Genomic DNA, 71495 nt, shown 5'->3' on the forward strand with positions numbered 1-71495 from the left:
AGTACATGGGATAAAAGACGGAAAACCTACCGCACCGTTAGCACACATCAAGCTTCCAAATTGGCGGCACGCCCAATGCAACTAAGCGTAGTGCGAACAATAGCTGTACAAATAAGTGTGCATACCTATTTGGCACTTAACAAATTGTTAGTTAATAGTACTAGTTACTACTAAGTCGGTAGTCTCTTTGCAATTATTATCATTATTATTATTATTCTTATTATTATTGCAACTACAGTAGCCAAACTCCATTAAAGGAGACTTTATACCCTTAGGTGAAAACCTTTGGGCTTTTAGGCTATTGGAAAATTTTTTGTTTAATTTTGAAAATTTTATACTTTTTTTGGTTTGATTTTATGAGATAAAAGTTACCCAATGCAATTGATATTTTGAATCGACCCGATCCAAATGGTGTTTTAGTAAATAATTCGTGGTATGGTTTCAGTAAATAAATAAAATAATACAGCAAACATTAAAATCCTCGCACAGGATTTATTTAAGCAAGTGTCGAAATTTCAATCATATATGGCACAGCATTCTAATGCATTATAGCAAAGCAGACTCAGCAGATATGCTTTTCAGATCATTCCTTTCTCCCATCCTAAGCAGCTGAGAGTTAACAACCAAAAAACCTTTACATTTTGAATAAGCTGGCTCAGAATTGTAAAAGTGCACAGACTTAAAAGGGGAGCGAGCGAAATTTCCTAAATTTTATCCTTTTGTTTTCAGACCCGGAATATCTCCGCCAGGCCAAGCAAAGCCATTCTGCTCAGCGTGCACACCTCCATACATCTCAGGTCGATTTCATTCCAGCATTTCAGTGTGCCGTCTGCGTGGAATCCACTAAACCTGTGAACAAACAATAGTATTTTGTCGGCCGCTCAAATTAATTTCTCGTGCCGTACTCGGGCGCAAACATTCACACGGACCGCCCCAGCTGATTTTTGGTAAAACAGCATTTGCACTGAATCAGTTTCCAGTAGTCAATAGTCTAAGTACTTGCAAAATGGAATTATCAAAGAAAATATTACAGATGGAATGAGAATAGTTGTTCCGATACTCACTTCGTCGCAGCAAACAGAATGTACAAAGGACGTATCAAAAGTAAGTTTCGCTATTTTGCCTCCCTGCCATGTGAAGTGATACACAACTGATATATTTTTGTTACTTAAGCAATTATGTAAACTATCCAGGAAAATTATAATCAAATGGTTTGATGAGAAACGGGAGAAAGGAGAAATAGAATGGCTTGTAGTTTGTACCACTTTTTCAGCTTCGCCACGAACTTTTCAAAAACGCATTCATTCTTGTATCACTTTCTCGTACTGTACTACCTGTTGAGACAATGGTGGGGTGGTCGGTTTAGCAGTGGTGGATTCGTAGCTTTTCCCATAGACTTTGTATGTTACAGCTTTTTAAAGTTTTCTTTCAAACTTAACTTTTTCTTTGAAAAATGATTTGTGATGGCTAATCTGCACGTTTAGGGCTATCGAATGATACATAGCCAAGGAAGTTTAAGCAAGTGCGTCGAGCTGGCGAACTCAACAAAGATTAAGGCTTTACGCGATTATTATATAGAGAAGAGATACTGATACAGTACTTGTACAGTACAGTACTTGTACAGTACAGTATTTGTACAGTACAGTACAGTACTTGTAGCCAAAGAACGCAACTATTTGTATCGCTGGGCTTGTGCTACCAGGTACCTACGTAAAGTTTCGTTTTGCCGTGGGATGTAACGGAAAATAAATTTTCAATGAGCTTACACTGATAAATACGCTCGGATGGTCTCCCATTCCTCTGGATAAGCGAGTGTCTGCACCCAACGGACATGAACATTCTTGACCTTCATATAAACTTCGTCCTCGATAGGTGGGAAATTACTGTCCAGAGCCCACATGAATTTGCCAATCATGCTCTCCATATCTTGGCTGCAATCCAAAATCAGCTTCGGGATCGTGATTTGCATTTTATCAATCTCGAGCACATCGCCCCAAAAAATCGAGGACTCGTGCATGAAAGGCTGGATCCACTGAGCCTCATGGGTTGGCAAAATCTTCCGGCCGATCGGAAAAGGGTTGAGAAATACTGCATGCACAGTTCTGCCAAAAATTTTCTTTAGGTTCCAGTTGTGTAGCACGATGCGTTGGCAGCTATTGTGGGAGAAGTCTAACCATATTGTCGCCCCATGCCATGCGAAAAGCTTTCTGTTAGGAGATTCAGAATAATCAACGCGATTGTATAGGTTTAAGGAATCGGTAATACTGAAATCTTTGAAAATTATTGCCGGCAGCTTGATCCCCATGATTTCCAATAAATCTGCTAAATAGCTAAAGGGGAAAAACGGCTTCACTATCGTGAGGCTTTTTGTCGTGGAGCGGACGGTACGGCTAAGGAGCGATGCTGTTTTGTAGCAATTTAATTCGCCTGATGTTGCCTTTTCAGCACACGTGTCCAAGCAGATTCTGATGTGTTCTGATGCGCCACGGTTGCTCAAAAGTTGCAGCCATAAAACACACACTCTGTAAAAACAGAAACGATAGATCAGTAAAACAAGCTGGACGGCTGACTTCGAACGCGTGAGTTTTGGCAGTCTGAGTTAGAGTTTTAGTGGCCACGGTCGGAGTCAGAGATGGAGCTTGGTTCAAACGCGTCAAGACAGTTAACATTTCGACGGCGACCCAGAACGAATGCACGATGAAATTCTTCTGCTTTTGTTATTAGTTAAAGGTTTTGATGCCCTTTCACTTCGGCCGCACTGAATCATTTCGGCCAACGCTCATTTCGCCCGATGCTCACTTCGGCCGAGGCTTACTTCGGCCAGCACCCAATTCGGCCAACGCTCATTTTGGCTACTGGACATTTCGGCCATCTTGGTTTTTCCAAGTTTCTTAAGTTTTTGGTCTTCTTATACTTTCTGTGCTTTCTCATGCTTTCTCATTTTCTTGCGTATTTTGACATGTTTTCTTTTTCAAGTTTACTTATATCACAAAGGACGCCCTAAGTACGACCCATGCTCAAATTCGGACTTGGACTCGGACTTGGACTACTAAAACTCGGACCACACTTGGACTTCTAAACTTGGACTTCTAAACTTGGACTCTTCAACTTGGACTTTTCTTGGGTTTCTTAGGTATCTTAAAATTTTTAGGTTTCTTAGATTTCTTAGGTTTCTTAGGTTTTTTAGGTTTCTTAGGTTTCTTAGGTTTGTTGGGTTTCTTTGGTTTTATAGGTTTCTTAGTTTTCTTAGGTTTCTTAGGCTCGCTAGTTTATTTCTGAGGAGAAGTCCAAGTTTTGATGTCGACGTCCAAGTTACGAAGTCCGATTTAGGAATCCAGGTTGAGAAGTCCAAGTCCAAGTTAGGAAGTCCAAGTCCAAGTTATCAAGTCCAAGTTTGGTCCAAGTCCAAGTTTCAGTAGTCCAAGTCCGAGTCCAAGTCCGAGCTGGAGCGCGGGCCCCTAAGTACGGCTGTCCGTGGTGATCTCAACGAGAGAGGGCGGCCAGATGAAATCCTAGCTGTTGAAGAAATTCCGAAAAGTGGCGATAGAGCGGAATCAAACCGTTAACCACCGAGTGTAACTCTCAGGTAGCACAGCCCCTGTACCACCGCCGCACTGTTGGCGTGTGTCAGAATCAGACGTGTGGGATCAGACGTGTGGCAGAACTAGCAACTTCCGCCTATTTGGCTTCGGTTTATGCCACATCGTCCCGGGTTTCTGACATTACTTCTCGGACGAAGTGTCAATTGTCATGACGTGGCGCACCAGTTGTGGCAAACAGCATCGGGTGCTAAGCTACCACCAGAGAATTTTCGGCGATTACATGTAAAGCCGGCATGTAAAGCTGCATGTACAGAAAGCATGTAAAGCCGCTTTAGTGAAGAAAACATGCGAAGTTATTGTGGACACGATAGCAAATGACGAAACCCACTGTGCGCGTTTGCTTGCAGTTGCGCAGCCGGAGTCGGGGAAATGTCTGAATGCTCTACCTGTCCCTTCCCTTGGAACATATTAATGTCAGACGAGAGCTTCCGTATAGCGGTTACTACCAATCGGCGCGCCACTCTGCAGTCCTCATCTGCGCACTGACTGTCGTTTGCCTGTGGACGAATTTGGCCACCATGGACTTTCATGTAAGAAAAATGCAGGACGCTACATCCGGCATTCATCTTTGAACGACGTGATTTGCAGAACCCTGGTCGCCACTAATGTACCGGCTGTACTCGAACCGCGAGGGACCAGCAACGAAGACGACCGACGGCCGGATGGAGTATCACAGTTGCCGCGGAGGAACGGACGACGACTGGCTTGGGATGTCACATGCGTGGACACAATTGCCCCATCTAATGTTATCAGCAACAGTACCAAGGCCGGAGAAGCTGCCAAGAAAGAAGAAAAGGGCCGGAAGTACGAATACCTAGTACATACCTTGTTGCTTTAGCATTCGAAACTTTCGGTGTCACTGGCCCCGCATGTCTGAAGTTTTCGCGCGAACTGGGCATGTGGTTAAAGGATGCTACTGGATCCTACAGTTTTTGCTGCAGCGTCTAAGCATCGAGAAATACAGCGGGAATTGCGTTGTCCATTACTTCGACTGTTCCACGTTCTGATGGTTTTACTTCTGTTTATTTTGTTTTGTAATCATTCTTGTTTAGGTGGTGTTATGTTTTCTTGTATTGGGTTTTCTGAAATGTTCTCATATTTTTTAAGACTTCTCTGGTGTTTTATGCACTCTTATGCTTTTTATGTTTTCGCATGTTTTATTTTTCAAAATTATCGGAAGTTTTTCAGAAGCACCTTTTAATTTTAGCCTCCTGTTTTTGTCTTCATTGTAATTATTTTCGTTGGAGTATTGGTGTGGTTCTTAAACATCTGGCTGTTAACGCGGTTCGCATTAAATCCTTCTTGCTCGTAGAATGACGGCCGAAATGTCCTCAAGCCGAAGTGAACATCGGCCGAAGTGAATCTCGGCTTTGGCCGAAGTGAATGTAGCGGAAATGAAAATAGCCGAAGTGATCGGTCGCCAAATAAATAAAAAAAAAGGATTACCTTAGATCCCTTTGCGAGCGTTAAAATTTTGGCCTTCGCTGATTCTAACTATCGCAAACTTTTTCTCAGCGCGGTTGAAGCTATGGTTTTAAACCCTGCAGACAATACGAATCTTTTACCTTTTAATCCGTTCACATGAGTGCAGTTCAAGGCCAAAAAAGACTTCGCTCAAGAGCAATGGCGGCAGATAACCAATGAAAACATCTTCAAATGGCTCATCGACTCCTACATCTACGGGAAACAAAGAAACAAAATATTACAGTAGTCGCACTTTGCCAAATTAGATGTTCTGTTGCATTTTATCTTTTGAACTAGGACGATAAACAACAACTAAACCAGATTCGCAAGTTTGTGAACTTCAACATCGGCATTTTTTGATTTCATTCAGTTTTAGGTTTTAGGAAAAATTTTTTTTTTCAAGTTTTCGCCCAGAGAAGAATTTTCAAGTGCTGACCGGTACTATCTAAGAAAAAGCCTATCTGCCCCCGTTGACGGTACCGGACGGACTAGCGGCGCTGCAGAACGAAGAAACCGCAGAGTTTTTTTTTTAAATCTATGTAACTTTTTATTTCACAAAACCCGGATACAACTGAGAATCAAAAACAGTCCTTATCATAACAAAAAGAGTTCATTTAACGCTGCCGCTCCTTCCAAGGTACCGAGTACGGAAGCGGCGTTGGATTTCCAAGGACAAGCGCTGACGAAAAAACTCGGGAGAACGAGGTTCGCCCGTATGATGTGCGAGCCGCTTGCCAAATTTCTGTTACTACGCTGATGAGTGACCTTCCCCACGGATCGTGTGTTTCGAAAGTTAATGCTGCGAAGTCGTATCGGCCTCGAGATAAGAGTACAGCTGGCTTTTTCTGTTTTCCGCTTGCTCGGCTGCAGATCCCGCGGTTACCGACGTGGACTTCAGATGGGATTTGGCTACAGTGTCGACACAATATACGTCCCAGGCCAGACACATGCCGCTTCTCCAGGTGAAAGTGGTGCAGAGTTCGAAAATTATCGCAAATACATCCGGTAGTTCAACAGTGCGAATGTCTTTGCGTCCTTCGAGGTTGATATCGCACCTTTGGCTGGATACGGTCCGCATAACTATACCATACAGGCAAGTTCACCAATATGTCGAAGAAGTCTGTTTCTACAACGGACCTGCGACGGTACCCCATTTCGGCCACGGTACCCCATTTCAGAAAACTTAAAATAGCCTGTGAAAGCAGAACATGTAAGAAAACATAGGAAACTACCTAAGAAAACACAGAAACATAGAAAAACATAATCAAACATAAAAAAAAACATAAGAACATAACACAGGAACATAAGAAACAGGAAAATCAAAGAAAACCTAAAAAAACATAAGAGAATGTAAGAAACAATAAGAAAACTTAAATTTGAATTTTGCATGAAAACATAGACTGAGGTGCCTGACATGTACTTATATGTATTTGGTAGTCCGTGTAGCAGTTGAAAATCAAACTCGGTAGCCAAGTCAATGGTAGCCGAAAGGAATGGTAGCCGAAATTTTTAAGAAAACACAAAAAAAAACAGAAAGCAGAAAATAATAAGACAGATGCCTAAGAAAACAGAAAAAATCGAAGGAAAACTTAAGAAACTAAAACACCCAGAACCCCGTGTGAGTCTCACCTGTTTGTAAGTACGTAGCTTAATCCTCTTTCCGACCTCTTTGGCCGGCTTCATGGCTGATGTACCAAAACTTCCGAAAGTTTCAAATCTGACAGCAGCAAAATCGTATCGCCCTGACAGGAAGTTGTATTTTCTCACTTTTTCGGCTTCGGCCTGGTCGGCTGCCGCTCCGGCCTTCACGCTGGTGTGATCCAAATAAGAGCGGGCAACGGTGTCGACATAGGTTACATCCCACGCTAAACACAGCCAAGGAAAAAGGTGTGATTCTTTGTAGGCGTGTGCCGTTTTCCTGATGCATGCCTCTAGGTTTCGTTCGCGCGAGGATGCCTGTCGAAACCAAAGCCCGTCGCAGGATATCGTTAATGCAGCCATGTTTTGTTCGTCTTCCAGCAGAAGATTTGCAACTTAGCCCACGATGGCCATCAACGGAGATTTCGGCACCGCCGCCGCACCACCGGTGGTCAAAGGAAGCAGGTGCGGCAAGTCGAATGGCAATCTGGTTGGCAATTGGCATCCAGAGGTAGTGCATAATGCGCAGCGAAGAGTAACTCACCGCACTCGCGTTACAGAATTTCAACGCTGTTTTGTTCATGTCGGTTTCCTGTGCGGCCGGAGTTTATTCTACTACACGCTTCCGGAAAACTGTCTCTCCATTTGTTGTGGATGTTTTTGGGAAGGTTACAGGTTTTTACAAAATCAGCTTGATTTACTAAAGAAATATGTCTAAAGAAGCTCGGGAAAACCTCACTATACAATATAGTAATTGCGCATAGGCGCATCAGGGATTTACTTACACCGAAATCAGCGTTCACTTACATACAAGGCCCGATCAATCCTAGCTAATCTTATCAAGAAAGATATCGCGAAATAAAATGTGAAAGCAGAATGCGTCACCGATGGATGACACACAGCAAAAAATACAAATGCGTTGGACCAGTAATAAGCAGTGGATCACCTAAGAAAACGCAAGCACTGACTGTTAAATGAATCTTGCTGCGTACACACAAACGAATTGTACAGCAGGGTCGCAGGCACGTTTTAATCTGCATGCTTGAGATGTCATTAATTAATGCAATAACTTACAACTTAATTGAAGAATGTATTACATTTTCTCAATGTAACTTAGCTAATTAATACGCGTTATTAATTAATGTAATTAGACTTAATTACAGTAACGCAACCTACACAATATTACAAATGTGCATTGATAATCTAAGTGAGGCGGATTATTAATGCGGATTAATACTTGAGCACATTTTATCAGCAAAGTAGCAATCAGAATGCTTTAATATTTACTACGGGACCAGCTGGCCCCGTAGTACGGGTGACCACTGTGTAAAGCTCGGTTGGCTATGCACAACAACGGAGGTGAATGTGTATGTGAAATAGAAAACGCAGCATCGAAGCTGCGTTTTGTAGTTCATCTGTGGATCACGTAGCGGACCAATGAGCGCAGCCGTTAGCTTTCGGCTTGAGAAGGTTGTGGTGACTAACTCACGTTATCTTTCACGGGCGCGCAAAAGAGCGTTGTGCCCTACTTCAGCAAAAACTTCCGCCAAATGTTTAACCAGGTCTAATCAGCACTACAAAGTATGCAAAACGACGCCAGTTTTCACGGCTTGCGTGTATGTCTGTCCGTGTTAACCGGGACGGTGTGCGCAAAACACGCAAGACGCACGTACTTCAATAAGCGACGCTGACATGTACAATTTACACGTGCTGTTTATTGCCGATATCTACTAAAATTACTACTTTATTCTTTCTGGCGTCAGAAATATAAATGCCCTAGTTCGCAACTTAAAATCTCACCAAGCTGACATCGCACAACAGCAGAATGACAGTTATTTGCCAAATACCTTCCTCTGGGTAGCCAGATAAGCGGGAACCCGCAACCACATGAAAAAGAAAAATCACAAATATGATCGCTTTATGGCATTATCTGAAAGCTTTGGTTGAAATTATTTCACATACTATCACAGCCGTAAAATATTGAAAATAGTCATGTGATTGTCTAGCTTACCATGCATGGCTTTCCAATCAATAAAGGCTGGCAAGAATCAATCACAGTTCTCAAAAGGTATCAACAGCATTAAAAACAGCTAGCTGGCTAGCCAGCACGCAGGGTTCCCCACAAGATAACGGAAGAAACGTCAACAACAATGTTTTGCAGATTCCAAGAAAGCGGAAAAGATTTGAAATTTTTCCAGCTACTTCTTAGTCTATCTGCACAACTTGCTGAAGTACTTGTCCACAAAATATGTGAATGGGTACAGGGTAAACAACACATGCCCATAAAACACTGATTACAGCTCAGACGCAAACAACTGGGAATCCAGTGAGCACTAGCAGGCTACCCTGCATGATCTCCGTCAGCAAATCGTTAAATAAGAAAGCCTTTCATGCGGAAACGCCATTTACTTATGTGGATCAATATTTTAGAAAGTAGACTGAAATTCAGTCTATATAAGTAATAATCTCTAATTTAGTCTCTAAAATAAAGAGCACAGCTAGCAAGTTTTTCTTGAACTCAAAGTACTGAATCTGTACCACGTGGTTTCGAATTTTGCCATTGGCGGTGGGCAGCCTCGATCTAACTCAAAATGCTAACCCTCCAATCAAAAGCGCAGAAACGCGAAGTTTGTAAGTAACAGGGCGTCGCTTAGACCCGTTACAAGGTACGCCCATCTGTGTAACGGTTTTCGTCGCCGCTCCGCGACAAACTTCGAGCAAAAATGGACTTACATCCAAGCCCAGCCAATCAGGCGTTTTTCGAGCTTCGATGTAAGTAGGTAAAGGGTAAACTTTGTAGGTAATTCGTGTTGGCGCACGGACTATAATGTCTACGGAACACTGCTACAGCCAATCAGAAAAATCGAAAATACAGTAACCCAGTAGTGCCTTCAGTAGTGGTACAGTATGCTTGAATTTTTCGGACTTTTAAGGAAGGACATTACGTACTAGAGCAGATTTTCCGGGTCCCAATTCAGAAAAATCTCATCTTTTGCAGAAACATAGTATACCATCGTAGTATAATTAAAAAAATAATCCCAGCTGCTGAGGCTCAAAGGGCGTGACCAAACAAGATTAATCAGTGCGTAATAGTACGTACTATTACATTGCAATAAAGCAACACTCGTAATTTCAGCATACCAACGTATTACGAATAAAAAACAATTTAATGTGCAAACGTTAAGACAACAAATTAAAAAATCTATTTGGTAGCTGCGATTCACTGCATGGTATTGCAGCAGTGCGTACCACATACTGTCACAGCGTTTATACTTTCTATTCTGAATTTTGAATTCTGGATGAATTCCATATTTGCGGCATGGGAACCTTTACACGGATTCCCTGTACAGTATAACAGTCGTACACTATCATTCGCCATTCGGCAAAAGATGAGAATTTCTAGATTCATCATTATCACACAAACAGTTGTAAAGTGTACTGCGCTTGTTCATTGCCGTAGTGTGTGGTACTGCGTTCTGAATATTTTGTTTGACCACGCCCTTTAATTTGAGTCTCAGCAGATAAAATTATTTTTTTAATAATACTACGATGGTATACCACGTTTCTGCAAAAGAGATTTTTCTGAATTTGGGCCCAGAAAATGTGCGCTGATTAAGTACTGCTACAGTATCTACAGTATAAAGTACAGTACTTCTTGGTGGCTTCTACTCGTGGAAAAAGCGATGTTCTGTGTGCTTCAACGAAGTTCTATCACTTCTATGCACACCCTCTGCGCATTAATAGCTTTTGTAAAAATTCTGTAACTGCAATGAACTTTGCGAAACTCGAAATGATTTTGTTAGCTTCCAATAGTAGGCAGAACTGCAGGCCGCGGTGCAGCAAACGAGATATACTGAATCGTATTTCCGATTTAACGTACGTCGAAAAAATTTTACGGGATTTTAGTGCGTATTTAAATTTTGTAACTCACCATTGCGTTTTTCGCCATTCCCCATGCAAACGGCAAAGCAATAGGAAACCAGTTAAAAATCGGTTCTCTGGATTTTCTCAGAATCTGACTGTCAAACATGATAAACGCAACAACAGCGCTCGACCCCATCAGTAGATTAATAATGTAAGGTTTAAGCCTTTAAGGGAAGTGGCCCGGTACATGGTACCAAATTTGTGTACATGTACGAAATCTTTCGCTTTCGCGCACTCCCAAACCCATTTTTCTCTTGTTTTATGACATTCGGTAGCCAAATGATTTGTATACAATGGCGTGAAAACCGTTTGTGCGCGCAACATCCGGTTCGAGAGTTATGGCTGTTAGAAAATTTCAAAAAGTTTAAATGCATTCCGGTGTACCAAAAGTCTCATTATGGACCGATCTCCTTCAAATTTTGCACGTAATTGCACATGGCCATGAAGATCGTTTCTACACCGATCCACTGTTCTAGCAAGTTTTTTAAATTTTAAAATGAATTTCAAAAAATTTAAAATTAATTTGAAAACTGGAAAAAAATCATGGAAGTCTGGATCGGTGTAAAAACGATTTTCATGGTTATGTGCATTTACGTGCAATATTTGAGGGTGATCGGTCCATAATGAGACTGTTGGTACACCTGAACGCGTTTAAATTTTTGGAATTTCTAACAGCCATAACTCCCGAACCGGATGTTGCTCGCACAAGCGGTTTTCACGCCAGTGTATACAAATCTTCTGGCTGCAGAACGTCATAAATCGAAACAAAAAGTGTTTGGGAGTGCGCGAAAGTAAAAGTTTTCGTGCATGTACACGAATTTGGTACCATGTACCGGGCCACTTCCCTTAAGGCAAATACAGCGAACACTTGTATGTTTTTGAACTGAACAGAAAGTCATTTCGGGAAGGAAGTTCGAAAGTTGAACTTACATGATACAGGTTCATGGTTTTACTCCTAACTCGTAACAGTCGACGGGGTGGCAAACTTTGTCAGCGAAATGATGATAAAAGGCGTCTCTCACCTGCTTCGTAAGGGAGCTTCCTAAGATCAGTGTGAAAGACCGGCTTCAAGTCGACCCGACTGCCTACATGGGTCAGCAGCATTGCCGATAGGGCTTCGATCATCCACTGCGCCGTCTTAGGGTCCGCTGCCAGACTGATAACAACGAACATGCAGCCATCTCGTTGGATTTGAAGGTGAAATCGACAGCAATCCCAAAGGGTGGCCAAACGCACGTCACCCTTCATCGTATCGCTAAAATGCTTGATGATCCGCGATCTGTCCGAGGCATCGCTCAAAACATACTGCGCTTTGTCAAACGGAACGAAGAGTTTTCTGTACATTAGCCCATCAACTCGGTATAATAGCGGTGGCTCTGTGACCGGAAGCTGGGCTGCAATTTGGCGTTTATCTACCAGTTCCATGCGACGCGGTCCAGAAGCGCCATCAGTTTCGCAACTCTGCGTTTCGACGTAAAGGACTTGGCAAGAACGGCATGTAGCAACGCAACCGACCACAATTCCAGGCCGAAAGCGAAACGGTCCGTCATCTTCATCGCGGACAGCCACAAATATTTGCTTACAAAAAATTAACCCATACTGGGGAGGCATAGCGTCCTCATGGAATGGCAAAGGCCAAACGCGGCCCAAGTGGATCCAGCTTGGCTTCACTTTTGTGGACCCAAAATGGATAAACGCGTAGTCTCCGGATATATTCTGAATGTTTCCCAGCCAATAAGCGTCGTTGTCATTGCGAACGGCGACAGTGTTCTGATAGCTCATTTGCTGAGCATCAAACAAGAGCCTCTTATACGGAGGCAATGACGTTGAAACCATCTTTTTCCGAGCCTTGGACCACTAAGGAACAAAAGAGTTGCTTTAAATGAGAACACCAATAAGACAACAAGCATTTTGGAAAGTGCAGCAGTTTATTGCGATCACTGCATGTCTGCAATCTGCCTGGTCAAGCTGACACTCCTGAGAGTCGGATGTCTTCCATTTATTAGAAATACAATGGCATGCACTTTCTAACTTTGAGTCTCTGAATGATTTCACCGACCTTTTTTTTTACAACTGACAATAATATACAATATTAATAATATAATATAATATACAATATTGAGTTAAATTGTGCACCCAGTGAAAAGTACATACCGTTTATGCCAGCAGTAGATCTCTAATTTTATAAACACACATATAAAACAAAATATTATCGCGTGTGTAATTATATTAATAGAACTACTCTACAACTATGGAACTATTATATTACAATTATATTAATGGAACTCTGCATTGAATGCAGATTTGCTTATGCATCAAACGCACGATACCATTTAAAATAAGTTAGCAGTTATGATTTAGTAGATTGTACACGTTAAATTACGGCATTTGTCTGCTTCTCGTAAAAGCCAGATCAGTTGTATCCCGGATCAAACATTTTTTAGGTCATGCATAATCATGATGAAAGCGTTTCAATCAGAAATACATGTGTATCCGTGAAGAACCTCGAGTGGTTCCTATTTGTCTTAAGGCGAAATGGCGTGCTTGGGGTACTCCGTAACGATTTTTGAGAAAAATTACCATTGATACAGTAACACGTAAGCTACACGATGGCGTATCGGAAATAACAATCGGCCGTCTCCACTTAAAAGAGTGAATTTTTTTCAACAACCGGTCGGTGAAAGAAAACAGTGAATTAAACCTGCCTTGATGCAGTTGTTTCTCTGTTCAGTAAAAGCTGCCGCTGTTTCGTAGCCGGCGGTATCGGTTCGGCTTTGGGCTGCTTTACACCGCGCGCGCTGCTTGTGTGGACGATGGCCACTTGGCGCTATCGTATTGTCAGACTGAAGAGTGCCGAGCAGTGATTATCATAAGGTTAGGGAATAATTAGTCGGCACAGGTACACTACCACATTTTATGGCTTTGTTATTTACACAGATGACCACTGTCAGCGCCAGCTGATCAATAACAATCATGAGAACAATCTTCACACATGTAACAAATTGCTGAGCGTTTCATCTGCAAGAGTATGATGCAGATTGCAGAGCAGTTTATCAGTATCACTCTAACCGTGGTGACCGTTAGCATATAAATTTATTCAGGCTGCGCATTGCTATCTATCAATTAAGAGCTAGGTTATTAACGTTAGCATAGGTGTGCTGCGTGAACGCAATTTTGGGACCTAATGCAATTAGGTGGTTGTCCCGGGTTGAACTCAAACTTCACTAAGCAATTAAGATAGATAGGTGTACGCCTGAACGGGCCCTTAGATACAGAACACTGTAACTCGGGCGTCCAATCAGCGGTAAGGGGGTGGTAACAAAATGTTACAGAACTTCCGGCACTGCATCTTACAGAACCCATTTAAAGTGCGTTTCGAGTGGTACTACTGTAGTATGGGTAACTAGGAAATTTGCTTGAAGCTATAACTTTGGTGCCGCATAAACCTGTGTTTCTAAGTTCCCCTTTTGCAAATTATCCCAGTATTTTAATTATTTTGGCACAATCTGCTTGTCAAAATTCTACTTGTTTGGTGAGAAATGGACTTGCGAATATGGACCAAACAGCGTTGTAGTTTACGGGCGAAATTGCGTCCGCTCCACCAGCCTTTGTCACGTGATCAAAAGTGACCTGTGGCATCACTTTTATTGCCTTTATTGCAGAACTGCGTGCGTTTCAGATTTGCTACAATTTCGAAATCTGCTACGTTTTCGCTTTCAGTAGATAAGGTAAGGTGGTGTCCGAGAAAGGTAAACGGGCAACTTGGGATATTCAAGAACTGCTTTGAAGAACAGGAAACAGTCACTAGATCAGCCTCTTACTTCAGATCGCAGACAGACAGCGTGCATTGTAGAATACTGCATTGTTAACACTCGAGTATAAGATGTCCCTCGAAGATATGTGGACTGTTATGTGGACAGGGAGACTAGCGCTAAGCTCATCGCATACAGGTTCAATGTGCGTGTCTAACCAGGACACATATTCTCCCAATCTCCCTCCAAATTCAAAAAATTCTCATATTTTATAAAATGGTAGTGTACTATTGTAGTATGCTTAAAAAAATATTTTTAGCTGCCATCGTCAAGGGGGCGTGGCCAGACAACAATTAAAAGTTTGCATACTACCACATACTGTGTACTGCAGTGCAGTACAAGTTTAACACCTGGTTGGAATTTTTATTTGGCATCCAAAAACCGCTATCGATAGTCATATTTTTAACGTATTGCGTCATTCGATTCATATACGTATCAAGCAAACAAACCTAAATTGTTAAATGATCAATGTTTTTCACTTTTCGCTTAATACGGTTTCGAGTTCTGAAAGGTATTAATTCTGCAAAAATACTGGCAGACTTACTTACTTAAAAATACTTGTCGCTAGTTAAGTTATCATCAAACTTCCAGTCGATTTCTTGAAATACCTCGGAACATGAATGTTAGGAGCAAATGATTTTACATTTTTTGACATTATAGCCGTAATCAAAAGTCGAAACTAAGGATGGTTTAAATAAAAGCGCAATGCGCATCTTCCACGCACTCTGGAACTAACACAACTACTCCGCGCACTCAGTACGTTGTAAGACCAGTGAGTAAAATGCTGCAATATGGTAAGTAGTAAGTACTGAAAATACCCCCTAGGTCCATAGTCCATACGGTTCTATACCGCAGACAGTGCGATCACGATGCCAGATAGAAGGGTAATACACGTAGCTCAGAGGCCATGTCAATCGAATCGCATATGTGTATAATGTTGGATTCAGGATGAATCCAGGGCAGCGTCCCAGACTGACAGGAACCTGAGTAGCGTGCTATGCTATAAGCTATGGATAAATGTGCAACACACGACATCCCGCTAGCAAGAGCAAACTTTATCGACTGAATGAACAACTGACTGAGGCTGCACTAATCGGAGAGCCACACACAGTGTGCGCGCACCCGCATTAGGCGCCACCCACGCACGTGGTGCGAACAAAGAACGGCTTTAGCCGTCAGCCAATGAGAAACGAGACACAACACAGACCGCATAATCCGTGGCGTAGCCCAACGAAGGTGAACGCCAGTGAAGCCATCGCTCACATGCCTCTGGGTGGGATGCCGAGCTCCGCCGAGGCTGAAGTCCTGTCTCCGATGAATCCATCTCGTTGAATGTCTGTGTGTGCTAATAGAACATCATATTGCTCTTATCCCAATTTATCACATCAAGTCTATTATAGACAATTCCAATGCGCGATGTGAGAAATAAAGAGATCCGTATCAAAATACTATTCCATATAACAGTTAAACAGATCAACAGTTAAAAAGATCAACAGAAGCAGTTAATCAAATCATAGACTAGGATCCTCCATTTGACTCGCGTAGGTCACAGGCCCTGTCCACCGTTTTCCGCATCCTCGGCTCATTCCGCTCCATTTGAGCAACTTCGCTCGTCTCTTGAGCAACTTCGCTCGTCTCGAGCACATGAGATCCGCTTGAGAGTTTAGTGCGTATCAATTGTACGTCTTCGGAATACTGCTTCAGCTTTGGAATAGGTGCGTATCTACTGTACGACTTCATAATAAGATCCATTTAGGTCATGGAGGGACGTCATATAGACAAGCGTAGTTCGCTTCCTCCCTGGTGAGATCATCCTTTTAGCGAGATGATCATGGGTGTGCGACATCGTCAACACGATTTCCGGTATTGGTCTTGGAGGAACATAGCCATTTTTGCATCGGCTTTCAAGCACATTCAGCTTGCCTCCTTAGTAAAGTTCATCTGGTCGCACGTCTCATCGTTATTATCAGAGAGCCGGCGAGGTGCACCGTAGCTGCTCCGTTAAGAGATCCGGCTAATTACCGTAGATCCCCTCACTGAGATGAGCACATATAGGAGAGCCGACCTTAAGCCGTAGCAACTCCTATCAGGTCAACTTCACTGCTCCATCAACTCATCTCCATCGCCCTGATCTCGCGGTGGGCGTTTTCGAGTTGAATCCGGCTGATATTTATCAGAAATTCAATCGACCGGTTCCACTGGTTTAGCTGCTGCGCCCTCATCCGCTTGAACTCGTATGGCGATGTTCCGTGGACCACGACCCTTTCCTTGTTGATTGCGTTTGATCGCATCCAACCTGTGTCGTGCGTTGTTCTCTTCGCATTGTAAAGTCCGATTTTGAGGATCGTTGGCCAACCGTTGCCTAGCGTCCTCGTACTGATCCCGGATATTCTGGTTCTTAACAGCTCGTTTTCCCGGCTTATTCGGTACTTGCACAGGTGCTAGATTCTGGGATCCGTTCCACACCAGGTGTTCTTTGATATACTCATGAACATAATCTTTCGGTTCGATGTACGGCGTGTCCATGGTATCTCGAATGCGATCGATCCTCTCCTGGTATTGCGAATCGTGCCTTCCTTGCAAATTATCATTCTCGAATCGTTGTCTGCAAATCTCAAGCTCGTTTTTCGCTTTACGAGCTATCGCTTGATGTCTCGATGGCATCCCTAATTTAGCCGCTTTCTCCCGAAACACTGGCGGAACTATATCCCTCTCTAGGTCCGAAAATAGCTGATTCTGTGTCGGGTAATGGCCCAATCTCGCAGCAAAGACCTTCTGACCAAATGTTCTCGAATCCTGGTTGGTAGGGTCTACTGTCAATCCAATTACTGCTCGTGCCGGAAGTACTTTGAATGCCGGGTTCACGCTACGTAGCACAAATTGTGCCACATATTCTCGTCGTTCCTTAATCTCCATGTATTGGAACCGGTGTCCATCCCGTGGTATCGATTGTCTAGCAAACTCGGTAGACCACACTGTCGGATCGGTGTATAACAAGTAGTTGCTGATTCAGTAGTGATCTCCAGTCGACTGAGTCTGCTTGCTCTAAGCTCATCCTTGTAGTCGGAATCCCTTAAAAACTCTCAAAGATGGTGGAGCTGTGCATGTATCATTACTGACTGCTCCGACCCGATTTCCAGTCCCAAGTATCACAGATTTCAGCTCGCTGATCTTCAATATCATCCATATTGTAAGTCTTGCTGATCAACCTCTGACGTTTTTGAGAGTCGTCGAATCTGGAAGTCTTTTCATCTATTTTTTCATTTCATTTTCGATTGTCGTTTCATCTCTTTTTGCTTCTGTTACTGGGTCATTAGTCCCATCTGTGATCTTTTGGAGTTCCTCCTTGAACTTCCTCCACATTTCTCCTCTTTCTGTGATCATCTGTGATAACTCAAATGCAGTCGGTGATCTTTCCTCTTCCACTTCGATCACCTCCGCATCAGCAACTTCTTCATATCCGACGGGTCTTTTAGTCCCGATGAAGACACAATTCGCTTTTAAGTCTTCTGCGGTGAGTTCTCTGTTGGGAATCACCTCATATATGCACCATTTGTCGTCTCCACGTTGAGGATATTCGGCTCCATCTGGAGCTGGTGCGAAGGTCACCTTCTTCTTAACTGGGTAACCGGCTCCCACTTCTCTTCGTTTCCGATATACTTTCAGTTCGAGTATATCCTTATCTGGCAATGGTGGGGATTCCGCTTCCAACTTTTTCCAAAACTTGACAAAGGAGCTCTCGTCTCTTTTCTCCAATGCCTTATAAAACTTTTCGAACAGCTCGTATACCGGTGTACCAAGTCCGGTTGGGAAAATGACCGTTCTTCCTTCTCCTTTATACAGATGATTTACACGGAAGTCCCAGAACAGGTCACATCTTGCGTCTTCCCACATTTCTCCTTCATCGACTATCTCATGTATCTCTCTGTTGAGCTCCGTTTGTAGCTGGTTGATCTTTGGGTCCGATGATCCCGGCTGCTGCTGGTCATCACGATTTTCCCAATAATGCATCCGTTCTTCTCTTGTCATGGTGAAGTTCCGGACACAAGACAACCATTCTTTATATCGTTGCCAATGATATCGCTCGATGTGCTGATTCCACATCGGGATCGTCCTACTTATACTTTTAACTTCCTTTTGGACATGCCCTTTCATGTCTTCGATTGCCGCGTTACACTTGGGCCAGTCAGATAGATCATCTCGGTGAGCATCTCGACAGCACTTCTCACATTTCTCTTGAGGCTGTACTCTGCACGGGTTCTCATTGTAACCGTGATGACAACTGCTAATTCGTTCTTCCAGTGTCATTTTGCGAGGCAAGCGAACGGGTTAATGCTGTCGTCATTTTTATCAGTTCTCACGCCATATATCGGCATCTCTTTATGCTCATCAGATGAGATTTTGATGATCTCCGGTTTCTTTTCAACTCGATCTACTTTCATCTGTTTGATCGCTTCATCACGTATCTCACTTATGACCATCTGCTCGGCTTCCGTGATCTCCTTCAGAGCTTCTAGTTTCTTTTCGAACTTTTATCTCTCCATACTTTTGCAGTTTTTATTCCCAGTGCCTCTGGTACTGGGATAGACTTTGCCCACTCCATTCCAGGTGCAAGAGCTCGTTTTGCTTCAGTAGCTGCTTCGTTTTGTACGACTTCTATCTGTTCCAATGTCATCGGAGTTTCATCTTTCGTTCCCAGTGCCTCTGGTGCTGGGATAACATCTTTATCAGTTCCCTTTTGATCATTTTTCGTCGTTCCCTGTGCCTCTGGTACTGGGATAACGACGTTTGCCTGTTCCATCGGTTTGACCGATGATCGTTTTAACCGGGTCGCTATCTCCTTTTGGATAGCTACCGTCTGCTCGAATATCGATAGTTGAGCAGGTGAACCTCCCCTTCTTTGGTTCATCACTTGCGTTCCCAGTGCCTCTGGTACTGGGATAACCTTTTGATCCGATTTAACAGCTCCTTTAACAAGTTCGGTGATCTTTCCAGCTTGAACTTTAACAGCTGATTTTGGCTCATCTTCAACTTCCTCCTTCCCATGATTATCGATCAGAACGAACTTTGTCGCCAGAAAATCATGTCCCAATAGAACTTGTACGTCATCTGTTTTCGGTCGTACATAGAAGGAGTGTTGGCTGGTTCGTTTTCTTAGGGTCGCAGGTGCTACGCAATAGTGTGTCACGTTGAAACCTGATGTCCCGCTGATTCCTTTAATTCGCACCATCTTATCAGGTGGCAGCAGTAAGACATGGAGACCGTTCTTTTCACAGAATGGTAGACTGATTAATGACGTTTCTGCACCGGTGTCCAACATCGCCATCACCTTTATGTCACCGACTTTAACCTCGTGAGTGTACGCTTCGATCCTTTTGGGCATGTTCCCATTTTGAACTTTAAGCGTACATTTAACTGCGATCAGTGAGACAGGTCCCGGATCCATGTCAGCTGCTGAAGAGAGCACCTGCCCGTTCGCTAAGGTGCTATTCTTCTGCAATATCGATCTCAGATGATCGATCCTATGTGGGACATTAGTTCGGACATCGTAAAATTCTCTCTTCTTATTATCTTTTGAGCTTTTTAAGTCCTCACACCCCTTTTCCTTTGCAGCTTTGACATCGCTGAAGATCTTCAACTTCATTAAGTTGCCTGTTCGCAACTTCCATGTGGCTTTTTGTCACCTCATTGATGGTCTGATGCAGTGTCGCTTTCTTGCGATCATCATCCTGTTTATTGCGCAACTTCTCAATGACTTCGTTTGTTACATGGTCAGCTCGTTTCAGCTCATCTTCTTTGCTGTCTCTCAACTCATCTGGTGATCTCTCATATTCGACCATCTCATGTCCATTTTGGTTCATCCATTCGATCACCTTGGCAGATACCTGGTTGTTCTTTCTCGTCGGATCGAGCTGCGAGGACATCCCATCTGCTCGAGCTGGTGACTTGTCATTGATATCTTTTTGCAGCGCTTGCGACAAGTCCCGGGACTTTTCAGCTCGTTTTATGGAAAATCCGCCATTTGGCAAGTTTTGCAATATAGCTTTTTCTCCATAGTTTGGCGGTTTCTCAACAGGGGGAACATTTCGGTTCTGGTCAGCGAGTGTCTTCTTATATTCCATCTCGTTAAACACTGGGACAGAGTTCATTGACCCTTGAGCTTGTTTCCCGGTAACCGGTGACCCGGTTTCGCAGCTGCTGCATGTCCCAGTAATCTTCTTTTGACATTTTTGCTCTCTGAGATGCTCTCGGCGATACCGGTATCCACATGCCATGGTTTCCGTTAGGTCGGTATGCCACATTTTGCCAATTCTGCTTCCGCTGCAGCATATCTGCATCATCCAGTGAGTCATCTGAGACCTGTTGTGCTCAATCGCTCTCTTTAAGCTGCACTTTTCGCAGCATTAGTTCCTTTTCCTGACCTTGTAAAACGACCTGTTCGTCGTTATTTTTAGCCACTGCACTTGCTCCCTGATCTCTCACTAGCGCGGAGGTGACTTATCGTTTTCCTGTTTACGCCGACAATCTCGGAACTTCGCATGTTGCTTCTTTTTCTTCCATTTTCTTTTTCAAGTTCGCTTTCCGGATGATCTCGTTACGTTGATCACGCCGTTCTTTCAACTTTTCGGCGGTACAGTAAGGTGATCTGTCCTTATTGTTCACCTGATTATCAGCACTACCATTCTGCTGTGATTTCACAGTTCCATTCTGCGCAGGTGGCCTTTCTTCCACCTGTGTTGGCATCTTATTAGCCATCTCACTTGCAGTACCATTCTGCAGTGACTTCGCAGTACCATTCTGCGGCAGTGGCCTTTTGTCCACTTGTACTGGTTTCCCAATAACCACGTCCTTTGGCTGATGTGATGGCATCTTGTTAGCCATCTCACTCGCAGTACCATTCCGCGGTGATCGCGCAGTACTATTCTGCGTTCCTCCTTTATCTGGTGGTTTCGGTTCGGGGAGATCAGCAGGCTCACCGGCGCCTACTGATCCTGGCCGTTTCCCTGGTTGAGCTCCTGTAGCTTCGGGACTTTCACATTCTGCTGTCCCTGGCCAGCGCCGTTCGCGCCGCCACCGTTATTCTGGTTGCCGCCACCACCATTATTGTTGGCGCGCCAGCCACCTCCATTCCAGTTACCGTATCCGCCGCGTCCCCTGCCGCGACCTCGTCCGCGGAAGCCTCCTCTGCCTCCGCCGTTATAACCACTGCCTTGTCCGTTTCCTTGGCCGCCGCCGCCACCATTCTGCTGTTTGAACTGGGCCCAATGCGCAACCATATCATATCCATTCGCGAGGGCCTGTCGCCAGCCGCCCTCGTTTCGAAGCCTCTGCCATTCTCTTGAGGCAAACAAGTTCGGGTTCCGGTTCAGCGGCATGTTGGCCAACATGCAGCTTTGCGTTTGAAGGTTGCCAAATAGACAGTGTTGACACAGCTGTACTCCTTGGGCCACCCATCCATCAATTTGGCCGAACCTCCATTCCTTTCTGGAACCCTGCTGCGGCTGATAGCTACCGCGGTTCTGCTGGTAGTTCCCTTGATTTCGATTTTGGTTGAAGTTACCATTTCGTTGACCATTATTCCAATTGGTGTTTCCGTCTCCGCCTCCATTGAAGTTGCCATTATTGGGACTTCCTTGCTGTTGCTGGGCCCCTACGTTCAGGGGGTTCGGCATCACATTTGCCGGGATCATGTTCTGAGCCATTGGTCTGGCTTGCGCCGATGCCTGTATCGCGGCGACCATGGCATATGAGATGGGCTGCCCAGTTTGGCTATCGATAAAAGTCACTTCCTTTTGGGTTGGAGTTGGCGATCTCTGTCGATATTCCATCTGTTGAGGTGGTGCAGCTACGAACTGGTTCGAAGCCATCTCTACTCGGCCCGAGCGGATGGTTACGCAATCCGGTTGATTGCGTTGTCCTTCAACCATCTTATACTTACCTTCACCAGCTGCCCACGATCGGAAGAAGTCCTTTATTTCCGTCGGCGTTCTGAACCCCTTCGTTTTCAGTGCTTTGTAGAGGTCGTTATCACCTCCACATCCGTCAATCAGGAAGGCAACTGCTTGTAATTCGGTGATGGCCTTCTTCGCTTTGAACTTCATTATCGCTTGATAAAACTGATCAAGCGTCCCCTTTCCAGGTTTAAATTTCCTGGCCATGGCCTCCCGTAAGCCGATCACTTCTTCATCTCGATCACCGAACTCATCTTTGAACTTAGCCATCCATTCCATGATCGTATATGTCTCAGCTTCTGCATCCTCGAAATCGCTTTCTCCGTCAAACCAGATTTTTGCCGGTCCTTTACCGGCACTGGCGACGTCGATGATCATTTGAGCATCGGTCAACTCATATGTCCTTTGTGTCTCTTTTGCCAGCCGAATCCATACGGTGAGCGCATCGCGGTTACCGTCAAATGTCGCGAGCGTTGTTTTTCGTCCCATGGATTTGATCGACCTGGCTAGCTCTCTTGCATCATTATCTTCATCGCGAAGTGGCGCACGCTCTGGAGTGTCTTCATTTCGATTGTTTCGCACCTCTCTAAAATATCCACCACCATGTTCATGGAGGGGACGGCGTTCATCCCGGTTACCATCATCCCTGCCCCTCGTATTAGACTGTCGAGCGAAGTGTGAGGAATCGTCTTGGCTAGTGTGCGGTTAGCTCTCTGATGGGGGTTGATACTCATTATCCTTTTCCATTTCCCTTCCTTTTTCCGTTTTAATGCCACCCGTGCCGCCGTCCGTTCGTAGCGGCATCTCGAAGTGGAAGCTCCCGCGCGTTTCACGTGCCTTACTGTAAACGGGCGGGGGCGTATCGGTTGCATCTCGTTTATTTATAAAAGTCCTTTATTCCGTTGGCGTCCTGAACCCCTTTGTTTTCAGCGCCTTGTAGAGGTCGTTGTCACCTCTACATCCATCGATCAACAAGGCTACTGCTTGTAACTCGGTGATGGCCTTTTTCGCTTTAAACTTCATAATGGCCTGATAGAATTGATCCAGCGTCTCCTTTCCAGGTTTAAATTTCCTGGCCATGGCCTCCCGTAAGCCGATCACTTCTTCATCTCGATCCCCGACTCATCTTTGAATTTAGCCATCCATTGCATGATCGTATATGTTTCACCTTTTGCATCCCCGGTATCTCTTTCTCCGTCAAACAGGTTTTCGCCGGTCCTTTAACGGCGCTGGCGACATCGATGATCATTTGAGCATCGGTCAGCTCATATGTCCTTTGTGTTTCTTTCACAAGACGGATCCATCCAGTGAGCGCATCGCGGTTACCGTCAAAGGTTGCGAGCGTCGTTTTCCGATCCATGGATTTGATCGACCTGGCTAGCTCTCTTGCATCATTATCTTCATCGCGAAGGGGCGCGCGTTCTTGAACGTCTTCATTTCGATTATTTCGCACCTCTCTGAAATATCCACCACCATGTTCATGGAGGAGAGGGAGTTCGTCCCGGTTACTATTGTCTCTGCCTCTCGTATTTGACTGTCGAGCAAACTGCGACGGATCATCCTAACTTGTATGTGGCTGGGTATCTGATGGGGGTTGATACTCGGTGTCTTTTTCGGTTCCTTTTTCCGTTCCTTTTTCCGTTTTAATGCCACCCGTGCCGCCGCCCGTTCGTAGCGGCATCTCGAAGTGGAAGCTCCCGCCCGTTTCACGTGCCTAACTGTAACTGGGCGGGGGCGTATCGGTTGTATCTCGTTTAACTCCGAATTGTAGGAGTTGCTCATCTTGTGCTTATTTATCATTTGGAGGCCTTTGTTCTCATCTTCAAGTTGACTTATTCTAAGGGTCAGCTGCTCGTTCTCTGTCTTTAATTGTTCCCTCTCTTGTCTGACTTTTTGGGCGTAATCCTGCAGTTTTATGGTTTGGTCATCCGTCCTCTTTTTATCCTCATCTTTTGCTTTGGTAATCTCTTCTCCCAGCTGGTTCACTTGTTGTTCCAATCGAGTGTACTCCTCAGCAGCCGATCTCAACTGGGTTTTGAGTTCCGTTGCCTCGTCTTCCTTGGTCATGACGGTTTGCGTCATGTCGATCAGCTCCGTATTGAATCTTAAGTTCTCCTGGGTTTGTTGGTGAACCTTTTGCTGCCATTCTTTGTCCTTTCGTTCCAGCACTGTGACCATTGTGTCCAGACGGCGGGCTTCTTCCCATCTTAGGCCTTGTTCAGCAGCCTTTTTGCCAGTTTCTGTGAGCACCTTATTCGCTTCCGTCACTTTGTTTATCTCATCTTTCAATCGTTCACCTTCAGTGGCTGTGAGATCTCTCAAGTCCTTTGCCACCTGGACAGCGTCATCAGCTCGTTTCTGATGATCTTTCGATTCTTTCTGGAGGATTTCGATATTTCCGTCCCTTAGTTTCAGGTCGTTCCTGAGCTTGAACACTTCCGTGGTCATTGCTGACAGTCGTTGTGTGACCTCAGCCAGGTTGCTGCGTATTCGTTTCGTTTTATCTCAGCTTCGTTTGCCTTTTGACGCAGTTCGTCACACTGATCCATCAATTCAGTTATGTGTCGTGATCTTTCAGCTGTCTCTTCCGACATGCTCTCGTTGAGCTCATCTACTGCACTGAATTTTTCGACCTCTTTGTCGTCGGCCACCTTCTGAGCCTCTTCGGCGATCTCCTTCTGTCCCTCGTATCTGATTTTCTACTCTGTTGCCATGTTCTCCAGGACGCCCTGTTGTTGCTCCATCTCGTATATACGAGCTTCGAGTGAGCTTAACCTGTTCTGATATTCCTGCTTCTTCTGGAGGATTTGACATTCCTTTTCTTCCAGCGAAGCTTCCAATTCTCTAATATGTCTCTTCAGATTTGAGGTGGGACTGTTTGGTGATGGGGATCGTACGTTGATGATCTTTCCTGTCTGATTTTGTTCAATCAGACTTTCGGGGATGTCCTTTAACGGTGTCAATCCCGGTGCTCGATCAGCTTCCTTCATCGCAGTTCTGAACGACATGTTCATTGTCACGTCGTCCTCTGTGAAGTACGATTCTTCATCCTTCCTGCTGAACTTCGGATCTCAAACCATCTCATCAAATGACATTGGAATCAAATGACAATGACCAAATGACACATGGAGAGCTCATCCAACTTGAGTTCATTGAGATCCTCTTCTGTGACTTTCGACTTTTCATTGAGGTCCGGTTTAGTGAGGCTCACGTTCTTATCCTGCTCCGATAAGTCAGGACTGGCTACTACATCCTTCTGTGATGTCAGATCCATCTCCGTTGCTCGTTCCGAGCTCGTTCATTCTTTAGTGACCTCCTGGTTCACCTCAATACCTCCCGCCGCAGACGCGGGAGCTCGTTTCTGATTATCGCTGGAGCTCTCCTGAGCTGACACTGCTTCGAGTGCCTTCTGGTATGTCATGTCCGAGCCTCGTGAATCCTTCTCCACGATGGCTTTAGGTGCTCGGGTAGCCCTGTCATGTTCAACCGGACGTGTATTTGGTTTGCGTTCCTTCTTATACGCATCTGATGCGCCTTGCTGAGATCGGCGGGAGCTACGGCTTCCCTGACTGCTGTTAGATGTCGGTTCAACGATGTGTTTATCCATGGTTGATCGGATAACTGAGACGCACCTGTCAATTTTTCTCACACACACGTTATGATAAGATCGTTACGATCGTTTCATAGATGAAGTTGTTCAGCTGCTAATATCAACTGAACTGCTCAAAAGCTCACTTCGAGTTCGTTTTTAGGTAGACTGATCGATCTCAGCTCGTAAAGATCACTTTTCGCTAAACTTGTTTCAATTATAAATCAGCTTGTTTCAACTGGGATTAGGTCAATTTCAATTAAAAAGATCGTTCTTATAACAAAATGATCGGTCTTAGCTCGTCGGTGAAGATCACCACCTGATCTGGTCGAAGGTTAGAGGTCACCTGATGAGCTCGATCTGATCGATCTCAGGTGCCAATGGTAACTTTTTCGTCAACTTGTTTCAATTAAAATCAGCTCCTTTTAACTGAATTTAGGTCAGTTGCGATGAAGAAAGTTCGATTATGCTGTTTACCACTTTGCTACGAGATGGTTTAGCTCGGTTTTACCAGTTAAAATTTCGACCAATCGTAGCTCAGAAAACTGACCAATTACGTGCGTCCGTTAAAATTTGCTGACCTGCCTGAAATCATAGGTCGACGGCCAGACTTGCGCGCCGTGTGCAAAAACTCCACCTACACCTAACTCAGATCAGTACAGACCAATGAGAATTGCGCTTTTTACGCCTCAACCAATCCAATAATTAATAACGGTTTTTACCGGATTACCGTTCCGTTTACGCAAAAGATGATCCAGATGATCTCGTTTTTCTTCTCCACAATCCGATCCCGCGCGGCCGTATTCCGCACGGTTGTGGCGCCTTCCTGTCCGACCTAGTCAGCCTTCTGCTGCGCTTGTCAGGCTAAACAGCAGGTCGCTCTACAACCAATTTGATGGAGCGCGTTAAAACTGATCTTGGCACCTCCTTCGGTGCTGCCAACTTGTGGCTTCTCGGCTCTTGGGCCGACAGCCTCGACCTCTACAGAGGAACCCACTGCCTAGCAGAGGAAACAGCACAAGTTCCCCGACAGGAGAAACTCGTACCGCAGCCGCCTGCCGTCTGACTTGAAGCACAAGACGAGTTCTCCTACAAAAGATACTCGAGTCAGTGCTGCCGTTGACGCTGGCAATCCGATCGATGAGGTGCGCCTTGCTCGTTCAGATGAGGAAAACCAGTGCCTCACTAGTGCAATGTGATCGATATCGATCCAGATCAATATGGCCGTTCGCCAGACAAATAAATCGATGTGGCCGTTTGCCAAACAAATAAACAAATCAATTCAGAAACCGTCGGTCACGGCTCTGCTACCATATAATGTTGGATTCAGGACGGATTCAGGGCAGCGTCCCAGACTGACAGGAACCTGCGTAGCGTGCTATGCTATAAGCTATGGATAAATGTGCAACACACGACATCCAGCTAGCAAGAGCAAACTTTATCGACTGAATGAACAACTGGCTGAGGCTGCACTAATCGGAGAGCCACACACAGTGTGCGCGCATCCGCATTAGGCGCCACCCACGCGCGTGGTGCGAACAAAGAACGGCTTTAGCCGTCAGCCAATGAGAAACGAGACACAACACAGACCGCATAATCCGTGGCGTAGCCCAACGAAGGTGAACGCCAGTGAAGCCATCGCTCACATGTGCTTAATAATGCAGCGTTCCGTTGTCACGTTGTGCCGTTCTGCTTAAGACCCCTGCTTCGAACACGAATATCATTGGCAAAAGTGTCACTTTTTGGCCATGCGGATTGGCTGTATTTACGGTTATGTGCAATTATGGTTGGTTACCCAAATGCAAATAAATCCGCACAACCTGCTTTGGCTGTATGAATTGACTGGATTCTACCACATTCTTAGATGCAACTGCCGTTCGTGGCTGGTAAGCTAAAGATAGGGGGTCTTAATCTTAACAGAAAACTGATCACTCGCAAAGTATTGCGTACATACAAGCCCAACCGAGGCGGATTAAATTTTGACTAGCAAACCCCGCGCAAATTGCGCGAAGTAATTAATGCGATGGACAGATCATAACCCACTGCAAAATTAAAACTACATGCAGTACAAGTTTATACACGAAGCCGTCGAAGCATAAACTTCTTTAATATACCAAAGTCCAAAGCTGACGAGTGGCGATAATATCTACTGGAAAATTTATCCTGTCTCTTTACGAACTGCAGAGATGGCCTTAAAGATGAAATGTGAAATTTTTCTCCAAAAGGCGGATAAATTTGCTGATTAGCTTCCGATCTAATTCTAATTTTCTTAATTTCCAGATGACCCGATCCGTAACCAATCATTTACCTAAATTTCGTGCAGCTTCCGCATGGAAACTTCTGTAATTTAATAGTTGTTCTCACTTCCCTTTTTTTTGTCATTCTGCGCTTTTGCAAGCTGTAAATTATCCTATAACAGTCAATTACTAGTAACTGTACTTTCAATTCCAGTTGGGCCACTATCACCGCTGGTGACCTTCATAACCCAGTTTAACAATCATTGTATTAACAGAGTAATTGCTATACTTGCTGCTACAATTCCTTTCTGGCTATTGCTCTGACCACAGCCAAACACTTCTAAATAAATAAGGACAGAAGCATGTCGTTGTACTTCCTTCTCCACCTTAGCTTCTTTCAAAATCGGGAACTGTTGTGCGACATTTCTGGCATGCTTGCTGCTAAGCGAGGTCACATCGCGCCGCAGCTCTCGATCGGCGTCGCCTGTGGCTCCGCCTTCAATAAGTACGCTGCACAGCGAACAGAAAAAATTATTTGTCCCTTGTTACTTCATACTGAATCCAACTTATATCATGCAATTCAGTTTTGCGTTTGTTTCAGATTTGCTACAATTTCAAAATCTGCTACGTTTTCGCTTTCAGTAGATAAGGCAAGGTGGTGTCCGGAAAGGTAAACGGGCAACTTGGGATATTCAAGAACTGCTTTGAAGAACAATAAACAGGCACTAGATCAGCCTCTTACTTCTGATCGCAGACAGACAGCGTGCATTGTTAACACGCGAGTATAAGAGGGAGTTTATAGCGGTTGCTACAACTGTGTGGCTACGTGCTATTCCCTCCCCCGATGCACAAATACTAGTCTGTTCGCATAAACTCGTCGCCAGCTTGGTAGTCTTCTAGCTGATAGCAAGAAAAAATCCAGTTTACAGCGGTTTGCTACGACTATGAGGCACCCGCCCAGTGTGACCGCAGCAGTCAACCGCCTGCGGGATCGGTACGTAGCAACGGCAGCTCCCGCCCACTGTAACGGAAGCGGACAACCGCTCACGGCGTCGTGTTACTTGAATATGGCAAGCCGATGTTAGGCGTATGGCAAGCCGGCATTAGACACATGGCGAGCCGACTTAAGATATATGGCAAGCCGATATTAGGCGCATGATAACTATTTTCCTGCAGTTATTTTAATCCGGTTTTTACTGTTAACTATTTATTATTATTTACGTTTTACTATTAACTATTTCCTATTATTATTTTTTTACTTTTTTTTAACCAAGGTGTAAAATTTCACACTGAAGCTTAAAAAATTTTAATTTGAAATTTAAAATTTAAACTTAAAATTAAAATTTTAAAAATTTAAAAAAATTTTAGGTCCAGATTTCAAGATCAAATTACAAATTAAGATTTTAAAAACTTTAACGTTGGCATTGTTGGGCCAGTCGCTATGGCAGCCTACGAATATGGCAGCCAGCGACAGTCCCGCTTTCGGTGCACGGTGCAGTGGTGCTTATGATCGCACTCACTCCCGTACGCACGCACTCGCATAGCTCACGCCGAATTACTGGCCTCGACTCCGCCTAGCTACACCTACGGCTTTACGTCTCGGTCAATCAGCGTTTGCCATCGCTCGTGTTGGATCTGCCCAGTGCCGCATTAGGCTTTTTCCTCTTCACGGCTCGATGTGCCGTTCATTAGCATTCACTACGCTGTGCTGTACACCAGCATATCATTCACTGTACTGTCATGATATTGGCCACATCGAGCCTTCATCTGCTTTGTGTTTTGGTTTTTACATTATTGCTATCACACAATAAAGCCTTTGTTCTCACACTCGTGAGCCTTTGTTCGCCAGCTGTCACATGGTAGCAGATCGTTGAGTTTTCCTTCGACGGAACTCTTGAGAAGACGGTGTAGAATTACAGCCGTAACAGCCGACGAGAAGAAAGGGGAGAATCGGTACCCGGTTCCCATCCCCATCTGATCGCCGCCAGCCAGAACGGTCTGGTTCCTCTTCTCTCTTTTGCAGGCAGAAAGCCTCAGCGAACTCTCCTCTCGTGCGCGGACGGAACGATCTTGCGCTTACGGCCAGCGGAACGACTTGGCCCGGGTAGATCAGCGGACGGAACGATCCTGCGGATCCTCGGACTATACGGACGGAGCGGAACTCTCTCAGCACTCAACAATCGGGGTCGCCTTTGCGTTAAGTCGCACCCGCAGCTTTACCAGCGCTTGCGGAAGGATTTCACCCGGAGAATCCGGCGGATTGACCTGAACGGACGGTACCACACCCGTACCCACCCGGTAAACAGGTCTTTCAGACCCTTGTAGAGCCTTAAGAACCCGATATAGCCGGGAAATTTTGATTTCTACCGGACCAAAAGTAGTTTTGGCCGGCTAAAACTTATTTTTACCCGGATAAACGGGCTTAAAAACATCTTTTACGGGTAAAAGTAGGGTTAGCCTACCTTACTACCGGAGACCCTCGGAGTCCCGGCTAACGACCTTTGAAACTTTCGGAAAATTAGGCAAACTAATTTTCCCCGGCTAAATTAATTTTTGGTCGGTGAAAAAAAAGTTTTCCTAATTTTTCTGAATTTTTCGCCGATTTTCCCACGGCAAAAATAAATATTTCAAATTAAAAATTAATTGTGACGTCACTACGGCCGATTTACCGTACTTAAGATTGACCAATCAGAATCTTGGGGAGAATCCCTATGTTATAAGCCCGTAGTGTTTTTTGGAAATTTGCACAGGGCGCGCAGAATCGTGACGAAGGCAGTAATCCGCAAGACCACTTAATAGTGTGACGTCAGAGCGGTCAGTACTGTAGTAAGGACGTACGTAAGTAGCACCCTGTATTAACATCAGTACTGAGTTGCAAGTAGTACAAGCACACACACCACATCAACCCCACTCCACCGGACCTTCGGACCCTCGGACCTTCAACACAAAGACTTCATCTCGGACGTCCCCAATTAGGGACAAGTCCGGACTTCATTGGCCGAAGGGATAACCCGGAGACTAGTTCACGGATCCAATAGTGCTACACTTGGACATGTCTGGGCGGGAGGACATCTACGCTCGGAAGCCCGACGTGACCAGGCTGGCGGGTACACATTCCGCCATGCCGGCCCGGGCAACCCGGAACCTAAATCATCGGACTCCAATCGGTCGACGAAGTCCAACAAATCGGACAAATTGACCAGCTCGGCCAAGGAGAAGCGAGATCAGCGGATCCAGGAGCTGGTCTAACCCAATCGCCGGCGGATAGTTTTGAGGACGTCCACGATCGGACGTTCTTGGAACCATCACGGGCTGAACCGGAGGTTCTGCTTGGCCCAATAGGCCTAGACATGTTGAACCAGGAGCCTGCAGCGGGACATGGACACCCAACAGATGCCGTGTCAAGCACATCTCCGGCTAAGTCCTCGGAGAGTGGAGCCTCGGACCCGGCACTTAGCAGTGCCGCGGAGTCACCGGACATGGGTGACCCGGTGTCACCCCAACAGGGTGGCATGGGAGCCAGAACGGAACCGAGGCAGACCCGAATGAGCCCTAACCAGAATGGAGGGAAGGTTCCACCGGCCCGGGAGGTGACCCACAAGGCGGGTTCACCAAGTAAAACCCCGGTGTCTCCGGTCGGAGACCCTAAAATTCCAGGCAATACCCGGAAATCAGCATCCCCGGACCTGAGACGACCCGTGGGGACTTCGAAGGTGACGTCACCGGACCCGAAGCCCCGGACCGGGACCCCAACTCGGACCTTGGATTCACCGAGGCCGACTTCGGGAAGCCAGAAGTCGTCATCGGGGACACTGCAGCCGGCTAAGACCCCTAACACCGGGGCTCGGACCCCAACCCAACAGGTCGGAACTCCGAAAACCCGGTCTGCAACCCCTACTTCCCCGGCCAAAAACGCCATTTCCCCGGCAAACTTTCGGATTTCACCGTCCGGAACCGAAGTAACCTCGGCCACCGGGCTTCAGATCTCGGTCACCGGACCTTCCCCTGGCAGTGAACCCATACTGACCAAGGCTAGCCGGGAGGAATAGACTCGGAAGTCAAAGTCCGCGTGGCCTCAGAAGGAAAAGCCGGCGACGGAACTTCCTCCGACACCGCCGATGTTCGAACCCTCGGAACCCCGGGCTAGTAAGACACCGTGACCGACTGACGACGTGTTCGACGCAACCGTGTTGCCCAACCAGGCGACCGGACGTCCGGATAGCTCGCAGGGTTTCATCCGAACTCCGCCACCGAAGCAGTACCCTGGTTCCCATATCGGAACCTCGGATTTCACGCCTCAGCGGTATCTATCAAAGACTCCCCCGGAGAAGATCCAAGATCCTGAAGTTCTCCGGCAACGGATCTACGGGTTGCAGAATCAGCTCGTAGCCGCATCTAACATCGTGGAGTCGACGGAAAATGTCTTGTCAATGACCGTCGCCACTAATCAGCGTGAGCGCAAGAAGTTCACGGCTGATTTAGATAGCGCGAACATCGCTATCGGCGACCTTACCCAGCAGATCGAACGGCTAGAGGCCCAGTTACAGGCAACTGAAGCGCTTTGCCGATACGACCAGAATTAAGTCGGCCGACTCCAGGATTTGCTGGAGCAGCCTCGTGCCGAAGTGGTCGCCCTGCGCCAGGACTTGGAGCAGCGGCTATCGACCCTCGGTGATTCGGAGGCTGGCTCGGCTTATCTGCAGGACATGCTGGGTCGGATGGATGAATACCGGGACGAGAATGACCGGTTGAAACAGGGCATCATTTGCCTGGAGGTTAAAATCGACGAGCTCCAATCAGGGCTCGAAGTCCTCCGGCAGGCCTATGAAAATCACCGGCTGAATCAGAATGACCCGGAGGGCGTGGCCGTGGACCTTCGGCTATACCAGGCTCAGCTCACCGACCAGATCTATGCCCTCAACGATCATCCCCGGAGCGAAGCCGCTCGATTTGAGAATGACCGAAGAGAGAACCTCAAGGTTATCGAAGCTCAGCGGGCTTGGATCGCCCAACTGGAAGCCGAGAAAACGGAGATGAAGGAATACCAGACGGGTTGTATCAGTATGGTTGCGAAGCAGCAGCCATCATCCGCGGATACCTTCGAGAAAAAGAGGAGTGCGAGATCGAGGTGGCCTGCCTTAACGCGGAGAAGTCCCACATCGAGGAGTCGCTGAACGAGCAACCCCCGTCATACCGGACTACTCAGGAGCAGGAAAAGTGCCGTCAGATTGATGACTACCTGCGCCGGGACAACCCCTTGCTTGGCCCAATAGGTCAACCAGGGATGTCCACTAACCAAATCTATCAGGTCGGGATGGTCCGTGGCGAGCCGTCTACCGGGAATCCACCTTTGAGGGCCACCAGTCCCATCGGCCCCGGAACCAGAACGGAACACGGCCACGTCAAACGTGCCGACCCAATCCACGGCAACGACAACCATGGCCTACGGAGGAACGTCCGCAAGCGTGACGTTCTCAACCGGACTAGGCCTGTGGCGTCAACTTCTGCCAGACCGAACCCGGACAACCGACAACAGAGTCAGATCCGAGGCTCAAACCCCCGAGCAGACCTGGGCAGTTATGAGATTTCGACTCATAGTTAGAGTTAAGAGTTAATCGCAGCTCGCGAGTTACGCTACGAGTTAAGTTAGCCGCAATAACTAAAGTTAACTGGAGTTAACTTCTAATACAAAAAATCATGATTTTATTAATCAACTTCAAGTAGTCTTTTATGCATACCGATATCACTTTTACCAGATTTGAGACACAGACCAATTATTAATTGTTTTCTTAAAACTGATTTTTAAAATTCATGCTTTTTCTTATGTTCCTTTTTCATGTTTTTCCTGAGGCAGAGAGCGAGAGACACATTTTTCTTGAGGGAGGAAGATAAAATATAAATGAAACGTAAGAAAGAATAAGAATGAAACAAAAGAACGAAACATATAAAGCATGCTTGTGTTTTTTGTGTTTTGTTCTTATTGTTTTTCCTGCCTGTTTTCTCTCACCCTCAAGAAAAAATCAATCATAAGAAGTTCTTATCTGACAAAATTCCTCCCTCTTTTTGACCCTGGCTTTTGGGGCCGAGCGCCGGCAACGCTGAACATTTTTACTAAGATTTCGCTTCACATGGCTACCGAAGTTAGTGTAGCTGTTTGACAGCGTTGACCGCATTATTACGCTTCCCTAATAGGCAGGTAGCGAACAATTACAGGTAGCAGGTAGCAGGTAGCGCACAGACGATCAGTTCCCGTGTGATTTTGGTGCGGAGCATGATTTGTCCTCTCCTTGACAAAATTTTGCTCCGAAAAAAATTACGTTCTCTGCACGCTGTTAATTGAGCTCAAATTGAACGACCACACTCACTGTGCATGGACTCTCCGATGCATATTCATCGACCGAAGCGTAGCGAAGGCAGATTAATCGACCGGAGCGTAGCGAAGGTCCTCTTAAAATTCAGCACCAATGCAAAAATGTATCTGTGTCCGTTACGAAAGGTTGTTACGAAAGGTCATTACAAAATATTGCTGAGTTAAAATTATTGATTATTTTAATTAAGAGTAGTAGCACTACTCTTAAGAGTGCTACTACTACTGGTAGTATAGTAGTAGCACGTTAAAAATTAATTATGATTCGCACAAACGAAAAGCTTCTGCGCTCCGGTCTGCCAATGAACGCCAACGTGCATTTTTCCTAGTACATACTTTCGTTGATTTCTGTCCGTTACGAAAGATCGTTACGAAAGGTTGTTACGAAAGCCATTTCCAACGAGTAACTGGAAGTCTCTGCTTATGTTGCTAAGCCGTTTTGCAAAATAATATAAAATTTCATTACTTATTCAACATATTATACAAATAGTATTAAAATACTTAAATAGTTTGTAATATAAAATGTAGTATACTGTACTCAAAGGAAACGCTGCGCTCCGGTTTGTCAAATGCACGCCAACGTGCATTTTTTCTAGTCTAGTCAAAGCCTTGGGCGGTCGTAGTGTACGTCGGCTCGAGAAATTTTGTACACACATACTTTTGTAACTATGGCAATTTATGCGATCCACGGTTAAAATAACATTTTTTCTGATATTTTCTATGTTTTAATTTCGTTTTTGCTTTCAACTGAAACCCGCAGAGTTACGTTAAACTCGAGTTGCGCTATATTATTTTTGAGTTGCGCTAGAGTTAAGTTTTCGTCCTGGCGTTTTAAGCTTCAAAGTTAATTTATAACTCGTTAACTCGAAAAAAACTCGCGTTAAGTTAAATAGTTAAAATTAACTGCCCAGGTCTGCCCCAGAGCCCCGGCTACCGGGTCGGATAATTCCGGCATCGGAATAGGACTTAGGCCACCAGGGGGCTCACAGCCCAACTCGGCAATCACCGATCAGGATCGAGGAAGGTCGAACTCCCAAACGGTGTTCCCCCTTCGAGCCCAGTCGGCAATGGGCGGACAGAGAAACTGGGCCGACCCGGCACACCCCGGCTACTCGGCCAACCAGGCTCATCAGCCCCGGCAAGATAACCCGGGCCCAATAGGCCCGGCGCCGCAGGCTGATTAGTACTTGGTAGTGCCACCAGGGATGTGGCTGGACCAGAACGGAGTCCTCCAGCGGATTCCCGGCTATGGAGCGCAGAATCCTCCGCTGAATCCAGGGTACGGAGCGCAGAATCCTCCGCCCGGACAAGGACAGCCACAACAACCGGCACCCCCGGGAAACCCGAACCCCCAACCTCAACCGAACCCACTCCAGCCAGCCCCGGCCGCGCAACATACATACAACGTATGTGGCATACATGCCGGCCTTGCATCCTCCGGTTGCCCAACAGGCACAACCGGCGATACAGGCCTATCAGCCCGCGCCACTCGAACAAGACATCGCGCAAGCCCGATTAGAGGGCTATGAAGAAGGCCGAAACCGCTATGAAGAGCGAATGGCTCGGATTGCGGCTAAGAAGAACCGGGCGACTTGCCAAAGTTCGACGGCGATCGATCCAAAGTGGAGGGGTGGATCACCAAAATCCGGCGAATCTATCGCCAGGAGGCGGACGACATCGGAATGTCCAATACCGCCTTTATGAACGAAGTGGAGAGCGTTCTGACCGGGCAGGCCCTGGATTGGTACCAGAACCAGTCGGCCCTGGAACCCGAGGAGAACGGCTGGCCAGTAGAATACTGGCTCCAGCAGTTTGCAGCCGGCTTCGCGGAAGCGGATAAGCAGGTGACGGCAATAGCGGACATCACTAATCGAAAGTACAAGTTCGGGCAAGAGACCCCGGAGCAGTACTATGACGCTATTATCAACCTCCAACAACGAGGTAACCTGAGTGACCAATTGGCCGTTCACTATCTGCGGGCAAATGTCCTGGAGCCGAACTTACGGGTGGCCTTAGACATCCGAATGCCGAAAACCACGCGGGAGTTCCGAGACTACCTTCGGGACTACACACGGGGAAGGCCCATGTATGAAGTCCAGAAGGGCGGTAATGTCAATAATTATATTACCGTCAGAACGGCGACACCCCCCGTCCCGGTGACTCAACAGCCTTCCGGTTACATCCAATCCAGCTCGCCAGGTTAGCAGAACGTGCAACCGGGACTTCATCGACCAAGTCCCACGGCGACACCCCCTCCCCAAGCCCGGGCTCAATTGGACCAGACTTGGGCGGCGATGGCGGCGTTGAACCTTAACGGATCCCCAACAGGGATCGTGGTTCCGCCGCCCGCTTACGGAAATAGTGGGCAACCGAGTCAACCTCGGAGCCCCGGCTACGGCAAATCTCAGAGTCGGGGTTACTCCGGCTACGGCCAGCCCCAACAGGGCTACAGCCAGCCTCGGAGCCCTGGCTACGGACAGCCTCAACAAGGCTTCGGCCAACCCCAACAGGGTTACGGCCAGAACTCCGGCTATGGCCAACCTCAGAACCAGGGGTACGGCTCCGGAGGTGGGTATGGACGCGGTGGAGCCACACAATATGGCGGCTCCGGCGGAAGACGTGGCAACCGTCGCGGAAACTTCGGCAACCGCGGAGGCGGAGGTGGCCAAGCGCAGAATGCCCAACGGCAACCCCGCACACCACAGCAGGAGGCAATTAGCGACCTACGTAGATCGGATGGAAGCAAAGTTCTTCCAGTGGACACAGGACGGAACGTTCTCGTGTCCCCACTGCATGTGGGGCAACCACAACCAGGCGAGTTGTGGGTATGCCGGACTCCGGGAGCAGGACAATCCTAACCGGAGATGGTACAAGGATTGGAGGTACCGCTACGATAACGGATGGCCATTGGGCCCGGCGAATCAGAACTACGCCAACATGGTGCCACCACCGCGCCCCCGTCAGCAGAATGTCGGCGGAGGAAATCAGCAGCCTGCCCAAGGGGGCGGAGCAAACCGTCAGAATGGCGGTCGGCCTCCGTTGGCGACTCCGCCACCAGGCCAGCGGCCACAGTTGCCGCCCTCCCAGGCTCCCAGTAGGAGTCAGGGTGGGTTCTCACCGGCAGCTGGTGGGCCGGTCCCGGGAACGTCCCAGGGAAACGCTTAAGGTCGATGAGTGCCGGTGACTCGTTCGACCTCCGTCATCTAACGGAACCACCGGATAAGGATAACCCCACTAACCGGACTAACCCTTTGGACACAACTCGGAACTTTGACATGGATTCAGCCTCCGCAACGGTCAGCGAAGCTGGCAGAATCTTGGCGGCGGGGACGGTAGCCCAATCAAGCACCGGACTTCCCCGGCTCGGAAACTCGGAGAACCGACCCGAACCTCGCAGCACCGATAACGCGGCTCCCGGTCCAGAAGAGGTACCCGGGGGGATCGGCCAAGAAACTTTGGCCCGATCGGCAGGAGCAAGAAATGCTCCACCCGGCCCGAGAAGGGGAGCCGGAGGGGTCGGCCGAGGAATTTGGAACCGACCGGCCGGGACAAGAAACGTTACCGAGCCGCCTGGAGGGTTCAGTGCCCAATTAGGCACTGCGAACCCCGGGCTCAGCGGACAACCGGGACGCCGGACCGCAACTTCAAAGTATGCCAGAGTGACATCCAAACCGTCACCAATAGGCCAACCGGGATGACGGCCCGTCGAACGGACGGAGGATCCCGCCGTACGAGCAAAAACTCCGGAGGGATGGGAATCAGTCCCATTAGAAGCACAGGTACCCGTTTACTCTCGGCCGGAAGAAACGGACCTCTTCCAACGCCAGCCAGCAAGAACCGTAACAGGCTCGCGTACGTTCTTCAACGTGCAGTACAACTTGTCGACACTGCCGGAGGGGGAACCAACCATGGAAGAACGGATTAACAGCCGAATAGCCCCGGTAGAAACCGCCGAATCACTAGTGGACGGAGTAGCTAATCGCCTGGAGGTGCAACACTCGATTAATGAGGTTTCACCAGGCCGATCAGCCCCGGCTGAAAGACTTATCCGACGCAACCGAGCCTCGGATGAATCTGGATCATTGGTCGTCTACCCACAAGACGGAGTAGACTCAGTAAGACCAGTCCAGCAACCTCTTCAGCCGCCGCGAGTAGACAACAATAGTGTCCCCAGCGAATTAACCCTGATTCCGGTGGAAGTTACCATACCGGAAGTAACTTTCCAACCGCTCTCGTCCACCGGACGATCGAAAGTAGTCCGGGCATAGACCCATGAAGTCCAGATTGGACCGACCACAACTACGGCCATGTTGGACACCGGAGCCGAAACATCCCCAATAGATAAGCGTTTCTGCCGGGCCAACAACCTCAAAATCGAATCCATGGGGTGCTTCACCAAAATACTCGGTGTAGGCGGACAAATAGCCTTCATGGTGACCCATTGCTGCACCGTACCGGTAACGCTGCAAGGATACACCAGCCCCCACACATTCCATGTTCAACCGAACAACTCGGATGTTCCAGTCCTACTTGGATGCGACTATCTGCATTCTAAGTTCATCCTCACCCGGGCGCCGACCCCCAATAAGGGTCAGCGAAACCCATCTTCGGGTGTAATGCAGCCTATCCCGATACCAGAGGCATCGGCCACGGCAACGAACACGGCTCGGATTAATCGGACGGTTAACCCGATTATCCCCGGACCCTCGATTTGCCCAGAATGCTCGGCCACTGAACAAAGCCTCGTCACGGAGCTGCAAGCCCACAACGCCATCGAACAGCACATGGCCAAAGTACGGACAACCCGACTGGAACCAATAAAAAGGATATTAAATTCTATCCCGATACCAGAGGCATCGGCCTCTGGTATACTCAGACAAAGATACCGAACATGGTTTTCCGGCATCCAACACCTCCTTGAGGCCAGAACGGTCGAAATAATAAATGAGCTCGGACGGGTCGGCGTGAGAACCGACGACCAGATCCGCCAAGCCAGAGAGGAATGCCAGGCGGTAATTAACCTAACCGAAGCCTTAGAAGAGGAGATCATCGAATGGGAAGAGGAACGAATCGTACTCCACGCACAATTTGCGGAACATCAGCTTCCCATACCACCGATACTTGAAATCCAAGCCCACGAATTGGGCAGGCGACTCTTCTGGCACTTCAGAGACCCGTATCACCTTGGTACACTGGACACTGCCTCATTTTGGAGTAAGTTCGGTGAGAATAGCCGAGGCGTGCCGGACCCCGAGCCTCCGATTGAACCCCGTAACTGGCACCAGGCCAAGAAAGTGAGGCTCTGTGGAGACGTATACCCACAAGAAGGGGGTCGTCTAGCCAATATCCGGGCAAATGTCTCGGATCAGGAGTATATGGCCTAGAATGCCCGATCTGCCGTGAGAATAACGAAGTGATCGTCCAAGCCCTCAGAACTCGGAAGAAACAAGTCTGGGAGCATGGAAGGCCACCACCACCCGGATCTCCCGAACCGGAAAGCTGGGTAGGACCAGTTCAGGAGACCCCAACTAGGGTTACTGACGGTCTACTCAGGCCTTCTGGGGACTTAGCCGACGAAAAAGCGGAAATTGACTTCGAAGCGCCAGACTCGGATGTATCGGATGTCCAGAGTGCAAGTGACTTACCGGACACCGACTCCGACCCCTCGGACGAAGAATCGTCCGACGAGGATGACGACGATGACGATATCGGCTTCGACCCGGCAGTCCGATGGATAGGGATTGAAACACCCCCGGACGGACCCCCAGAACGTGAACCGCCCGGTGATCAACCCTCAAAAGGAGCCCAGGAGCCTCGGAATGAAGGCTCAGGCTATCAACGGGCTGAGTTAACCGCAAATACGGTTTCACACCCGGCCGACAGCCAGTCAACCTCGGCTACGTCAAGTGATACCGGTTTAGACCAGGACATCAACCCTTCCGAAGACGAAACATCGGAAGGAGACTCGATGGACGAGGAATTCGGTACGGAACGACGGGTATCCCCAACCGACGACGAACAGATTGCCCAACAGGCGACATTCATCCGAGATAAACCCGTCGTTCCCGGTCAAACCCCGGTACCCGAGGCTCAAGCCTCGGTGCGGACGACTAAGTCCGAGAAAATCGTATATAACCCAGGGAAACGGGTTAAAAAGCCGAAGCCATTAGCGACGGCGGATGAATCTAACCCGACGGTCAACCGCCTCCATGTACACACGGAAGATAAGTGCGACGGCCGGCAACCGGTATTCGTCGAGAACAAGTCCACATTACCCCCTTACTCGGCTTGTGCGATACTTGTACGAACCCTCCGGAGCATGGACCCTAAACGGTCCATCCAGTACGAATCATTCAGGAGAAGGCACTCCGGGATTCATCCAATAGAAGACGACATCGAGATCCGACCAACTTGCGATACGGCATGGATCAAGGTCCAGAACGCGACCGAATATAGCCAAACACTCCGTAGAGGAACCAAGATCGGTTATATGCATTACTCGAACACTTACGAGTATGAATTCGACAACGAAAGCATCGAATGGGAGATCCCCATGGGAATCGCCCGGGTCGAAAAGCACGGAGACCGACCGTACAAGTTACCGAAGGCGACACAATATGACGCCACTACGGTCCGAACAAAACAGAAGGTTGAGTTGCCACCCCGGGCAGTCGTGGAAGTCACGGTAACCATCGACCTGGAGGTGGACACCGCCAAGCACAAGTACCTCATGTACCTCGGCTCGGAGGAAGCCTTAGCGGAGGGCATAGAGATGAAGGATGGCCCAACCCCACACGACGGGAAGAAAATTCACCATCCTTGTGGCCAACCACAACAACAAAGAGGTCATTATCCGGAAAGGAACCCCAATGGGCCGGATCGAACCGTACGAACATATGACGGACGACCGAAAGGCCCGGGTCAGACTTGCCCAATTAAGTGAGGAAGACCCGGAGACCATCGAGGAGCAAAGAAAGGCCATCAACTCCATGAAGCTCGGAGAGAACCTAACCGACGAGCAGCGACAAGTCTTACGGGACATCGCATGGGAGTATCGGTTGGTCTTCCCGACCTCGAAGCGACCCTACGGTGACGTCAAGGAAGTAACCCACGTCATTGATGTCCAGGGAGCGAAGCCCATCAAAATGAATCCGACCAGAACGAGTAGGAAGGGCCGCGAGTTCATCTCTAAGCACGTGCAAGAGATGCTGGACCAGGGCGTAATCGAACCCTCCGACGCAGCATGGATCTTCTCCGTGGTCTTGGCAGCCAAGAAAAACCCGAACGGTTTCGTCGGAACTCGGTTCTGCATCAACTGCATTAAGTTGAACGCTGTAACCAAGAAGAACAACTACCCCCTTCCTAACCCGGACGAACTACTGGACCAGTGCGCCGGAATGGAATACTACGGCTAGGTGGACTGCCAGTCCGGTTTTTGGCAAATCCCAATGGACAAAGCCTCAAAGGACATGACAACCTTCGTAACCCCGGAGGGCATGTACCGCTTTAACCGGATGCCGTTCGGAGTCTGTAACGGACCCGCAACCTTCCAGATGCATGTCGATAAAATCATGGCAAAAGTCCGCAAGAAAGGTGTTTTTGCTTATATTGACGACATCGTCTTCTTCGGTCGGATCTTTGACGAATTCAAGGAAACCTTCCGAGCAACCCTGGACTGCCTACTAGAGGCCGGGTTCACCATCAAGCCCTCGAAATGTGAGGTCGGAACGAATAAGCTACCGTTTCTCGGACATGTCCTCAGCAAGGCCGGCGTCCAGACCGACGACAAAAAAGTAGCGGCCATTGCTCAGCACCAACCCGCGAGAACAGAACACCAACTGCGGTCGTTCCTCGGGTTGGCCAACTATTACGGGAAATTAATCCGCAACTATGCTCAGAGGGCATCAAAGATGTACGAACTCCTTCGGAAAACGAATTCTATCCGGACAGACTGGACGGATGAACATACCGCGGAGTTCAACGGCATCAAACAGGCTTTAACTACAGCCCCGGTACTCGCAAAGTTCGACCCGTCCAAGAAGACGGTAATCGAATGCGATGCCAGTGGAGCCGGACTTGGCGCGGTGTTGTCACAAGAAGACCACCCAGTAGCTTTCGCCAGCCGAGTACTCCACGGAGCCGAAAAGAACTACGGAGTCACCGAATGAGAATGCTTAGCCGTAGTTTGGGCCGTCCAGAAGTTCAAACACTTCATCGACCATGGACCCTTCACCGTCAGAACGGACCATCAAGCCTTGCAGAACTTGATGCGCTGTGAGTCCAATAGATTCGGCATCAACCCCCGGTTAACACGGTGCGCATTGGCTCTGCAAGGCAAGGATATCACCATTGAGTAAAACCCGGAGTCTTCTGCGATAACGCGAATGCTCTCTCTCGATGGCCGTTGGGACGACCCGACGATAACGACCCTCACGAAAAACTCGACCAGGTACCCAACTTCGAAGACTTCAAAGACGAGATCCAAGTAAAATCTCTAACCAGTAATGCCAGGATAGTGCCATATTCCTTAAAAATTGATATCAGTATCACTGGGTAGAATAAAATCTATACTATTCAAATAAATTTTTTGTTTTCCGGTAAGTATTACCAGTTTTTTGTAAAAGTTGTGTAAAGTTAGTATGGAAAAACGTTCGGTGGCGTCTTGCCGCGCACATCAGAAATGCCGCCCATCGCGCATCTGAGATACCGATCTTCACTTCAAATCTGAGCGCTGGCCTTCCTGTACGGCAGGTACATTATAGCGACAAACCAAAAATTTTTGTTTTTGACTTACATAAAGCGCCGACGGATTATTATTATCTTCAAAATTTTTTGAGTCTAGACATCTCTGAATTTAATTTTTTTGGTTCGTAGAAACAGAAACAAAACGATATGTCTTGACTCAGAAAGTAAGCCGCTCGATGCTCGGTAGATGCAGCTCACTTCACTTCAGCTTGCACTGAATCCGCATATGATCTGCTAACTGATAACCATGTGATACAGCATATCCGCGATCCGCGTTTGAAGTGAAGATCGGTATCTCGGATGCGCGATGGGCGGCATTTCTGATGTGCGCGGCTAGACGTCACCGAACGTTTTCCCATACTAACTTTACACAACTTTTACAAAAAACTGGTAATAGTTACCGGAAAACAAAAAATTTATTTAAATAGTATAGATTTTATGTATTCTACCCAGTGATACTGATAGCAATTTTTGAGGAATATGGCACTATCCTGGCATTACTGGTAAGGGTACAACGGAAGGTTCAGAAGGAGAAAAGCCGAAGAAACCCTAACAAAGTATGGTCCCTTCGAGCGGTCGGATGGAAGCAGACCACCAGAATGCGTCGCCCAGTCCCGAAGAACACCCCGCTCCCCGGATGCAAAGTCATCTCCGACTGGAATGAACTTGCAACCGCAGACGTACGCATAATTAACGTCGTCGTACCGGACGATCCGGGCTCACAAGGCGAGTCGAGGGTCGGAACCGCAAGGGTACGAGTAACCGGAACAGCCGGATCGGAGGCTTCGGGTTCACAAGGCGAACCCGAGGAAGAAGAAGAAAAACCAGTGAAGTCCAATAAGGAGCTACGCAGACTGCAACTCCGGGACCCTCACCTCCGGAAACTGATCGATGAAATGGAAAATCAAGATCAGCTGGACCATAAGTCCCGGCTACTGGAACATTACCAGATGAGCGGCGGGGTACTATACCGGCTGACCACCCATAACACCAAACTGGAACGGCGGTTCGTGGTCCTGCTCTTCATGCCGAAAGGCATCATTCTGGCACTTCACGATGGAAAGACCGGCAATCATTTCGGCCGCGAAAGGAAGACGTCGTCGCGGTGGATCGCTGTAAGCACCACCCTAGCAACAAACGCCGCCGGATAACCCGGTCCTACGGTCAAAAGCGACCGGTAGAAGCCCCGGATAGCAACATTGCATCGGCGCCAGACCCCCATGAGGGTCGGCCCGCTCGCAACACGCGGGCCCAGAAGGCTAACTTAGCCGAAGAAGTCTGAAGAAGTGGCGAAAGACCCTCGGCAACCGGACTTAACGTCGGTGCAGGATCCCAATAAGGGTCGGCCCGGCAAACCAAGCCCGGCCGCCGAGCCTGAACCGGAGAAACCGAAGGGCAAACGAGGCCGACCAAGGAAGAAGCCTCCGTCGGACTCCAAAACACAAGCCCTGCAGGAACTGCAGAAGCAGGCCATCATAGAAGATGAAATCGCGGCTACACCGGGGCAACCGATGGACTTAGCAAAATTAGCCGAGGCTACCCAGGATAAGCCGGAGGATAAAGCCAAGAAGCCTAAGGTTACCTCGAAGAAGCCGAAGGAGCCCAAAGAACCGAAGGAAAAGCCGGCCAAAGAGATGAAACCGGTGAAGAAGCGGGAAAAGAAGCAACCCGACACACCGGCCCCGGCCGATTCAGCTAAAGAACAAGCCGAACCCTCGGTCACAACGACCAATGATAAGGCTGAGCCCCCGGTCCCGAAGCGAAAGTACGGGACGGCGAAGCAGCCTAAGTTAACGGCTCAGGAGGTACTTGAGGAGGCTCAAGTAGCCGAAGACGAAGCCCGCAAGGACATCCTGGAGAGAATCACCGAAGGAAGGGCTGAGCCGAAGCCGAAATCAACGAAGAAATCCAAAACAGCAAAACCCACCACACCACAAACAGAAAATAGGGCCCATAGATAACTTAGATTCAGTTAGGGTTTCTTCGGCTTTTCGAACTAGTTAAGTTAAGAATGGACCTTTGGTGTCGGAATGGAACCTCTTCAGTTGTGCATGGAATCTTCAGTTGAATTTAACCCCAAGGAAATGCGGCTCGCTAACAAGCATTTATTTCCTTATCTCAGTAGCCTCCAATAACGATGTTTGACCGACGACGAGATCCTCCATCAAGTAGAAGTGGGAGCAGCCGACGCGACAACCGACGATCACAACCATACCCGCCTGATCGGTCGGGCTCCCGTGCCGACACAGGCTCGGCTACCCAGACGCCAACCCCACAGGTAATAAACCCGCATGCGAACATAGCGGCAGATTCTTTTGCAGGTTTAACGGTCGGTCACGGACGGTAACTCAGCCCCGGACAATCCCCCTGCAGACCTTGCCACCGGGCACTATGCTCGATGAAACTGCACTTTTGGTGAATGTGAGCGCGGCCACCGGTCAGAACGCACCGGCAGTACCGATCGGCCCAATAGGCCAGATCCGCCCGCCACTTCTACCGGGACCATTTATCCCCGGACCAGTTCTGCCACAAGCATCCAGCAGGTCCCAACAGGGCCGCTGATGACTCAAGCCGGGATGAACTTTCCGTCGAACCAAATGTTCGCAATGTTCACCCAATGGTGTAACCAGATGGGCATGAACCAGCCACAAGGCGGCTTGGTCGGCCCAGTGGGACACTTTCCGGTAACCGGACAGATGCACCCCTCAGGAGCCCCGCCACAGCCGATTTTACCGGCAGGGCCACGTCAGGACGGCACAAATATGCCTCCGGTGGTCTCGGCGACGGCTCAGCCCGACCGGCGACGGACACCATCACCGTTTACCCGGTACTATGAAGACGGAACGAAAGCTTTTTCGGTTCAACTCCTGAAGCGACCGAAGCCTACCACCCCAACGACGGAAGCAGCCCCGGCTAAGCCTACAGCCGGACCTTCGGCAACCGCAATTACGGTTGAACCGATTTTTGCTGCATCCTTGGTTGGATCTCGACGACAGATCCGACCCTCGGAAGAGCTCCAATTAGGGCTCATGGAGGCAGAAAGTGAACACACCGTCCTTCAGAATAGGACTGCGGCCCTCCGAATCGAGGATCCAAACTTCGCGCAGGAGTTGACCAGGCTGATTGATGAGATCAAACCCCTGGAGCAACACATCCGGGATATAAGAGCCATACTCCGAGCTCGTCAATCGACTTCAGAGACACCCGCTTCTGAGAGAAGGCCGGCCGTAGCAACCGCAACTATGGGGGCTTCGGCTGGATCGACCAACCCTCTGAGCCTGCCTCCAACAACAACGGCAAGTCGTAACCCGCCAGAACCTTCGGCACCGGCTGACACAGCGGATGACCGAAGAGGCGACCCGTCTCAACTCCAGCTCCATGCCACAATTCGTGAAGCGGATCGGTTGGCGGCATACTTGTGCCAGGAACAACGAGGAACGTCCCAGAATGAGCCACGGTACCTTGACCAGGAACTGGTCATCAACAACTTGGTCCATGACTTATATATCCTACGAAGATCAGTCGACGTCACCAACCCGACTGCCGACCAACTCCAGCAGTTCCGTGCTGCCTTCTGGAACACCCGGAAGCTTTTTGGTAAGCACCCAAGAGCCCAGTCACCGGAGATTCCTCGACCGGGATCCCCGCGCCCTGGCCACTATACACAACAAGAAATTTTGGCAGACGTGTGGCGTATATGGGAACGAGGGACGGAGCTCTACACAAGACTGAAGCAACAATACCGCTCTCTCCCAAGTAACGACCACGAAGAGCCGGACGAGCTCCGTGACCTGATAGAACATGTCCGAGGGAACCTCCGCCAGGTCAGCAAGTTGACCCGAGAGGAATCCCAGTAGGCCCCCGTAACCGATGGCGGTTGGAAGGAGCGGTAGCGGAACTCCAACAGCAGGTGGCTGCGTACAACTTGACCCAGGAGGCCGGACCGCACGGATAGGCAGCCGGCCTCGTAGCCCGTTTGGCAAACGACCAAGCCCGGGATAGAGTTGAGTTGTGGGAACGGATTAACCGGACGACGACCCTGGGAGAAGGAATTATAGCTATGCTCATCACACGCCGTGACCAAGCCCGCAACCTTGGTGGCCACGAGCCACATTACCAGTCACGGACTCGATAGTCGACGTCCGCAGCCCCGGCTAAAACATCAGAATCCACAAGACTCGCCACTCCATCCGGAGAACCCGTGGACGTGCCACCCTTGGAGGGTGAAGAAGCAAATCTTGGGCTTTCGACCATGGAGCGAGAGGCTTATGCACGGACACGGGACTTGATCCCGGAGAAGCCGAGTACCAGCAAAGCACCTTGGCCAACAACACTACCGATACCCCCAACAGGTGGTTCGGCCCGGCCAAAACGAACAGAACAGGTGCTAGTCATCCGGCGACCATAAACTCAGCAGGATGACCCGGAGAGAACCCCGGATGGAAGGGCTATCCATCAACCCGGAGGCCCTGATTCACCTAAGTTCGCTCGGAAACCCAGATCGAAGGACAGAGAAGAGGACAGCGGCCCAAGAAGGCGGCTATTCAGTTCACCACCCCCACCTGTTCGAACCCTCGAACAACTTCAAGAGTTCATGATGCGAGACACAGCTTCGGACCCGGCACCGGCACCCTCGGGAGATAGCCACAAGACGGCTCATCAGCCCAGGGTAGTAATCCGAAAGGTTAAGCCAGTGCTGGAACCTACGGAACGAGAAGCCTTAGCCTACCACAACCAGTTGGTAGAACAGATTAAGCAGGCCGAATTCTACCGCGTCCTTCAAGAAGGCGAGCTCACTGGTAGACAACTCCGCGGGCCGATGTCTTCGAGGGACCAGATTAGCATCACCCAGCGGATAGTTGACCGAACAGCCGACCGGGCCACCCTCCTACGCAGGCTGCTAGCACTCAGGAGCGGAATGCAGGTACTTCGCCAGCAGAAGTTACGGAGGATGATACTCGAATACGCACAGCTGCTAAGGAACCCAAGGATCAACCCGGCCGTATACATACGCGAGCCACCCATGGAGCCCGGTCAACCCAAATCGGACTTCATTAAGGAGACCATGTCCGACCATTCGGACGAGGAAGACCCTCAGCATGTTCACACCGGACAGTGACATGGGCGATGAAAAACAGTGGCAGTTAGCGGATGCTCGGACAACATCCCGGCTGTTAGCGGATGTTAGCGGATCCCGCCTGTTAGCGGATGCTCGGACAACATCCCGGCTGTTAGCGGATGCTCATCAGAGACCGTGTCGGCAACACCGACTGGTAGACGGAGCAGATCCCCGGTTAAACAGGTGTCTCCAACTAGAGCCATGTCCCAGCCTAACCGGATGCCGAGCATGAACCCTATTCAACCCCCGCCACCGAGGTTTTCCCCAAGACGGAACCCTCGGGAGGCTTCACCGGAACGAATGGACACTTTGTCCCCGGCAAAACCGGAGACAACGGCAAAGAACCCGGCAGCATGGCCTCGGTACCGGACATAGCAGCTGAAGTAACGGTCGAAAGCGGGTCACAACCAGTTGTGCAACCCCAATTAGGGCCCCTGGTTCGTAACGAAGGGTACCGGCAGTACCATAATGACCCGGCTATGGATCCCATTAAGGACCCTACAATCACCGAACGGGATGATTGCATTAACCGAGCTGCCAGTGCTGAGCCTAACTATTTCAACGCTCTCAAAAATCGCCGAGGCAACTTGCCCGATAACGATTCCAACGATACCATTCGGGAATACCACAACTTGACCGAACGAATGAAGGAAATAGTGCAGCAGATAGGTGATGACTATGGAAAGAAGCGAGCCCCGGGAGAAATCCCGGCGCCTCATCCCATCGCACCCTCACCGGTCACCGGAGAAGAAACCCCTAAACCCACGACATCCCATAAGGTGTCCGTGGTATCATCAAAAAGGATGATTCAGCCGGCCCGAGAGCCCTCTGTCGACGAGATCCGTCGATGGGCCGAAGGGAAGCCTCCAATAGAGGCACCCAAGGCCAAGCCAAAGGAAGAACAGCCTCGGGACGAAAGGACCCCGCTGCTTCAGATGATGATTGACAACTCCAACCGGAAGGAAGCCGGAAAGGCCGAACCGAAGAATAAACCGGAACCACGGGAGGCGGAGATGAGATCACCTTCACCGGAAATCCCACCGAGGGCCCTAGACGAGTCTGACGGATGTCAGAGCCACGATCTACCGTAATGCGCGAGGCTCAACTCGACTTCAGATCGCCCGGTTTCTCAACGTAATGTACACCTACGGGGACAAGCCCCGGGGCGAAGCCGAGATTGAAGCAATCCAGACGGCAATCGCCCCAATCCTACATCAGATGGTCAGGGATAGAGAGCTGCAGACTACCAATGTGCAGCGCGGACAATATCTACGGTACACCGTACCTGACTTTATCCCCCTGGCAAGACGAAGGGAATTGAAGCTTCGGATCTCATACGTCCATAACAAGAATAGGGACTGTGCCGGAGACGAACCTCAGGCCAGACCAGTGGAATCGCGAGCGGCCCAGGCGAGGGTCTGGCTGGAACTTGCCAGATCAACAGCAGCCTCCGCGGGTAGCCGATTCCCCCATGACCGACCCAGGGCACCCGGAGATTCGAAGGGCTACGAGGTGATGGGACCCTCGACCCGGGAATCGGCTAATAAGCAATCTAAGCACGCGGTGCGGGATAAGAGGGGTAAATTCATCAAGGACACACAGTCAGCTTCCCCGGCATCGCAGCCTACCTCCCCGATGGACTTGTCGGCTTCGCAGGCTGGAACCTCAAAAAGGGGCCAGTCTACGACTAAGAAGCGCAAGGATAAGGGCCGGACATCTCGGAATCAGCAGTCCCTCGAGGAGGAGGAAGATTCTTCCTCGGAGAATGATGACGCCGAGTCGGAACAGGACTCCGACAAAGCCGATAAATCGGAAGGCGAAGATGACGATGATGATGATAAAGGGAAGCCGCCAACAGCGGCACCCCAGGATGGAAACTTGGAGGAACCGGACCAACCAGAGGATCCTCCGGCGGAAAACCAGGATGAACCGATGGATGGGGAGAATGCTGGCCAGAGTGCCCCTTCCCACCAACAGAACCCGGGTCAGCTCAACCAGCAAAAGCTTTGGGAACGAACACCCAGCCCACCGAGGGATCAACTGCTTATGATGTGGCACCAAGACACAGCGCAAGTTCTACCACGGGAGATCCCAGCGAAGCCCATATTACGGGTTCCTCGACCGAAACAACCGGCGACGATGCGAGCGGCTAAACCGAAGTTTAAGCCTCGGATCTCGGACACCGATGAAGGTTGGGTGCACGTACATGCTGCACTCAAGGCGCTATCTTGGTCTGGCCCACTGTACGCAACCCCGGACTTGGCTTACCAACTGTTAAAGCAATGGCGCGTCGATAAGGACGGAAGCTGGTTCGACCTTAGCCTCGACAGAGTCAAGAAATACTGTCGGTTGGCTTACGAAACAGGCGCCATCCTCCGAGTCTACACCCATACTGGAAGGCCATATTAGGTCTTCCCGAGGGAGAAGCAAGACCCAGCACCCCGGACTTACCTTGGATGGCGAGATGCAATCATCGCCTGCTTGCGGACGGATCGATACCCGGACGGATTAACTCGCCGGGAGATCCTGAGCCACCTAATTGGTCGGTTCGAATTTATCCGGATGTCCGCCCGACCTCAATTGGAAGATGATCTGTATCGACCAGTCCGAAGAAAGCAGATCAACCTGTACCACCTTACGGACGAACTGGAATACGTTCTGGTACAGGCCTGCCGGCAGAAAGCCTTGGAATGAGTGAGGCCTACAAGACGCCCACGCAGCGCTTCTCCGTCTTCCACTTACCTACAGACTTCGGCCAACACTTGCCTAAGACCCGGTCCAGCTCGGAGAGCCCAAGTAAGGCTTTACCCGGCTGCCCGGGCCAAAGAGTCCAAGAAACGGTTAGCACGGGCGAAATTCATCAACCCTGCCGACGTGCCGGAGGAAGCCCGGAAAGTGACTTGAAAGTGAAGTCACCCGAGGCTCCTTGCCCAATAGGCGAGGATAGATAGCCTCTACAACGGGAATGTTTTCTAGCCAAACAGGCTGGAAGGAAACAACTTGGAACGGAAGAGAACCGACCGTACCCGACCGTAGTATTTGTCTAACCGTAGAACGTAGAACCCAATAGGTTTACGTAAAACCTAAAAGGTTTAAAAATAACTTAATAAAATTTAAGTTTGACCATAGCCTCAGCCACAGCCTCGGATGGAAGCCTACAACCCGGAATGCCAGACGTGCCGGGCCAACAACGATTCACCGCGGACCCTCTTACCTTGCGCGGACTGCTTGCTACGGAACCTCGATAAACAAGCCGAGGACAACAGGGCTCACCGACGGGACCAGGCTGTGGCCTTCTACCTTCAAGGCGTGACTGGAAACTTGAGCGCATACACCCATTTGGTCAGCACTAGCCGGCTCCTAGACCAGTTGCACTCACAAGAGTTGTTGCATTTGTGGGACATGCAGCGCCACCGTCGCGTTCGACAGGAACCCGGGTGGCGTAACACCCTACCGGTCCCGGAGAATCTCAAGCTGGTTCAGGTCCGTGAAGCACGCCGAGAAAGTGAGCGTGAAGAAGAGCGACGGGAACTTGCGGCAGTCGAACGGCAAATCGCCGCAGACAGCGAGAACATGAGGAGCGGATGAACCGGGAGAACATCCCACCCCCGGCTGCTCCGACTGGTAGGCTCACAGTGGAGCCCAAAAGGTCCCCGGATGAGCCCGCGGCACACTTCAGCGGACCGACGAACCTTTGGAACGCGGATGGAACCGTAAATATTTCAGCATTGGCTGGTGCGTTCGCCGCAAACCCGAACCCTCTCCCAGGAGCGACCTTGGCATTTATCGGACCAGATGGTCAACAATACATGGCCCAGATTATCAACCCTCCGCAACCGCAAGCCTCTGCGGCAATACCGCAAGCTCAACCGGAACAGCAGCCGGTAACCCTGCAAGTGAGTGGCTTACCTCAACCCCCTGCTCAATCGGTAGTTCGCTCGGCTGACCAACCAAGAACGGTGGCAGTGACCCCAACAGGGTCCACCCCGTCCAACAGAAGAAGCCAGAGTGTAGCGGACTTGGCCCCCGGCGACCTACGTCACAGACTGAACAGTGACTTACGCCGGAAATTGGAGAGCCAGAATAGGTCCACTACTGACCGAGCCCCGGCTGACCGAGCTTCGAAGGATCGAACCCGGCCTTCCCCCGGCAAACGATCCGGATCGGAGGATAACGGAGGATTGGTGGTGGACTCTAACACTAAGTCTCGTTGGAACTTCACACAGCCCGTGACTTGACACCCTACACCAGCTCCGAGGCCGGATCCACAAGTGATGGCCCCGGATGAGTTACCGGTGCCCCAGTACCCGATACTTGAAGTGGAAGTGCCAGGCCAGCATGACTCTCGGTATGACCATGCACGCCGACAGGGCATTGCGGTGGAAACCCCACACCCGACGGAACGGACGGATTACGTCATGGCCACCATGCGGTACCGGGAGGATCGTCGGACTCAAGTCTGGAACATGATGCACGGGTTACGACAGTTCCTCAACAACTCCGGTTACCAGCAGATGTTCGAACACCGTCAGGGGTCAGAAGATTTTCAGATGATTGACCGACTTGCGTATGGCATTGGCTTCCCGCACTTCCGGAACAACGGCCTGCCTAGCGCCACCGACCCGGCTATCTTGGTCATATCATTGGATCGACCCGATTGGTCCCAGTTGAGCCAACTCAAGGTCCCAAGTATTGGTCCCAAGCAGCCATGGTAGTCACGGCTGCCAGAGCATCCCGGGACATCCCCGAGTACCTTGGAGCCATCGAACCGCAGGCTCAAGGAGAAGCCCCGATGGCCTTCCTGACGGCTTAGCGACTGATTTTCGCAGCCTGGCTAGGCCACCATCACAGCCATTACACCCTGTACTGCGCGTACCGGAATAACAACATTCCACCCACGCTGCGAACCACTGTAGCCCGGCTCAGCACGCCGATGCAGGACGCGGTAGTTTGATTGTGGCTTCGGGACTTCCTGATGACGGCAGAACGATGGAAGAAGGAGTACCAATATTACCCTGACGAGAAACTGGACAACGACGAGGCCTCGACCCTCTCAGAATGGTGCCGATGTAACCGCCACCTACCACCTGGGTTCACTTCGCCACCGATGCCTGAATGCAAGTCATACTACCGGTATGACATGTGGCCCGGCTCATCATCATCCAGCAGAAACCGCCGGCGTCGAGAAGCACGCCGTGTAAAGGCCGGAAAGCCGGATCAGGAGGCTTCAGACACCCAGTCAACCTGTACCCAGGAAGCCACGTCCTCGAACCAACCGGAACAACGCGGCCCAGACAAAGATGACGACTCGGAAGGATCCCATTTTGGTGGTGGAGCCCCGGTCGTCGGCGACTTAGAATGAGAAAGACCGGTAGCTGGACCCCAATAGGGTGAGGCTTACCGTTAGGACCGGTCAAATGGACATGACGACGTCTCCAATAGAGACTTAGACGAAGTTTTACCCGGATAACCCGAAGGAGAACTTTCGCAGATCGCGTTAACCACGTTCTGCTACCTAACCGGACCCTCAATAAGGGATACGGTGGGTTAATACATCTTTATACTATGTCCAAATGAACCTTAAAGAATGGATTCCCCGGACCGACTCGGCAACCACGGGTGCACCTGTCAGAATTTCAGAGGTGGCACCGTACCGGTACGTCATCCCCGGTTTTCCCCGGACAGAATCCGTCAGAAGGCTCGGATCCTCCGGCATTAATCCTTTAAGTGCCAAAGATCGTGTGCCTAACCACATCTGCTACGTACATCACAGATCGTGTCTTCAACCATGATCTGCTACCATTACCGCAGACCGCGACATCGAACCACTTCTGCTACCGAAGAAAGTCAGAGTCAGCCACAAGCACGGCTGTCCGTGGAGATCTCAGCGAGGGAACCGCAGACTGTGGTCTATAACCACGATTCTGCTACTAGCTGGACCCTCATTAAGGGATACAGCAGTAGATCCCCGCAGATCGCCGGCAACCACGATCTGTTACCTGATCACCCTGCAGACCGCAGCCTCAACCATGATCAAGCCTTTGAACGTACACATTGTTCAATATCTAACCGGACCCTTGGAGCTCCGGAGTAGAGGCCCAGTAGCCCTCCACCTGTGAATGAAATTCTAAGTTCTGCCCCCTAGACGCGGGGAGCAATATCATCTACATCTGAGGAACGGAAATACCAGAGAAACCCCCGAAGGGAAGGCCGCGGCATTTCAGGAAGACATATTACCTTAAATGCATCGGTCCGAGAAATAGAGTCCAAAGAAGTGGACCTTGCCGGACCTTAACCCGCGAAACGTCGGATAGCTACCTTGTGAACCCAATAGGTTCCGAGGAAAGCGCTTAAAAGTCCGCTTCGGATGTTCGAAGCCTTATCCTCGGGTAGACGGCCGGGCAGAACTTTTACCTCACCGCCTACCGGGGATAACCCGATACGTACCTTTGAACCTTGGACTCTGGTTTATGCCACTTCGGGTAGACATACATCCTAAAGTGACATAGGCAGGCATCACCCTCCAGAATTGGACGGCATGAAGAGTGGTCGGAATGGAAACACTGATGTGGACCTTGGAATGGGATCCACATCGGTGTTTCCCGGCATTGATACCTTTCCTGAGAACCCAATAGGTTCCGGGATAGGTGCCCAACAGGCCGCCAAATACTAAAAGGAACCTGATCCCCGTGGACGATCCGGGCAGAACTGAGACCTCGTCGTCTGCGAGGGATAACTCGAGTAAAACCCTCGGCCCCGTTGGACTGGACTCGGCAAGCAAGTTGCTTAGACGGTTCAGCGTGACCACTGAATGGAAAGGGCCTACCGTAGCTTTCGAAGAGAAGCCTCCTAAACCACGGGGGTCCAAAGGATCCTTCGTACGAAAGGAGGTTTATCCGTGCAAAACAGCACGACCGGCTATATTGGGCGGACAAACCACTACGGCAGAAGAGCCCGAGACCCTCGGATGGATCCCTCGGATGAACCCGATAAGTACGAGTTCAACCCAATCGAACCGTACCGGATGTTCCCCCTGGCTTCCCCTGGACGAACCGGACAGAATGTTCCGGTCGCCGGCGACAATGACAGGAGGCTAACCGAGCCAATAAGCGAGGGTATGCAACGTCACTGACGGAGCCTAGATGCGTGACGGTTTAGTTGGCCTCAGTCGAATCAACGACTCCGCCACCGTCGATCGCTTCTGCAGAACCTGTGGAGGATAAACCATAGAAATGCCACAGACCGTGATACCAACCACGGATTTGTCGTTGACTAAGGGAGCTGTCCCCAATAGGGACACCCCGATGTCGGACCCCGGACAGGAGGAGCCGAACCATCGCAGATCGCGTCATAAACCACGAATCTGCTACGTCAACGGGACGAATCACACGAAAGGTGGTTAACCAGGGGCATAACTTGCCGAGTCCCCCTGTTTAGACCACTCCGGCAGAAATATCCCGGCAAATCATTCCCATAACTCGGACTTCGGAGCCCAATAGGCTCTCAGTCACTCAACCCAGCCCGGACTTCTGCGGCCTAGGAAGCCATAACTCCTATACCGATGAAGCCCAGGCGAGAAACCAGCTTCACAGGGATTCGTCGCACGAATAGCGGCTGGACAAGCACAACTGCGCACAACACACTTGTTCTTGTTCAGGCCCCTCCTGCAGAAGGACCCCGGTGGAATAGCGGTTCCGTAACTTGAACCGTTAGAGCCCAATAGGCTCTGCCCACCGACCGAATGTGGACCGCGCTGGCCTGGAAGCGACTTTTCCTGACCACTCGATCCACACGACTTAATCCCCGGACCTTGAACCAAAGAGGATTCCGCTAACATACGGTCAAACACGTCATTGCCGCGTTTGACCGCATCTTTGCCAATGCACCCATGGACAACCCGGGACTTGGAACATTAGCTGGCTGTACTTTAAACCAGCGATGGGCCCAATAGGCCCTACTCGTAAAGACACTTAAGTGGGCCACTATGATAAGTGAATGGGCGACATACATCTAACTGGGCCAGCTTCAGTTATTTTTTTCCCGAGCCATATGGCTGTCAACTTTTTGTTTTAGCAGATTCAGGAAAGTTTGTCCTTTGCAGAGTACTTGGAATTTTTGAAATCGGATCACCCGTTTTCGAGTTATTTGCGTTGTAAAAAACCGATGACGAAAGCACTCAAGCCACGCCACGCGAGCCACTGCACTACAGCAAAATGACTTTTGTAACCGTCACACATGTGCGGCTGCAGCTCTTCTTTATCGCATCACGCCTCAGCACCTATGCAGTACAGTAAAATCACTGCATTCACCGCAATACGCGTGCAGAGGCGTCCTGTGATAAAGAAGTGCTGCAGCCGCACATGTAACATTAAAAGCCATTTTGCTGTAGTGTAATAATCGCGTGGCGTGGCTTATGCTTTCGTCATCGGTTTACAACGCAAATAACTCAAAAACCTGTGATCCGATTTTAAAATTCCAGTACTCTGAAAGAGCAAACTTTCTGAATCTGCTAAACAAAAGGACAGCCATACGGCTTGGGAATAAAATAATTGAAGCTGGCCCACTTGTGTCGTCCATTCACTATCCCCATTATAACCACTGGGTATTGAATGACGTTGACTCCACCCGGGATCCCTCGTACGAAAAGCGACGAACCATTGTGGAGGAGGGTAACCCGCTCCGCTCCAATGGCTCGTCCCTCCGGCAGAAGGACTCCGGACCTTGGAATACGACCATCACGCAGATCGCGCTAACCACGATCTCTACCTCGACGCTGCTTGCAGAAGCGCAATAGGCCTCTAGCACAGCTTAGCAGCCCGCGGTAAAACCACGATCTCTACCTGTACGGACAAAGGCACCAGTAGAGGCCCATTAGGCCTCCAGCCCGGAGAACTCCCTTCGGAACGGATGGATCGGGACATTAGGGCACATCGGTACCATTGCTCCGATCCAGAGGATCGGACTCATGGTACTGATGACCGGCATGACCATTCACCCGCGAACCGGACCTTGGTCACCTCACGGAACGTGCTAGGACATTAGGGAACGCTCGTATCCTTGCCCGACCTCGAAGAAGATCGAGTAATGATACGCGTGTCCGGCATGACTGCATGCTCGACGGAAGCCATGGAAAGACGCCAATAACTACGGCAGGTAGGCCCAATAGGCCTTTATCACGCCGATGAACCATCTTCCAGTAAACCCTGGAATGGATCGAACGTAAAGTGGCACGCCAGTGGTTCGGTGTAAAAACTCCACAACGTATTGCTTGCGGGCCACCTCGACGAGAAATTCCGGAGTAAAAGAAACGGAAGAAGCCCAATAGGCTCCTATTCCACCTCAGAACGATGGATTGAGACAGTAGGGCGCACCGGTACCGTTGCCCCAATCCAGGAGATAGGAGTCCCGGTATCGGTGCCCACCATGACCGTTCACCGCGAATCGGATGGTGGTCCCCGGAAGGAGGAGACCACGGATACCAGCTGAACTTGCTGGATTGCCCGGATAGGATCCAAAATGGACCTCCCGCGGAGAATCCCACGGTGTGAACCGGCCAGAACGGACGTGTTTCCCGATGACCAAGACAGGACGCTTCGATACCGGCATCCCGGGTGTTTCTGCCTAAGTAGAAGCACGGGATCGGCCGAGGGACGGACCAGAACGGACCCCGTCTTTACAACCTCAGAGTGCCTACCCAGCGGCTAAGACCCAATTAGGTCTAATATAGCCGCAGGGAAGCCTCTTCTTGCATGATTTTTGCTAGTCGCCCGGTGAAGATCCCCGGCATCGAGCTCGGACTCCCACCAGAGCATGTTGGGCCAGTTTTGGTCGGTTCCCAATAGGAACCCCCGACCAAACCAGCAGGGACCGGAATTGGACTCCCATGGCTTAGAGACCCATCTTTCCGTTGACAACTCGGAACACCCGAGGCCAACAGGGCTCGGATCCCGCCCAGAAGCCTAACATCCCGGCGGCAATCCTATCCTCAACGCCCAATAGGAGCAAGAGGGCAACTTAGAGGATTCCGCCCGGATGGATCTCCCATCAGATCGGCTTGGCTTGCCGTCAACTATGGCTTGGCTTGGCTTGCCTTCGGACTTGGAATCGCTAGCCGAGGCTGCCACTGGACTTTAATCCAGCAACCGGGGCTACCTTAGGATTCGACCCTTTGGACCCTGGATTTGACGTCAGAGTCCGGCATCAACCCTTCTAATGTTGGCCAATAGGCGACAGCTGACAATTACGGGGTTTTTGCCCGGACCGAACCCTCAACATACCCAGTAACCACGATTCTGCCATAGCAGCTGAAACTTCCATCGACCTTTAACTCTGAAACGGAGGCTGCAATTGGACTTTAACTTTTCCACCAAGGATGAACCCCGGATACCGAGGCTACCCTCGGTTTGGACCCTTGAAGCCCGACATAACCGGTCCAAGTTGCCCAAATAGGCGACGAGACGCGAAATTACGGGTTTTGTCCGGACGAAATCCTGGAATTCCGGTACTTTATACCGGAACATTCCCCATCGGAAGACCCAATAGGTCTTATTCCTAACCTAGAGAGGATGCCTCATGGCTTTCGCGGATCGCGACGGTGCCTCTCCATTCACCGACTCCATGAACCCGGGTAACGGAGGCTCCATTCAACTTTAACCGGAGGATACCCGGTCGGAATATGAGTTTCATGCCCGTTTCTCACCCGGCTTATGGAGATCCATGTCTCACCCCGAAGTCATTCGGTCGGAAGTGAGTTTCGCGCCCCTTTCTTACCCGACCTCGGTGAAGTGAACCGGTACCATCGGGTATCTCGGGAACTGATGCCTCGAACCCGGATGACCGGACATCCAGTGGACTGGAGCCCTCGTGTGCGGATTAGCTCTAGTCGGAATAAGCACCCGGACTAAAGTCCCGGACCAAAAATTTGTTTATTGTTTTAACTCGAAATGATGTTCTCATTTTCTTTAGATCTGTAGCAGATCTCTTTTATTAACCTGCTCACCAGGAATTGTGATGTTTTCTTACTTTAACGAGAGAGAGAGAGAGATAACACTATTTTTTACTTTTTTGCCGTTACGGACACCATCAACAGAAGCCTACACCGGTCCAACTACAACACCGACCGACCTTCGGATTTCTGCCGTGAGTTGTTCCGCCACGACGGGTCCGGAGGAGAACGCGGTGCCGGAGAGACCCACACCGGACACCCCGAGGCGATGCCACCGACCCCAATAGGGTCGTGTGCGGAGCGGGCACTGGGACGGTAGGGGGCCGGTCCTTCGCAGGGGCTCGGACTCCCGCCCAGAGGCACGTTGGGCCAGTCGCTATGGCAGCCTACGAGTATGGCAGGCAGCGACAGTCCCACTTCCGGTGCACGGTGCAGTGGTGCATATGATCGCACTCACTCCCGTACGCACGCACTCGCATAGCTCACGCCGAATCACTGGCCTCGACTCCGCCTAGCCACACCTACGGCTTTACGTCTCGGCCAATCAGCGTTCGCCATCGCTCGTGTTGGATCTGCCCAGTGACGCATTAGGCTTTTCCTCTTCACGGCTCGATGTGCCGTTCATTAGCATTCATTACGCTGTGCTGTACACTAGCAAATCATTCACTGTACCGTTATGATAATGGCCACATTGAGCCTTCATGTGCTTTGTGTTTTGGTTCCCCTATTTTTCCGCATTACCTGCCAGGTTGATATATGGATTAGCAACCTCAAGAGGTTACCACATGGCGTAACCATTGTCCTTATGGCCAAGCAATCTAGCACTGACTTCCAGTAGTATCGTTTGTTTATGCAGGCACTTGCGCTACATAGTCGGTGTGCAATGCAGGCCTAGATCTACGTGAGGTGCCTGCTGCTATATCTACCGGAAATACGAAGGAAAACACACGGGAAGACGTAAAAATCCTCTTTACTCTTCCCAATACCCAAAATCACCAAAGATCACTATAACAAAGCTCATACTATGACACAGGGATGTGGCTGACAAGCTGACATAAAACACACTGCGAGCTGTGCAAATGATCCGTTGATCATCTGCATATCACTGATACGCTGGCTCTGAACCGGATGTACGTGTGCACTCGGTAAGCACTCGTACATCCACTGCTGAATATACCTGCAATATGGCTGCATACACTGGCAAGTACATACAAAATACGTATCACTGGGCGATCCTCCGCAAGGCGGTACGAGACGTCTATAGCCTGACCACCTCCACGAAGTCTCTCTCAGGTGCTACGTAGCGAGCTACGTAGCAGTAGTCAACCAGCATAAACTCGTTTTGTGGAACTACTTGCTACCAAAGTGGCTACAAGAGACCAAGGCCTGCGAAATTGGTAGCAAGTAGCAAGTAGTCAGGTTCGATAAACAGCCTCTAAGATGCTCCCTCGAAGATATGACGAGATCATCACGACTGATCGAATCCTGCTGGAGGGTTGGGATGCGTGTTATTCACACAATTCGATTCATGTTACGCACTTAGCGTCTTGCTCCGTGACAGCGCTTAAATATCCAATCTAACACCAAATCCATTGGATGTTGCCGCTTTTCAGTGCCTAAGCGCAAGTCCAAGCACGAAAATTATATCAAAAATTTTGGTTTTTTCAAAAGGAGGGCGTAAAAAGCAAAGCGCAGAACATATCGGTCATGATAACAGATTACTGTTTCAGTTTTCTGTTACTATATTAAAATTTTTATATGAATACGAATTTACGATACAGATTGACATTGTTAATTCTCTTCTTCATTCATTTGATAACCGAGAAGTGTTCTAAGTTAACTACATTAGCAGTATGAAATACTGTGTGAATTTTAAAAGATACCCTTTATGCCTGGATCAGCTTACGGAATTCCTTTCGTCCATGCGAAATTTTATTTGGGCCACCTTAAAAATGAATTTGCTTTTAGCAAATTTTCTGTACGTTACACTTTCAAACCTCGCAACGGAATATCATTGCAAAACTGATTTTGTTCGAAATAAAAAGTCAGGGATCGTTTTCCTCCTACCAAAACATGCTTATAAGCAATTCTAAAGTATCTGTGAATTATTACTTCCACTTGTCTATGCCTCTCGACAACACTACCATGAGCACTTGGATTTAGACAATGGTTAAAACTAACATCAGCATTCGGGTTTCTACAATACTTTGGGTACAACTAATGTGTGCACTCGGGTTAAGACTGCGGTTAAGGTTCAAAACGGCTCCCAGTGGAAATTCATTATGGGCTTTATAACTCATTGTAAGAATAAAGTCTCCTCTATCAGAATATGCCGCTCTCATGTATGTAAAAAAATTTGTTGCGTTAAAAAAACAATTTTCCGTTATGAGTGCCGAAGGGGGAAGCGCTGTTCAACAGAGAAAAAGCGGCTAGCGCTGCTTTTAGACTCCGGCATCTATCCGGCCAGCCCTTCCGCTGAAACTCCCGTTTGAGTCCGGACCACCAGACAAAGTTCTGCGGGTCCTGAATAATGACGTCAATCTGGGCCCATCGATCTCTTGGATGTGGGATGGCCCCCATGATGTAATCGATGAGGACATGGCTGGATATTTATGCCCTGGTTGGGGGCGTATTCATATGCGTCGAAGTCTGTCGCCCTGGTGCTTGTGTCACGTCGGACCGGTGGGTCCGATGACGGTGGATCGGTATCCATTTCCATGGTGACATTCCGTTCAGGCCTCTTATTGGTGCGTTGGACAACCAGGCTCGAGTCTTCCTCGTTCCGCTTACAGGGTGAGATCCGCGTATGGTGCGATCGCTCCTGAGGATGCCCGCGATTCTGGCTGCCAGTCTGGTCCTGGTGTCGATTGTCAATGTAGGGGCGTAAGTTTCTGGCGGGCGCGATGGCGGTGCCGGTGGCGCTTACTGTTGAGTACGCGTCGGTTCATATTGGTCTTTTTAGGGCATCCAGCAGGCCGCCTTCTTCCTTCCGTTGCTTGACCACTTGGTCGACGACGGTTTTGTTAAAGTTGCTCATTAGCTGATCATATGTAATGCGTGTCTGAAACCCGTGGGGCTAAGATCGCGACTGTGGCTGCTGGTGCGACTGCTGTCCAAAGATTTTCGGGGCAGCCGATAGGCAGCGCCCTGTACTGGTCGACACCCGTGTTACGGGGTCGACCGTTGCGTTCATGGTCACGCTGTGCCTTCCGCTCTCGTGCCGTTTGAGTGAGGGGAGGCAACATCTTGTCGCCGCTGCTCCAACCTGGTCCTAAGGCGCCGCAACGTTCCAGGTAAAGATCGAAGATTTCGATCTGTTCGCTGTCCCTCAGTAATGAGAACAGGTGGTGTCCGTGAGTGGTTATGTAGCTCTAGGCTTCGAAGTTTCCTCTAACCACTTCTTGGTAGAAGGCGTACGCCATTTCGCTATCGTTGCGGAAGCCGGGCCTCAAGTGGTAGGCACAGGGGAAACTTCTCGTTGAGAGTTGTCCCTCCGGTTCGACTGGTCCGTACTGTTGGTTTTGCAGTCCCGCAACCAGGGTCATGCTTCTGCCGTGGAGTAAGTCCCATTCTCTGTGGTAACAGAAATAAGACATGCAGAATAAAGTTCGCTTCTCGAACTAAAGTGAAGTCTACTTCTAGATCAAGTCCCTATGATAATTACACCCTATGATTTTACGTACCCATGAAATTTTACATGTTATTTGTTAACTTGGCTTTTCTTGCCCGGTGAATTATTTCGGGATTACTCCCTAGAACCTATGCAACTTCTATGCCTAGGTTACTGATGGTACTTCCGATTCTGCATCTTCTTGGTAGAAGCCAGGGCGGCGGTGGGACGAGGCCCATAACGGTCCGGTTGGTCACGTCGCATCCTGTATCGCTGCTGGGCCTCTGGGGCATCAACGGTCTGTTCGAACCAACCTTCGAGCATCTTCTTGACGACGTGCCTCACATCTTCTCCGATGGGGTACCAGCCCGTGGTGCGGCCCTGACCGGAGACATACTGTGTTCCATCGACCAGCTGTAAGTGGTGTGCCAAGGCTGCCAGCTGATATCGTCCCAAGGGCTGGTTGGCCATTTCGCCTCGTGTCAGGCCGAGGGGGTGGGCACCGTCAGGATAGCGTTGCGCCATTCCCAATAGCCTTGAGGGGCCGTTTCGCACCTTTCCGGTGGGAAAGTGTAAAAGATGTCGCCGTTAGGCGTATGAGTCCTTAGGATGACACTCTCTTTATAGCCTATTTGGATCTACAACATCACTTTGAACTTCGATAGCCATGGACCATGCCATTTCTCGATGAGCTGGTAGGCTGTTCCCAGTGGCATAAGTTGTGCCCGTGTGGGACAACGCCTGTGGAGCGGCCCTAACGTACGCCTATTCTTTGTCATTGCCGGAGATCTTCATCCGTTGGGAATGAGCTCCGCTTGGGTACTTCCTGACCACTCTTGAGGTTGGTGGCGAAACATAGTCCATGCGCGGCTTCCCGGGCAAGGCTCGGGCAGGGTATGGCGTATCTCACCAGAGTCCGACTTAGGTGAGTACATATCACTCACGTTGGCCAGGTCGGGCTGCGGTCCGCTCTGCTCACCTGTCACGTTGGCCTGGGCTGTTCACACAGCAACAGGTTAACGTTCGAGAGACAAATGCTGCTCTGCCGTTCGGCGCAGACTCAAACTCTGACTCTGATTCTGACTACTCAAAGTCTGACTCTGAGTCTGAGGGTTTTTCCTAGGTTTTTTAGGTTTCTTAGGTTTCTTAGGTTTTCTTTAGGTTTCTTAGGTTTTTCTTATGTCTCTTAGGTTTCTTAGGTTTCATAGGTTTCTTAGGGGCTTTTTTAGGCTTCATATGTTTCATAGGTTTCTTAGGTTTCTTAGGTTTTCCTTATGTCTCTTAGGTTTTTCTTAGGTTTCATAGGTTTCGTAGGTTTTCCTTATGTCTCTTAGGTTTCTTAGGATTTTCTTGGGTTGGGACAGTCAGAGTCAGAGTTTGAGTGGTCAGAGTCAGAGTTTGATCGGTCAGAGTCAGAGTTTAAGCAGTCAGAGTCAGAGCTTGAGCGGTCAGAGTCAGAGCTTGAGCGTGGGCCCTGTCGTTCGACGTCTAGGTCAGACGTTGATCGTTGAATGCGGAAATTCAGAGATCCTGACTTTAAAAAGGTCAGAATAATGCGGAAAACTGATCTTCCTAATGCTAAAATACAGTCTATAAAAACTGTATTTTAATGCTGAATTATGCGCGTTTACTAACTTTAGGAAACTGCTGTGAATGTAGTTTGATAAAATGCTGTGACTCTGAATACTGCGATATGAATGCTGTTTACAATGCTGCTGTCCATTACTTCCACTTAATTTTCAAAGCGAAAACCAAAAAGAAAAAGGAAAACTGCAGTTGCAAGGTGAAAGTTTTCAAAACAGTTAATCAGCTTTGCTGGCAACTGACTGCTTCAAATTTCCACAATCCTTGCGGCATGGAGTTTCGAGAACCGTGTCTCACCGCAACACCTCTCTCCACAATCCGACTGCACGGGTTTCGGGTTACCGTGTCTCATCGCTCTGTAATCCACGAAAACCGAAACTCTGCAACTAGGCTCCAAATAGTGCTGTCAGTTAATCCCAGTATTAAAAGGGCAATGCTTCACGACAATACTGCTTCAAAGAATTGGCGTCCACCACGCCAAGTTCCGACGAAGATGAGATATTGCTTCAAAATATGAAATTATGCTCAGATTTGGCGGATCTTGGGAGTTGGGACTCTGCTACCATAATAGCCATGCCACGGAGCAGGCTACGAAGAAGAACGATTTTCTATGAAAATCTACGAGAGAAACACCGTCCAACTTCCGCTACGCTTTTATTAGTCAAAACCAGTAAATCATAAGACATTCCCGAGTTGTGCGATCATAACTTCTCAACTAAAGTTGTCTGACAAAACATCCAGCGGATCAGAAGTTCCAAGCTCAGTGTTATCGCAACAGTGTAATGCTGATCGTCTGTGTACTGCGTTTACCTGTCTTGGCTATCGAGCCAAGTGCTGAACACAGTTAATGCGGTGCAACAGGTAATGATAAGACGTACGTGTACGTGCATATGCACGGGAGATGGTGACGTACTAGCGTCATCCCCAACATCGGCGATTTTTGTCTTCTTCTTTCGTTGTATTTCTTTCTCAAAACTAATTTTGATGAGAAATATACAAACTTAGGACGATGGGGCATTATCTGTTATGGGACGTAAAGTTCCCTCAGATTGCTGCGAAACTGTCAAAGAAGCGTGTTAGCTGTTGAGAATGATGGGGTTGTCGGTTTAGCAGTGGTGGGTTCTTACTGGTTAACTTTTCCCGTAGACTTTGAAAGCTTTGAAAGTTTTTGAAAGCTTTCTCTCAAAGGTATCTTTTCCTTGAAAAACTCATTGTGATGGCTAATCTACACATTAGGGGCTATAGAATAATGCATAGTCATGGCAGTTTGGATCCGTGCGGCGAGCTGACGGATTCAACAAAGAATAAGGCTTACGCGATTATTATACAGAGATTATCGTTTTAATATTGTAATTATTGATAATTATTATGGAATTACTGATTTGCAAATTTTATTGTAATACGATGAACTACTACAGTACTGTAGAGTAACCCTGCACTTGACAGCTTTTTTTACAGCTCACCAGTTAAGTAGAAATCAGCGCATATTCACAAAAATATGACAAGTACATTACCTAATAGAATAAAATGTGCAGAATTTTAATAAATTTTTTATTTTCCGGTGAGTTTTGCTACTTTTGTGTAATAATCATCTAAAGTAAGTATGGAAGAACTTTCGGTGACGTCTACGCGCGCACAATAAAGATGCCGCTCATCGCGCACCTGAGATACGGATCTTTTCTAATTCGGATCGCGGATATGCTGCATCGCATGGTTATCAGTTGGCAGATCATATCCGCGGTTTCAGTGCGAGACTGCGAGCTGAAGTGAAGTCAGCTGCATCTTTCGAGCACTGAACGGCGCAATTTTGTTTCTGGTTCTACGATCCAGAAAAATTGATGTTCAAAGAATTCTAAGTTTAAAAATTATGAAAATAATAGTACTGTAATGTATCGGCGCCCTATGTAAAACGAAATTTAGAGCGAATAAAAATTATTCTTTTATCGCCAACGCAGCTGTCGTACAGGCAGGCCAGCGCTCAAGATCGGAGTGAAGATCGGTATCTCACAATGTCAGATGCGCGTGGGCGGCATCTTTGATGTGCGCGCGTAGACGTCACCGAACGTTCTCCCATACTTACTTTAGATAATTATTACACAAGAGTAGTAAAACTCACCGGAAAATAAAAAATTTATTAAAATTCTGCACATTTTATTCTATTAGGTGATGTAAGTGTCATATTTTGGTGAATATGCGCTGATTTCAACTTTACTGGTGAGCCAGCTGAACGTTTGCCAGTACTACAGTGCCGTACAGCTCATATCATACGAAAAAGCTGTCAAGTGCAGCGTTACTCTACAGTCTACAGTACTACTAGAAACCGTCCGTAAGTCGAAAATATAAATAGTTTGGAATGGAATGACGACAATTTGTTTTATGGAATCCGTCCGCTTAAAGTGTTTTATATAGTAAGACTGGCAAAAATCCTTATCCCTTTTTCTAACCGTCGAAAATCCCTAACCTTCTGTCTAACCGGCGATATCCCTTTTCCCAATGTCTAACCAGCCAAAATTTCCCTCCCCTTTGTGACTCATCGTTCTACAGACATCGTTCGTTCTACATCGTTCTGTACAATATTTTCCAAATCAGTGTTCCTGGCCCATATTAGTAATGACATGCTATACGGAAGTCGCACCGACTACCGTACTCGATGACCAACCATACACAGTCGGTACAGTGGGAATACACTCTGGAGTCTGGACTCCGATGAATGGTCGTACACAAACAAACTACTTCCGCTAGGTATTGCGGATGTGCCTACCGAAAGCTACCGAAACCCAAACACTCAGGAACTTCCCAAATGTTTAATCAACAGAACAGAACGCACTTCTACCAGAAGGTCACACCAACATTCTAGTAAAAGCTAACTTCACAGTCTTCAGACTCTTCTAACTCGTCAAGCCAAAGACTCGAACACGCTGAAACATGCAACGAGAATCGCTAATGGAGTTGGTGATCAAATGCGTTAGATAAGAACAGCAATCGTACGTAACAGAACAGATAATGTACGTCACAGCACGTACGTACGTAATACACGCTTTCTACGCATAGCGTGTTAGTAATCTTATAACGCATGTTGTTAGTCAGCGGCTTTCGTTCGAAAAGTCTCGCATTTCCGCCAATCTTCTGTTAATTTCTAATGATAAGCCGATCGGATAAATAATAAATTCGATCTGGACGTCGATCAGTAAATCGGAGGTCGAAAAATCGAAAAACGAAAGCCAGTGAGACCAACTATTGTACCCGCTAAACGAACTTGCACCACTTTCAGATCCGGCCGTTGCCTGCACCCGCCACCTGTAACTAACTTTTTCGGATTCAGGAATAAAAGTTACGTAAAACCTTTAAAAAAATAGGTCAATAGGGTAGGCCCGCAAAAACGGCATATTGTCTACTCATTACAGTATGTGCAATGGAATGTGGAATTGGAAAATTAAAAGTTGAAAACAATTTTGAAGTCGAACATCCGGGTTGGCAAAATCGTAGTCGATGTTTTCCAAAACCACGATTCCAAATCGACGTTTTCCAAAACCACGATTCCAAATCGATGTTGAAGACGCACTAGTAATTCGTGATAAGCGGTAGAGGGGCGGTGCCGCTGGAAACAGATTCATTGGCTGTATGAGTAGTCTAACGAACAGAGAATTCAGCATAGCGCTAACAGGACAAACTGCAGGAGCGCAGTATAAGAGAATCTATAATACCGAATTTCATGGTGCAAACTGCAAAGCGCTGGCGGCACGCTTGTAGAACACATTTTTCTGTACATTTTCGTTATGGTCTTGGTTTGCTAACAGATCTGGTTTACCTGATTTTCTGGTTTAACGCGCTGGAACGTGGCTGAAGGCTTGGGTGTGGCGAAAGTGCGGCAATTTACAGTGAACTGTGCAATAGCGCTTACCTGGTAACCGTGGCTTAAGCCAAACCAACCCAGTATCATAAAATCTGAAGCGTTGTAGTTAACTCGACGCTAGCTAGCGTTTGGCGAATATTTCACGAAACTTTTGTATTGAACACCTAGTACGCCATCATTGGATTATAAAAGAAATGCCCTACGAGTACATTTTGATGCAAAAAAATCAATATCTTGGCAATGCGCACATTGCGCAGCGTACCAGCACGCTACTTGTTAGCACATGTAAGGTACGTAGTGCGTGGATTGCATGCGGTGGGGTAGAGGGCGATGGCTTAAACCAGAAAATTAGCTGGATTTTCTGGCTGTTTCGAACACCTGCTTAAGTACAATAATTTGTTAGCGACAGAAACAGCGACTTCCGGAAGCTGGCTGGTTTTCACAAACTGCCGTCCTTGTCCGGTTACGCTGGCACATACCGTCAATAAAGGGATCTATTTTGAGCTTATGCTCCGCCCACCGAATCGAGATGGCTGACCAGTGAGACAATCTTATTTTTACATGCGCCGAAGGTGTTTTCGGGTTCTCTTTTGTTTCTTACGGTTAGGCTTGGACGTCTTGGTGCAACCCGAGTTGTGTACTAATTAATGCTTGCTCTAGCCTCTATTTATAAAATAGTTTTGTGTTTTTATACGATGAGGCGTACAGTAGTTATCCCTTGTTTCATTATCAACACTACGGGGCGGACAGGTAATTCGACTGCGCCTTGATTTGAACTGAATTGAACTGCAGTTTTTTCTCAAGTGTTGATTGGTTAAAATGACCCAATCAAATGAGTGTGGGCTAAGCCAGATCTATCTATTGGAAACTCCATAGACAAAATCTGAGCTCCTGTCGCTCTGTCCAAAACTTGTTTTAACGGAATTCTATGCATCCATGCTTTGAATTTGTGACACGTTCCGTTTCTTCTGGGTCCCTGATATCCTGACATCCCTATCTACACGGATCTCAAGGTTTTATCTGCTTCAGTCTGTCTGCACCCCGCCAGCCATAGACCATGGTGGTCCTCACGGAATCGTCTATCTTGGCTCGTTCGCGGGTGCAGGAACTGTCCCAGTGCATTAAACTCAACGTATGGTAAGGGTAAGGCAGCTCTCCTGTCGATTGCTCCCTCCGGTCATTCCTGGTCCGGGAGACGTTGGCCGTTGGCGTAACGACCAACGTATCCTTGATAAGTTTTTGCTTTCCTCACACTGTTTGCTGGCTACGAACTTACGGTGTTGTACACAGTACACTTGTACATAACTTGCCGTATTCAGTATTGTTTACTTTACAAGTGCTTTTTCCTTTAATTGAGTGTGCCCATGCTTTTATATTCGGATATTTGTTAGGCTGGAGTGTTTTGCAGGGGCTGCAACTTGACAGATATTTCCATTGTGGAGAATTGTCGGAATCTGCAGATATTTTCTGCCAGGTAAGCAGTAAGCTTTTTCGAACAAGATACGCGTTACGCATTCACTTTTTATTTATTTATTGAACCGTCGTAAAAAAAATATTTCTGTTCGACAGCTATCGGAGAAAACGTTTTCACAACATTTTCATACTTTTATGATTTATCGTTGATTTTGGTGAGTTATCGGTTTATCTTTGGCTTTGATGATTTTTTTGGCTTTTATCGTTATATTTGGTGAATTACCTGTTTACGATTAGTAGTGATGATTTTTTTAGCATTTATGATATTATCCTTAATTTTAGTGCAATATCGGTTTGTCATTAACGAATAATCTTGATTCATTCTGTAGCTTTCATTGTTAATTTTGTGGTTTTATTTTGTGGTCTGTGTAAGCATGCCTGAAGTGTTCACATGATCGTATCCGATCCCGTTGATTATATATATTTTTGATACGTCGACAATCACTGCAAATAGTTTGTGTAAGACACAATTTGCGCAACGAACGTCAACATTGGTGTAATGCGATCCGTTTGACTTTACTGCGGCATGTGGATGTTGAGTATTTGATTGTTTTCCTTGCTGCAGCTGTAATGAGATTGTGACGCTGCGCGAACTGTCGGCGTGCGTCCATCTGCAGGAGCTGTATGTGCGCGAGAACCAGATTGCGGACTTGGACGAGGTCGTTAACCTCAAGCGGCTGCCCAAGCTGCGCGTGCTGTGGTTGGCCGGCAATCCGTGCTGCAGCGTCTTCGCCAACGATGAGGACAAGTATCGATTGTGGGTCCTGGCGCATCTGCCGTATCTGGAGCGGCTGGATAATACAGGTAAAAAGGAAGAGCGTAATTTAATTAGGTCGTGTTTTTTCGCCCCGGGGCCTATCTGGTTTCTGTTTCGAAAATCATTCGAGTTGGCATTGGTTTCCATGTTTTTGGAAACTTGATTCAGACCGACGGTGCAAAATAGCAAAATTTAACAGCCTTGAACCTTTTGATGGAAAATCAATTTTGGACTGGTTATTGTTCTGATGATTTTTTATTAACCATCTCTTAAGATTGGCAGAGTAAGAGTTAGCGGATTAGATTAAAATGATCGTACAATTTTGCACCTGGTTTTGTGAGATTTTACTGCAATTCTATTTCACTCCGATGGCTTTAATTTGTTTTCTTTAAACAAGCTTCCGCTCGCATTTGCCGAACATTTTTAAACTCTTTGATTTCGGTTTATTGGTTACTCAAATACGGATACGGTAGATTACGTAGCAAGATGTTGGTTGAACGGTTGTTATTTGCCAAAATTGGCGCTGTATATAGTACATTGCAAAACTGGTTTATAATATGGAGAAGACAGAAGTCTCCTTTTACGTGGATAAGGAAAATAATTTCCCTTTAAAACGGACAACCAGACAAGTGGCACGACATCGAAAAACATCTTACGCTGGTGAACCGCGTGGGTTAGCGGTAATTGGGGCAACACACCGCGAACCTATCCGCTGGGTCGATGTTGCATTGGCTGTTGGCTGGGCAGGGTTTTCCTCCGCGTCCGCAGTTCAGGTTCTGTCCGCTGGCATCTTTAAGGGGCTGTCCTTTGGGGCATATCTTGCC

General features: G+C 48.5%; 4 protein-coding genes across 6 annotated transcripts in view; 1 reads left to right on the forward strand and 3 right to left on the reverse strand.

The window, feature by feature from the left end:
* Positions 1 to 512: 512 nt before the first annotated feature.
* LOC129587130 (uncharacterized) lies at positions 513 to 15125 on the reverse strand. 3 transcript variants are annotated; one of them, XM_055480732.1, is made up of 5 exons: positions 14989 to 15125; positions 11651 to 12485; positions 5168 to 5279; positions 1767 to 2522; positions 513 to 849 (listed from the first exon to the last, which is right to left on the reverse strand). In XM_055480732.1, the coding sequence occupies exons 2-5, from the start codon at positions 12462 to 12464 to the stop codon at positions 726 to 728; spliced, it is 1806 nt and encodes a 601-aa protein (XP_055336707.1). In that variant the 5' UTR covers positions 12465 to 12485; positions 14989 to 15125; the 3' UTR covers positions 513 to 725. The 3 variants fall into 3 exon arrangements, with proteins under 3 accessions (XP_055336707.1, XP_055336708.1, XP_055336709.1); XM_055480733.1 differs by lacking the exons at positions 11651 to 12485; positions 14989 to 15125 and adding an exon at positions 10636 to 10704; XM_055480734.1 differs by lacking the exons at positions 11651 to 12485; positions 14989 to 15125 and adding an exon at positions 8716 to 8759.
* A 6298-nt stretch (positions 15126 to 21423) lies between these two features.
* LOC129587029 (protein no-on-transient A-like) lies at positions 21424 to 22770 on the reverse strand. Its single transcript, XM_055480604.1, has 2 exons — positions 22380 to 22770; positions 21424 to 22091 (listed from the first exon to the last, which is right to left on the reverse strand). The coding sequence occupies exons 1-2, from the start codon at positions 22768 to 22770 to the stop codon at positions 21424 to 21426; spliced, it is 1059 nt and encodes a 352-aa protein (XP_055336579.1).
* Positions 22771 to 61707: 38937 nt separating this feature from the next.
* LOC129587156 (uncharacterized) lies at positions 61708 to 65341 on the reverse strand. Its single transcript, XM_055480768.1, has 3 exons — positions 64886 to 65341; positions 63189 to 64001; positions 61708 to 62967 (listed from the first exon to the last, which is right to left on the reverse strand). Exons 2-3 carry the CDS (start codon positions 63527 to 63529, stop codon positions 62766 to 62768), a joined length of 543 nt encoding a protein of 180 aa, XP_055336743.1. The 5' UTR covers positions 63530 to 64001; positions 64886 to 65341; the 3' UTR covers positions 61708 to 62765.
* A 3720-nt stretch (positions 65342 to 69061) lies between these two features.
* The window catches only part of LOC129587071 (uncharacterized), a 5019-nt gene continuing 2585 nt past the window's right edge, over positions 69062 to 71495 (forward strand). The window contains 3 exon segments of the mRNA XM_055480653.1: positions 69062 to 69578; positions 69850 to 69915; positions 70480 to 70718. Coding sequence (XP_055336628.1) covers positions 69499 to 69578; positions 69850 to 69915; positions 70480 to 70718 — 385 coding nt within the window. The 5' untranslated portion in view covers positions 69062 to 69498.

The sequence above is a fragment of the Paramacrobiotus metropolitanus genome, unplaced genomic scaffold (assembly GCF_019649055.1).
Source record: "Paramacrobiotus metropolitanus isolate TYO unplaced genomic scaffold, Prichtersi_v1.0 Parri_scaffold0000023, whole genome shotgun sequence".
Lineage (NCBI taxonomy): Eukaryota > Metazoa > Tardigrada > Eutardigrada > Parachela > Macrobiotidae > Paramacrobiotus > Paramacrobiotus metropolitanus.

Coding starts and splice junctions, on each gene's coding strand:
- LOC129587156 (XM_055480768.1), bottom strand. CDS start 63,529: ATGGCGCAACGCTATCCTGACGGTGCCCACCCCCTCGGCCTGACACGA. Junction 62,968..63,188: donor AAGAAGATGCAGAATCGGAA/GTACCATCAGTA, acceptor CTGTTACCACAG/AGAATGGGACTTACTCCACG.
- LOC129587130 (XM_055480732.1), bottom strand. CDS start 12,464: ATGGTTTCAACGTCATTGCCTCCGTATAAGAGGCTCTTGTTTGATGCT. Junction 5,280..11,650: donor GAAGCTCCCTTACGAAGCAG/GTGAGAGACGCC, acceptor TGTTTCCCGTAG/ATGTAGGAGTCGATGAGCCA. Junction 2,523..5,167: donor TCATGTGAACGGATTAAAAG/GTAAAAGATTCG, acceptor CTGTTTTTACAG/AGTGTGTGTTTTATGGCTGC.
- LOC129587029 (XM_055480604.1), bottom strand. CDS start 22,770: ATGATCATCGACGTCGCCAGTGCCGGTAAAGGACCGGCAAAAATCTGG. Junction 22,092..22,379: donor ATCGTGGGCAGCTGGTGAAG/GTAAGTATAAGA, acceptor CCCTGAACGTAG/GGGCCCAGCAACAGCAAGGA.